This window comes from Tauraco erythrolophus, chromosome 7 (assembly GCF_009769465.1).
Source record: "Tauraco erythrolophus isolate bTauEry1 chromosome 7, bTauEry1.pri, whole genome shotgun sequence".
Classification (NCBI taxonomy): domain Eukaryota; kingdom Metazoa; phylum Chordata; class Aves; order Musophagiformes; family Musophagidae; genus Tauraco; species Tauraco erythrolophus.
Window position 1 is genome coordinate 54,091,434 of NC_141471.1, and position 60,948 is coordinate 54,152,381.

Genomic DNA, 60,948 nt, shown 5'->3' on the forward strand with positions numbered 1-60,948 from the left:
TCCCAGTAATAGCTTTCTCATACCAGCAGTAGAGTGATTTTTGGTTTTAGCATTTTGAACTTCAGAGATATGTATATGATAAAGAACCATATATTTGTCAAAAAGACTGCCAGCTAACTAGAAATCCTTACAGCTAGGAAGTAAACTCATCGACACAATGTCACAGGAGTGAATGGGTCTGCACAAACCTTTTTTGAAATTTTCATTTATTTGTGAATGTTTTCATGGAGGGCTAAGACTAGAAAACAAAAAGGTAGCGGTGCTGGAAGTCTTTGCTTTCTGTTAGTAGGGACCAGCATCTCAACTCACTACAGGCTCTCCACAAACATGCAAACAGGAAGAGGAACGGGGCAGTAGTTTGATATGGTCCTGGACCTGACTGAAGCTTTCTGCAACCCATGCCCGAGGGATGAAATTTGGAATAAACTATCATTTGAAAAGGCTCCTGACTCATGAGAAACACTAACACAAGCCAGAAGCATATTCAAACAGGATACATATTTTGTACTTTGTACATCTCCATAAACCTTTGTGAAGAACATCTTATTTTTATGACTTGCATTAAATGGAGTATATCTAATGAGTGTATGAGTATTATTATCTTTTTACTTTCACTATAAAATCTTTACTATACATCTTCTTAAACTGACTTTTTTGACAATATAATTTACTAATCCTGGTAAGATTTAACAGATTATCAAATCCACTTCTGAAGTGTAGGTATTGCCGGTATTGTCCTGTAAAGGTGAGAAGATTGCGAATTTTTTTCAGTTTAATCAAGTCTATGTTGCTAAACAATATTTTCATGTTTACTTTTATGAATGTACTAACCTGGAGTATGTCAGATTGTGTGTATATGCACATAACATAATATGCATTATTATCTTTTTGAAAAAGGTAGGTAAGGTCAGTGCATACCTCCTACTATTTTAGATGTCAGGATTACGTAATTCTAGGACAGGACAGGACTGCACCTTTACAAAGGACGAGCTGAAAGGAGGCAGACCATAAATATCAAACAGAGAATGAGGAGTGGTAAATGATGCTAAAAATAGAGGTCTATGCATGGCAAATTCACACACAGATGGAAGGGTGGCTACATTTGGAGGCAATACTTCTGAGAGGTGAAATTATGAACATAAGGAAAGAGATTTCACAACTGCATTTACTTTTGCAAACAGTCTGACTTACTACTACATGTATATTGTGCTTTGCTGTCTGAAGAAGTACCTTCTGCAGCCAAACAAGATTTTATTCTAGTCAGTGAACTCTGCCCATCTACTAGGGTTTAGCAGTTAGGTTTTAGTTAGTTAGGGTTTAGGCAGTTTAGCCACTGCCACTGAAGGATTTTGACACCTTGGAAACAGAATATTCAAACAGAGCTCAGGCTTTCAATATTGGATTTGGCCCGATGGGAGACCACTCATCAACACTCATTGAATGCCCACTTGAACGTTTAAATTCGCAGCAAAACCCTCCCCTCTGAGTGGCACACCCAGCAGTATCATACAGCTACACTGCCTAATTCACCTGGAAACGGGGACAGGTCTCTGGCATTTACGTTCTCAAGCATATGCTTTCATGGCAGTTTTGTTACATGAGACCATTTAGACCTTTAAGTGGTTTGAATGTAACAGTAAATGCAGCTCAGGTAAAGAATAAAAAGAAAAGGGAAAAACAAGCAGACAAGAATAGAAAAGTATTTTTCTTATACAACTCAAACAGCTTCTGTGACCACAAAATAAACAAAAGTAGATTCTTTAAAGTGAAACCATTACCTATAGATAGTTTTTAATGTCAAATTAATTTCTAATTGAAGCCAGGGAAAGTCAGTTAATCCCTTTCACAAATTGCAATGGACGATCACATGCCGTACACTTTATCTCTGTATGTTAAAAATAATGTTAATAGAAAATAATTTACATTGCTTCTGTTGTCGTATAAAAACAACACTGGAGTTTTCCTTTCAGCAACATCTCTCCTTAACCAAAAATACACTATCCTGTATTCGATACAGAGACATAGTTTGAGTTAATTTTTTGCACCGCTTCCACCTTTATTTTTCTTGCAACCCCTTCCCTCAACAAAATCTCCTTGAACTCAGTATGACAGAGCTGAGGTGGCCCAGCATGCTGAAAGCACTTATACTGAGCACAAAATACATTACATACCTTTATCATGACACAAGAGGCAAACATTCAGGGAAAAGTCAGGTAGCTCTCCATTGCTTGTGGGGACAGACACACTCACAATGATGCTTTTGCAGAGCTAAGAACCAGCTGCACGTGCTACCATTCCCAACATCAGACACAGATAGCCCCTCAATGGTACAGGAATCTGTGCATTTTCCTGTATACAGCACTTCATCAAATCTTGGCCTAGTGTAGCAACGCATTTACTGCTATGCCTTTTTCCATGCGTGCAGTCTATTTCATTTTCATGGTGCTCTGGTGTTGGACAATACACCTGCACTTGCCACTGTACCTGTTTTGCACCCTGACTGCATACACCTCCCGCCCTTCTTCGGTTACGTGAGTTCCCAGGTACTGGTCTTGAGACAAGAGCATCAAGTCAAATGGCAACCACAACGTCCGGTTTTATGACAGGTCTGAAAAACAATGTGCATATGTTACATCTTGCAGTGGCTCCTTGTTCTCTTAATCTAGCCTTATAGCCACCATGTCCAAAGTTACCTTGAATGACTATCTGACCATGAAATTCAGCTCTACAGAGAAGTATATAGCAAATATATGCTATATAAAAAAAAAAAGAGGTCGGGAAGAGTTTGCAAAACAGGACATAAGGTTGCACTCCTTTCAGCGAAATTGGCCCATAAGTACCATGAAGATATTAATGGAAAAACATTTGAAAACATAGATGATCCTAAAATGGCTAGTTACAAACCACAGTCATTAATTGTTTTTAAAAAGTTAACACAAAAGAACTGGTTTGGTTTTTTTTATAACAATGTAACAAGAGGCCAACTCTTTAAAAAGGCTGACTTTCACCTAATCATTGCTGCGTGTAACAGTTTAATGCTATTACAGATTTACTGGTTTAGGCTGTACAAACATTTCCATGTATGTAAACATTTTGTAAAATCTTACCAAATTCACATGGACTAAAATGCAGAATTTAAGCCACACAACAAGCCAAGGTTTCAGGAAAAGTACAGATTAGTGTAAAGAACTGAATGAGTGGCGTATGGAAGGCACATCTGCTAAAACAGACATGGAATGCATTTAAAAAAAAAAAACAAAAAACAAAAAACCCAAAACACCACCAACAACAAACCCCAAACAAACCACAAAACAAAACAAACAAAGAAACAAAGACCATGCTCATGAATGGCCTGCTGGATGAAATATTATTTGCAGTGTTACAGGCTTTGCTTGTAGGGGTAGGTGTAACAAGGACAAGGCGTGCATCCTCCTTCTCTCCCACCACCGAGCAACTGAGCTCAAAAGCAACCAGACTGAACCTTTCGAGGCTGTGTGACTAATATGTGAAGTCCACTGGACCGCGCCACAGAGGAGACCCACCCAAAAGCTGCACACAGCTTTGTTATTACTGCGAGATCTTGAAGCACAAAGGAAAGCGACGCTGTTATCAGCAAGTCACAAGCTTATCTACCAGAATTACAGATGCAGCTCCCAGCATGCCTGCTCGGGGCTGCTCACGGCAAGGGCGGCCCAGCTGTGCTTCTCCTTAACGGAGCCGGGCAGGCAAGGGGAAAACTGGAGATCTTTTGTGGTTATTTGAGGCTAAGGCAGTTCCTTGACTGGTCTCGCTTGGTTCCCCCAGCCAGATGGAAGAAACACTGCATGATTCCGATTGCAAGGAAATCATTACGAAAATAATGCATAAAGAATAATCTATGCTTTGGAAATACTACCTTATTTGAGATGTCAAAATCTTTAAAAGAAACCACTCGACTATTAATTTTGCTTTGTAGCGTTGTATCTTTTTTTTTTCTATATTTAAATGCCTTTTTTTAAAGGGTAAAAAGAGGCACGTAAGTACACCCCAATGTAAGCAATCGTAATTAGGAATATCCTGTGATACTGTTAAACAATTATTTTTACATCTAATTGATGTTAGTGATCTAACACTGACAAGTCCTTATTTTACTATTTTAGTCACACATATAACAGGAACATACATGTTTCATTCACATGTTGGGAACATGGGAAAAGCTCTTCTAAAATGTGTTAGCTATTAAAAAAAGGCAAAAACTTTCAACGATTCCAGAAGGGTCCAAACTAAATCTGATACTTTTCTCCTGAATCTGATTTTATTTTCATTGTCATGTAACATAAATGTGTCTTCAACGTTAGCTACTTTTCTCAAAAGCAGTATTACATGCTGCCATCAGAATTCACATCTTTCAGAATGACTCCTCAATATACCAGATCTCGTAATTCTTTGAAAAGTTTTGTACTATTTTTGCCTAAAGATCTGGTCTGAATGTTCTGCATAGAAGCAGATCCTTGTTCAAATAGGTGTTCTTTAATCATGAAAATACAGCAGAAACAGAAAACCGTTTGGGTGGTTTACTTTGTGGAAACAGAAAGTCTGTACAGAGCTCTTTGCAACGTTAAACTGTCGTGTGCAGAAGAAAACAGATGCTAAAATTCTCCTGGTTGTTAGAGACAGCTTGAACGACTGATCAGAAAATTGGCGCCTAATGGAGTTCCTTGCTGAGGAGCTCATCGTTTTAAGAGGCTAGAACAGAGACTTGGTGGCAAGGTTGTTTTGCTACACCGCAAAGGAGAAAGAGTAACTCCATTCAAAACATGTTTAATTTTCTGGTAAGCCTTAGTTTCAGGTATAACAGATGAATAATATTCTGCGCAAGAGAGAAACACAATCCGTGCTGAGGTCTAGTTCACAGCGTAGGTTCTACAATGCAGATTTTTCCACCTTGTGGCTGATCGTACCACTTATATTAAGTCACCCTATGCTTATTTAGGGATGATTATTTATTCCTGCTGACTAAAACCAGATCCCGTGAAGTGCAACTGTAACAATTGACAAATTCCAAGTCGTGAAGGGACTGGGTGGCCATTTTGGAGGTGGCAGCCATCTTGCGGCAGAATAGATTCAACAGCTGACTTTCCAGAAACAACTAATATTTTGAAAATGTGATAATTTTAAGACAATCTTTCAAATTGTCAGCCACGCCACTAGAATTAGAGGAAGGGTATGGCAATCTACCACACTATGATATGTAACCATAAGAGGAAATAATTTCTGCTGCACATGTTTTGCTCTTAAATCACAAAACTCTAAAAATTTAAAAATTAAAATAAGCTACTAGTAGAAACCTCTATTCTAGGCCACGAGGTAAACAGAGAACATACAGTGTAGGAATGCTCACTCTTAAGATCTCATTGCAAGTTTAATATGCGATGAGGTTTGGAAATTTTACGTACTTACACACAGAAAGACAGAGACTATAAATGCACATCACCTTAAAGCAGAAGACCACTGAGCCTTATTTGACATGTAAGCTAACTGTAGGATTTGGGAATGAGGTTGTGCTTGTGATTTACTTCTCCCTGAAGAGACTTTTATCACTCAGGACCTCATTATGGTGGCCGCTGCTTGTTTTTGGAGCTTCAAACCTGAAGATATACCAAGGCATTCGCAAGGGAGAGGGGAGCTGATATTTGGTAAGAAAGGATGATGGGAAGAGACCGTGGAAGTGAAGATGCGGCTCATGTTCCAGTGCACTTTGGAAGTGGCACTCAACGTGGGACGCACAGGAAAGGGAAATGGTTACGAGGGAAGGCCAAAGTACTGCGTTAGGCAACTTATCTTCACAATTTTATTTTTTCACTGCTACAGATGGAGAAAGGCAGAAGTGATCGAAGAGTGAGATGATGGCAGAGTAAAGCAGCATGAATCCTCAAGGTTTAAACACGAGCCTGGCAAGAAGATTGACGAGCATGGCTCACAGATTAGAAATGAGGGAAAACGACGGCAACCTTAGAGGCTGGAGACAGCACGTAACAAGCGACAGGACCCAAGCCTGGTGCGGAGCGGACACCTTGCTGCTGCCGTGATTCGTTACCGCTTCCACAAGGCAGGGCAGGGTTTTGACAGCGGAGAAACCACTCTGGATGCAGAGTAGAGAGGCAGAGAAAGCCACGGGGAACAAAAAACGGGCAGACGCCGGTAAAGTTTGGGTAAGCAAAGGTCAAACGACACGAGGGCGCAACTCTGGAAAGTGACTCAGCCGGCCGACATCCGCCGGGGCGCGGGGGCTGCGGGGACGCCCCGTGCGGGGGTGCGGGCTGCCGCCGGCCGCCCTCGCCTCGGCGCAGAGCCCGATGCGGTGGAGCCCGATGCGGGCGGCAGGCGAGGCGGCGGGGAGAGCCGCCCTGCTCGGCGGGGAAGCAACAGGCGAGGAGCGGACTTTCCCTCCCTCCCTCCCTCCCTCCCTCCTCCCTCCCTCCCGCCCGGCGAGCCCCGCGCCTCTGCCACCGGGCTGCCCCCTCCCGCGCGCGCCGCGGCGGGACCGTTAGAACCGTTACGGCTCCCACTTTCGAACTGATTCAAACTCGGCAGCGCCGTGCAGGGCGGCCCCTCCCCGGGCCGTGCCGCGCCGCGCCGCGCTCCCTCCCGCTGCCCGCCAATCCTCTCGCCTCCCTCCTTTCTCCTCCCTCTCCCCCCTCCACGTGAGGCGGCGGAGAGTTTCGAGCCTCCCCGGCCCGGCGTGCCTCGGTCCCCGCCGGGCTCCGGTGGGGAGGCGGCCGCGGAACGGAGATCGCGGGGCCGGGGGATGCGGGGCGGGAGGGGGAAGCGCGAACCCCTCGGTCCCCCGCGGGCAGCGCGAGAACAAAGAGCTCTCCCACCCCCCCCCCCCCCCCCGCACGTGGGGAGAGAGCCCCCGCCCGTCTCCCCGCCCCTCCCGGCGCCTGATTGGCGCGGGGGGCCCTGTCCGCGTCCATCCAATCGAGGCGGCGCTCGGCGCTCGCCAATGAGAGCGATGCCGATTGGGCCGCCGCGTTTGGCGCTCGGTCCGGGAGGGTGAATCCGGCAGCCGGAGGCTGAGGGGAGGGAGAGCGGCGCGGCGCGGAGCTGGCGGCGGCGGCGGCAGCGGCGGGGCGGCAGCGGCGGCGGCGCGAGGCCGGGGCGGGGGGGCGGGTGAGTGAGCGAGCGACACCTCGCGGGCTTGAGCCGTTGGCGCCGGGAGCGGCTATTTATAACTGGCTCTTTGTAATGGGGGAGGGGAGGAGGGCGCGGGAGGAGAGGAGGGGGCGGGAGTGTGTGTGTGGGGGGGGGGGGGGGGGGCACGGGCGACGGCTCCCGAGGAGCAGCCGCTTCCCGTCCCCTTCCCGCGGGTGGTGCGGGGGGCGGGCGCCCGGCGGCGGGGGGCGCCGCCGGCGAGACACGCGCGCTCCCGGCCGGTGACAGCTGGAGGGGAGAGACATGGAGTCTGAAGTGCCCTTTGTCTAAGTTGGCTCCGTCCAGCCCGGCTGGCGGTTCCCGTTCCGATCCCCGCCCGGCGGAGCGCAGCCCCGGGCTGGGGGCGAGCTCGTCCGTCCCCCCTCCCTCCTCCGAGGCTAGGGGGCAGCGGGCGGGAGACCCGCGCTTGGCGAGGAGAGGGAGCGCGGGGAAGACCCGGTGGTTTCCTTCGCCTCCTCCCCGTTCCTGCCGACTGCATGCGGCGGCTTCAGGCACGGTTTGATTGAAGGGGCAGGGGGGAGGTGTGTGCGCGCCGCGCGTGTGCCGGCTGAGGTCCCGGAGCGCCCGGCGGAGAAACCCGCGCACCCCCGGCGGGGAGGGTGGCACAGAGCTCTCCCCGCGCCGGGGCAGCTCCCGGGAGGCTCGGACGGTCCGCCCCGGGCTCCGGTGCTCTCAGCCTCCCGGAAGCTGGCGCGCTGCGCGGCGAGCCGGGCGGGGAGACTGAGCGCGCCCCGGGCCGCCCGCCGCACCCCGGTGCCCGAGGAACCAGCTGTGGTCTGGGGGCTCCTGCCCCTGGCCTCGGGGGGTTCCTGGTCAGGGAGGGCGAGGGGCTAAATCGGTCCGGCGGTGGCCGCGGCGAACTTGCTAATCGTTCAGGGCACCGTGCGATCCTGGTCTTCTAGAGCGCCGCGAGAAAGTTCATAGGGAGCTGGAAATGCTGGGGTTTGGATCTAATGTCGCCGAGCACGGGTATACAGAGGGCTCTCTAAAACTACTAGGGTGTCTGGGGAGGTGTGAAGGAGGGTACTGGGCAGAGCTGTCCCTCAACAACAAATGTATGACTGGATAAAGAAATCGGTGTGTGGTGGCGTCGCGTGTACGTGTTTGAGGTTAACAGGTATTCCTAGTGATTCAGAAATTGTTATTAGCAGACAAAAGAAAAGCAGGCTGTGCCTAGATGCAGCAGGAATGCAATAATGAACTTGTACGTTACTCGAGATACTTATTTCTAACTTACGAAGCAGTGTCCTTGTTGGAACTAGAGAAAAGTTTTTTGTTTTTAAACTGTGGAGTTCAGATTCTTGGTCTCTCTAATAAGCGTGTAACAGTTTGAACAAGGTTGTTTAATTGTTGAAGGACAGGTTCGTCTTTGTTTGAGCCCAGCAACTGTAGTTTCAGCTATTATGGGTTTAGTTCTTACTAATACAGATTTCAGTGAAGATTTTTACCAGCATTTTTAGTGTAATCTTCACTTCTAAATTGGGATTTCCTCATTGATAGGTTCATCTTTTTTTAGGGGTTGACACATTCAGGTTCTTTATATGATTTATAAAAATTAAAAGGTCATTCTTTGTTTGTCCCCAGTGTCTATATCAAATTGAGAATCCGGGGAATGTTTATTTGTGGTAACAGTAAAGCATCTTCAGAAGGGTAAGTATTACTTGTATGTAGTGTACTATAGCTATGGTCACTTTAGATTATTGACATGTGAATATTTAAGATCTACAGAGTCTTTCAGAAAGCATGCTTCCAGTATTTTAGGAGATACGACTCAGAGGTTTTGTGTGACGTGTCGAGTGGGTTTTTTTAAGTTCAAGAGCTAGTGCTTTATCAAGTACTGGCTGTAAGATTGTTTTATCAAAAATGTTACATTTCTTCTTGTGGAGTTTCCTTTACCAAAAGAAAAAGGAGAAAAATATTTCTTTTTTCTTCTTCCTCTGTCTACATGAGGAATGAAAGTAACAATTAAAGTTAAACAACCTGTGGAGAGATCTGTGACAGTAAAATGTTCCATGAAACGCCAACAGCTATTTTCGTCTGGAACTTTGGAATAATTCAAGATTCTAATTTAGGACAAAAATTGGGGAAAAAAACAATTTTTTTTCAGAGTTTTTTAATATGTAATTTCACCCTGAAAAGTGACAGACTCTGAAAATACGTATTGTCAAAAGGTCATAAAATGACTTTACTCAGTTTAAAATGAACTAAAGTGGTAGTGTGTAAACTTAGGCCAGAGACTTGAAATTCAAGCTCAGTTTTTCTTTTTTTCCATGGTATATTTTTTTTCCTCTCTTGCTAGAATTGCCAACAAACTGCAATATGGTGATTTCGTTGAAGATAAACATTCAAATGGATTTTTGTTTGTTCTGTAATATTGCAACAGTCATAGGTGAAATGTAAATATATTCCTGCACTTCTCCTTACCTGCAAAGAAACTTTGGCTTAGCAAGAAGGGAATTTTTGTAGTGCAGTATTGAATGCACTAACTGTATTATATAGAGAATGCAAGATAACTACCACTTTCTGTAAACAATCTTATGTCAGAATAAGCTACATCTAGCATCTAGTGCACTCCAACAATGTTCCCAGAAAAGTTGCTGCACTCTAAAATGCCTCTCGAAATTAGTAAAAAAAAAAAAAAAAATCTGTTCTTGTCACCATTCACAAGAAGATTCTGTTTCTTTAGCTGTAAATATCGTGTATACATTTTAATAAATTCACAGCTATAATGTTAAAATTGAACAATTTTAGATGACGGCACTATATTCATGTGATTGAACAGTGAGTTATTTTTAAAAATGGCTGCAATACGGACAGAAAGCATGTTTAATAAATGTTTGCTTTATGCTGTATTTGAGCAAAATTGCTGTAGGAAATTTTACTGTTGGCTGCAATCTGAAAATTCTGTAATTGTACAGTTAGCGCTTATGTATGTATCTTAGGTGGCTTGAGGAGAATTATCTGTGAAACTCCAAGGGGAACAAAGTTTTCCCCAGCAGGTATGCTGAAAATCTCAGGAGCAGGACCTGGCCTTTGTTAAGCAAGGAAGTTTACTGAGTCAAGTAGGTCATCTCTACAGAATTACCTATCCAAGCAAGATTCAGTTTACCAGATTAAAAAAAAAAAGTGGAGGAAATGGACTACATACTGTAAATATAATTCTCAATGATTTGATGAGGTGTTTGAGTAACACTTATATTAGGAAACAAGACTCCTGTTAACAGATGCTGTAAGACCGTAACGGGAGGTTTATTTTAATGTTAAAGCTGCTGCCAGCCTTCTCTTCATACTATCAGCAAGGTCCATGGACAGCAGTGCTGGGCTCATTGAAATGATACCTGATTGAAGACAACATCTATGCTGTCTGTATCTATAAATGTATCTATATGTGTGTTTGTACATTTAGCATCCGTGTATATGGCTCGTACAACTGTTGTAGAATGGCTAAGTCAGTCTTTAAACGGGTGAGTTATTCCAGTAGTGACATAGTTTAAGTGATAACTTAGTTAAGCAGCGATGTCTGGAGGAGGAGAGGTGAGACAAAGAAAAACCTTGTATAAAACGGACGCAAACCAGAGAGGTGTTTCACAAGGGAATGGCAAAAACAGTGGTTACAAGTTAGCAGAGTGCTTGGGTTTGCTTTTTAGCTCTGAGCATATGCCCAAGAGTTTTGTTGAGCTAAAGATTAAACGGAAAACGATGTACAGAATTATTAAACAGGTATTCCATCTGTTCTCACAGAGTTCACTTAAAGACTTTGGGATGATGCTGTGTATGAGTATTTATGGATGAGGCGAAACTTAGGAGTGAAATTTGTTGGAGGAGGGGAGTACGTTCTGTTGAGCTCCAAGCAAGACACAGTGGAGTTTTCTAACACACGTTAGTGACAATGCTGCTTTCTATAACTGATAATAGTAGGTGGTTTGATCATGACAGGCTTTTTCTAGTTGTATGCCTGTATTTCCACTAAGATGTGTTAGACTGTGGACTTGAGGTCTGGATCTTCAGCAAGAGTGAGAAAACTACCTCCAGTGTTATAGTCAGAATATGTATTCTGAATTAAAAAGACAAAGTAACACTCGTAAACTTCTACAGAGGCAACTCTTAAGAAGAACAGTGAAAAATAGAAGTATAATTTGTATATAATATTGACAAATTCAGCTTCTTTTAAAAATAGTGAAAAAGAAAGGAATTCTTAAATATATAACTAATTATTTAACCACAGACTTGTCAATTGGTTGTCACTTAAAAAAATATTAGGAGAGAAGAATATGTCTGTTAATGTCCCCACGGTGTCCAGAAAAAAACTGTAAAGAAACAAAGAACCCCCAGGTTAATGTGAATCAGGAATTTATTTCAGGAATCTTTTGGCTCTCTGGCTGAAGTTTGCATACAGGAATTTTTCAGTAATTGTTTCTCTGCTTAATTTGTGAAAAATACTGTTGTGTTGGAAAGACATTATAAAATGCATTATAAAATGCATACTGTGCTTCCTTTCTAATGGTAAAATCAGTAGTACTTTTAAGGTGAGAAGGCCGTTTGGAAATCTAGGTAGATACGGTACATGTTCTCAATGCTGTGGATAAAAATAACGATTTAATCATGTGAGTGAATCAGTGCAGTGTTGTCATTTGCTTGAAAATGTGATGTAGTACTTCCAAAGCTGCTTTTTTTTATATATGCATGTGGTGCCTGCTTAAATGGTGTTGTATGTGCAGTTATGCAAGCAAAGTAGTACAAATTGCAGCCCGCATCCTGGGATTTCTAAGATGTGAACTGAACATAAATCTTTACAAGAGGGTGTAATTTCTTTATACTTGAAATTATTTTTTAATCTAGAACCAGGCCTATTTCCCTCGTCAATTTTTGTTGTAAGTGGTTCCTTCCCGTTCTACCTTTTACATGGTTGGTTCAGTTTTTCCTGACATGTGTTCTCTATCGTACATCCTGCATGTTCGGTTTAAATCCCAGGGCCATCAGATGTATTTTAAAGAAACAAAGTATTTGAAAGGAAGGAAACTTGCATCTTACAACTCGTATATAATTTTTTTTTTTTGATGTGAGCTAGTTTCCTTTCCATGTTTCTTAGCTTTGACTGGTTCTGGCAAGCATTTTATTTTTGGTGTGTATTTGTCTGATTTCATTTTTTTACTTGTAAGATAAAAAATTCTAGAGGTGGAATTCAGTTTGCTGCTTCTGTCAGAAATTAGGCAGATGTGTGTTCCAGATGCTTGATTTACCTGTGAAACTATACCATGGCCAATAGATTAAAGTCATTAGGTTATTTTCATCTGTTTTTTAATGATACAATTTACAGGACAATTTGAGGGACAGCATAAAATCTGTCCTTTGTGATAACTTTTTCCAGCTATATGTCCTCTAGTTTCTGACCTGTTTGTAGTGAGTATTTATTACTAATGTGTTTAGTGTAAAGTTAAAATCACTGTTTAACTATCGGAAGAAGAGATTAACATATGTTGTTTTATTCTTAAAATAGTTTAACCATTACTAGTATTCAGTTTATCATTGCTTTGAAACTGAGAGACATAATTGGTCCCAAAGCCTTCCTATTTGTCATTCTCTTCCACAGTTTTTCACTGGAGGGTACTGGAGTGTGGGGTTTTTTTTGTTTGTTGTGTTGTGGGGTTTTTTTAGCTTGTTTTTTTACTTTGTTTTTAAGATAAACTGTTTACTATTCATTTTCTCCATTAAATCAAGCTTCTGGAAAAGTAGAGTCTCTGTTTTTTCCCCTTTATAAGCAACGCTTAATCTAATGTGCTGATGGATTAATCCCCATATACCTTATAGAATAGGGATGCCGTACATTAGACCCAGTTATTTTGAGGGCTTTAACATGAGAATTAACGAGATTTGTGTAGATAACTCCTATAGTTGCTTTCATCATTTGAAGCTCATTTTGGAATTTTTCAGACAGTTGACAAATACCAGTTCAGCTCCAAAATTTGCCAGACGGTCCTACAATAAGTGCTGCATACATGGAAGTGTAATGTCTTTTGAAGTTTAGGCTTTTTTCCTATGCAGGGAAAGAAGTATGGAATAATTCTTGAATTGCTGAATTGTTGTGTGGCAGATATTTTCCAGCATGGAGTGTGTGTTGCTTTTGTGTGTGTGGATTGAGCTGAAGAACCTGTGGCTATTTTACAGTTTTTAAAATAAAGAAGGTGTGTCCAAAAAACAAGTTCGGGTGGAATAGTCAGTGCACTTCAAATTCACACCCTAAATTATTTTGCCTGTGGAGACATGCCTTAAGTGTTCCCAGCAAGTGTTACTTTTTCTGCCAGATTTATCCAGGATATCAAAAAGCTAAATTTTGAGAGATGGAGGTGTTAGGCAACAGAGGTTATTTGGAACATGTCTGGGAGTCATCTAACTCCTCTGGACGCCTGTGGATGAGTGTGAAAGGAGAAATTGGGAGGTATACATTTGAACAACTCAAAGGTGAAGTTCAGTTTTGTGCCTAAAACTTTACTTTGTCCTGACAAATAGCTGGGCTTGGTCTTATGTAAGGAATGTGGGATGGTTTTAATGGTGACTTATAAAAAGCATGATCAAAATTGGGCTTGAAACTTTTTGTTGCTGTTCTGCTGTTTGGTGCTTTAAAATGTTTTATTTGTTTTTTGATCCAAATAGTCATACTCATGAATGCAAATATAGTTAAAAGTATTTATACATGCAGATATCCAAGTAAAAAGTTAGTTGTGTTACCTGCTGCACAGTGCTTTGCTGATGCTGCCCAAACTGAAGTGAGATGCCAGTTGATTTCAGTTAGTGCCAATTTTGGTTTGATCTTTAAAATAAAATACTTGGTTATGATCTCCCCGTTCTCTCTTTCCCCCTTCCCCTACCCAAGTGAATGAGTACTTGTACTTTTATTTCCAAACCAGTATTTTTCTAAAAGTATCAAATGTTGAAATGTTCTGGAAGAAAGCAATAATATAGGGAATTTAGAAAATTTTTCTTTGAAATGGTTACTCTTACTCCTTACATGGTATTTAGTAATTATTTCATGTCTAGTTTTGTTTCTTGAAATCCCGAAGCAGTAGGGATGCAGAGAAAGAACTTAATTTTTGAAGGGAAAAACACTTTTGAAAGTTGCAGGCTTGCTTATGCAGACTGATTGAACACTCTAGTAAGGATTTATCTGTTTCTTTTAAGGGCTTTCTGAGAACAAATTATACTACGTTTACTTTTTTTTGTTCTTTTGTATTTGTTTAAGGAAATGTATTGATAATCTAATTATTTGTGTGGAAATCTGATTTTGTTTTTAACACACATAACTTTTTTATTTTTATCTATTGAAGAGAATGAAACTCTGAGAAGTACCCATACCATTGTTTCTTGACGAGTAAATGTTCTAAATGAAGGACTCCCACAAAATGAGATAATGTCAAAATAAATCCAAAGGCAGTGTAATATTAGAGAAAAAGATGCCTTCCTTTATGGCTGGTAGAAAATCTGAAATAAGCTTGTTCTCTAGAATAGTTCTGTTGTTGAACTTACTCAGGTACTTCATGTTTAATCAACTTGTAGTTAGTGCCAAAAACTTTTAAAATAATTGGGGGGGTTTTGCCAAGACCAGGAGAGTTTTTACTTTTTTTTTTCCCCTCTTCTTTTTTATTATTTATTTTTTTTGAAGTGGATTGATTAAAATTATTTTAGAGATTAAGAACCATGTACAATTTTGGTTGTTTTTTCTGAAGTACTTCTGCAAGTTCTGAGTTATTTATAAACTCTGAGTTGCAAAGTTTTTAACATGCTGGCAGATAGTGAGGGATGTTGAATACCTGGTAGTTGCTTTGCTTTGATGGTTTTCTAGCCCAGAAATATAAAAAATTCTAATGTAAAAATAGCAAGAAGATAAATTAAGATTCCTTATGTTTTTCCAGGAAGGAAAAGGGAGTGGAGGAACATTTCCTTCTCTTTAATGTCCAAGAGCTGCCTGACTCCTCATTCTTCCCTTTCTTTCCTTCTTGTCCTTGGTAAAGAGTTGACGTTTCTAATATCTGCCTGGTCAGTTTATAATGGAGGTAGAAACTCCTGAAAAAAATATTCAAGCAACATAGTGTTAAACTACCTATCCTATGTGAATGAACTGTTAGGGGAGAAAGCAAGAAATAGAATACCATGGGAGGCAAATTAATTTTTTTTTAATCAGATGGGGAGCATGATTGAAGAAAATGTGAGTTCTGTGAGCCCTAGAGTTGACTTGTTTCCCTCCTGTCTTGTGTATCAGTAACTGAACTGCTCTGACTTACTATGTGAGGTGAGCATCTCAAATAATGTGGTATGAGTTTCAATATGAATTGAGCACATCCAGAAATTGATCTGCAGGCTTAGATGTTTCAGAACTCTCAGAAGGAGCTGAAAATTGAGTGTCTAAGGCCATAGTTCACAGTGTCTTTAGGTGGGGACAGAGTGGCTGAATGCTCACTTTTCTTCAGTCAAAAGTAGCAAGGTATTTTCAGCCAAAGGAATTCCTCACTTCTGTCAGTGTCTGGCTACAAAAATGCTCATGCTCTCAGGAGGGAAATGATAGCGCAGGTGCAGGAATAAGTGGCAGGTAAAAGTTGTTCTTTTTGTAGCCGTGCCAGGATGAAGTAGGGGTGATGCTTTAAAATCAAAGCCGTCTGGTCCTTCATACAGCTTTTGTCTGGTATGCTTGGGCAGTAATGACAAACTGTGTTTGAAGAGATTTGTTTAACTGTTAAAAACAAACTAGAAACAGTAATTGATGAAGGAAGGTAGATGTTGTGATCAAGGCAAGCAGAAGTCAGGAGTTAAGTATGGGGAGGGAAAACAACTCCCACCAAATCTGGAAACTGAATTGAATGTTAGAATTCCTACTATTTAAGATAGGAACATTCCCTAGCAACATCTAGGGGTACAATGCAGGATTGTAGCTATTGTAAGGAAGTGTATGTAGTTATGTTACATACTGGAGTAGGTACAGCAGTGAGTCTTCTGAATTGTGGTTAGCTGCAATGGCATTGCTTGAGTAGGAATCTGCTGCTATCTGTTGAGACATCGTCAGTATCTGCAGCCCTGAGTGATGTTTCTCCCTAGTAATTGATTTTGTTTTTCATTACTTCCCTGATTTTTGTAATTTTTATTTTTTATAAAATGTGAGTTCACACTGCGGCTTTTCATAATGCCTGGGTGCTTGCAGTCCTTCATGAATCTGTTGCAGAAAACATACATAACTTAGTTATCTGTAAGGCATGTAACATTTGATTTATGTTTGCCATTTGCCTCAGGAGTTACTGTAGAGGATGTATGCACAGGGATGTACCAGCCTTGTTATCATGAGAAAGCTCAAAGTCAGCCATTCAGAGGAAATTCTGATTACATTGATTAGCTCAGATACAAAGTATTGCCTATACTGTAAAAATTTAGTAACCACTCCAATAAGTTCTGGTTTGGGGAATAATACTGCAAATAAACATATAGTTGTTTCAGTTAATAAGTTAGTTTGGTAGTAATACTACTACAAATAAGTAGTTTGGTTGGATTGAGTATGTCATGAAACTGTACTCTTACTTCACTGATAGCCATTTGTGAAGATGTAAGAGAAGAGGGTGTGTACAGTTATTTTGTTTATTATGGACATCTTGATCAAGGTAGCATGTGATGACAAAGTGTAAATTTGCCACAAAGTGGTGATTATTTTTTTTTAATTTCTTTTTTTTTAAAGCCTCATTTGAAAGCAGCTGAAATTCTTTCTCAAAAGATACAGAAAAGCATCTCAGTACTCTTGAACATCCTGAATTATCAGTTGGGAGTTATTAACTTAAGGAGCTGCTGGGATAGTAGCAAGGCCCAAAAAACATTGTGCCTGGGAAGAAATAATTGAGGAGACACATCTTTCAAGTTGCAAGGAAGCAGGTTATAGAGTAGTTGCTTATTGTGAACACGCGTACTGCTTGACTTGCTTATTGATACCTTCTAGAAGGTGTTTAAGTTTACTTAAAAATGAAAAAAAGTGAAATTGAAGTCTAGGGGGAAAAAAAACAACCAAACAATACACACAAAAAGCAACCAACCATTTAATGTTCCGGAGTAGAGATCAGGCTCCTTATCTTAAGTACTCCAAGTGCAAGGTAAAGCTGTAGTCACTTAAACGACAGAAAGTAAAAGGTCTGAAAAGAGTGACACTTCAAAGCACAAAGGTTGGGTTATAAGACAAGCAGAACCCTATTAGGATAAGAAGACAACTAACATGAAAAAACAGCCCTTTTATGTTTTTTTTTTTTGTTTATTTTTTATTTTAAACATAATGGTAAGTTTATGGAGAGTATGTAGCACTCTAATTAAGAATGTCATCTAAGTAGTGAAGAGCTTCCCAATCTGCCTTTTTTAATTAAAATTTCTAAGAGGTAGAACTGAAGGCTCCAACTGTAGTGTTAGAGAAAGCCTCTTTCAAATGGACAAACACTGGATAGTAGTGGGAGGGAGCGTGAGAACTAACTGTTTGTTAAAGGAGGCTGCAACATAACGAATGTTTCTGCTGATTAGAACAATCGATGATTGCACACCAAACTAAAGAGTTCCGTCTGATTAATCTCTTAAGCATTTTAATTCATAAGTTATTGTTCCCTTAATACTAGTGTTGTTTTCCAAATTGTACCTGTAGCAGATTGAAATACTAAGAATTTTAGAATGCAGTCGTGATTGTTTTCATCTTCTGAAATATTAAACTGGAATTTAAAAGGCAAGCAAACTCCATAGCATCAGCTTTAAAAATAGTGTGGTCCTTGGTTTTGAGATGTGGGCCCAGTCCAGAATTGTGTTGACTTGTAGAATAGTTTAGATTGGCAGGTACATCTAGAGGTCATCGGATCCGGTCTCCCACTCAGGCAAAGCCAACACTGAAATTCTTCTCCAGACCACTTTTAAAACACTTTCAAGAATGGAGGTTCTAGCACCTCTCTGCTTAATGCATTCCTATGCCGGACCGCACTCACTGCAAAGAGTTTTCTCCCTATATTGAAACAAAATGCCTTGCCGAGTCTTGTCTGTTGCCTCTTGTACTTTCGTTTAGCATGATTAACGTGTCTCAGCAGAAGGGCTAGAATAGTGCTCAACTCCTGTGATAGTCCAGGTTTAGCTCTGATTTGTGTGAGAAAGCATGCTGTTCAGGGAATTAGTTCTTTTATGTATTGGTTGAAATTCTTGAAGTGACTCATCCAATTTTGATAACGCCCAGAAACAGGCAAAAACATGACACATGTTTTAAAGAGTCTGTTTAGGAGTTTGGGAGCCAACATGTACTACTCTTAAATAATTTTGTGAAGAATAAATAGAATATGCCTTGAAGCCTTAGACTTGTACTAATAACAGGAAATTGAAATTAACCAAACCATTGTTAACCATGGATTTGAATATATGCAATTGTTGTGAATGGCTGTAGTGGGATGTATGAGGCAGAACCCAGTTGAAGAGACCAACGCTAGCTTTTCGTTTGTTACAGACATCTTCTATGTTCATCTTGCACTGGCAGCTAAAGTAGATAAGTTACAAATGGTTGCTGCTGTTGTTTTGGCACTTACTACATCATTTCGGAGCAATCTTTAGTTGATCTAGAGATAGCAGGAAGCACGCTTCTTGAAAGATACCCCTGCAGAAGTAGTTTGCCACATGAACTGCTTTGATTGTACAGAGCCTTGTAAAGAAAAAAAAATTACAGTGTGACTAGTATATTTGCATGGTATGGAAGGTAAATGTTCTAGTCTAAGGCAAGTGGATGATATGCCGTAACAGTTTGCTGACATTGACAGGGAGAGGCTTTACTCCTTTCCCTTACCCTGTTTGTATGGTTCCTCTCCTTCCCTGCCAGTTTGGGTGCTTATCGGGCCAGCAGGAGCAATTTTGGCTTTTTGGTCCAGTTAGGAAACTCTACTTCTTTTGAGTGCGGAAAAGATCTGACTTGATGTAACTGATTACCTCAATAAAATCTATCGTTATTTGCTGTGTAAATTCTGCCCGAGATGCTGAACTAGTGTAGGCAGACAATGAGGAGAGGAAACGTATGCTGTTTTAAGATCCCGCTTCCTTTCCCAGTCCTAGTCGAGAAGTACATTAGGATATATTTGTCATTAGCTTCCAAAAGCAAATAGGTAAGCGAATCTGCTGCTTAGTTTTGGTTAAGTTAAAATGTTGTTCTTCAAAGTTAAATTCTGTTAGGTAACTGTTAATATGCTAGTAACTATTGATTATGTCAAGGAGGAGAGTGCACAGGCACTTTTGACTTTTGAATTTGACAACTCTCTTCCAGTGGAGGCAAAAATTGTAAGTTTTTACATAAAAAACCCCACAAGGCTGTAGTGACAGATTGCTACTTTTGAAGGAATTCCACTAACTGAAATATATTTTAGTGTTGCAAATAGTAATTGCAAGTAACTCGCTGTGTCACAGTAAGAGGAGCTCAATTGTGATGAAACTGCTCTTAAGAAAAGTATACCTATTTACAGCAGCAGACCTTCTGCTTTCGGTGCTGCCATATTGCCTGGAAGAACTACTGCAGTCATCAGCCTGTATTGGTATTAGGGCTGACAGTGAAATGTTTTGGATGTGGTTGTTACCCACACTGCAATTGAAACACAGGCTTTTAATTCTACTTGCAAGCCAAAGTTTTTCTGCTAACTTGAAGTGGAAATATTCTGAGATTTGGACACTTGCTTTCACACACAGATTTCCCACACTCCTCAGTTTGGGGTTGTGGCGTTGATACATCTGAGGCTGTTGATGGCTCTCTTCCTTATATCAAGTTTGTTAAAATTAATGGTTCTGTCTTAAACCATAGCTTGTATAACAGTTTCCATTTCTTGAGTAATCAAGAACGTTCTTGCAGGACATAGAATCTTGTTAGAGTTGATCATGAGTGTTTCATCAACCTGCACCATCCACCACCACTGAAGCCTGTCAGAGTGAGGAAGGATGGATGAGCTGTTTGGAGTTACCTGCTTAGATCAGTTCATGAACTGATCAGTTTCGTTTAGATCCTGCCAAATGGAGCCCAACAGAGGTTATTCCTTTGTAGGCCAATACAAGCCTGTTGGCATTTATCTGCCCAAAGAGTGGCACAGCTGGCATGAGTGGCTTAGTAGGATGTTTCCTGTTTCTGGTTGTTACAAATAATTTTTCTGTACTGTTAAAACAGAGTGGCAGAGAGATGGCATAGCTTGACAAACACTTCTGTCGAAGCCTAAACTGCTGCCCTTTCTAATTTCAATTCTTTGCCTCTTGTTCCTGCTGTGGTGTCGCCCTCCCTTCACTTGTGTTGAATCAAGAATTCATGTGGCTGCTGAATAAACCAGCTTGTGGAGCTGATTTTGTTGAAAAATTGTATTTAAAAGCTATGTGTGTTTATTTTCTGGGCTGTTCAGACAGGTGTGGTTTTTTTTTTTTTCCCCTGACCTAGTTTGATTAGCAGAAATGTAAGCACTTAAGCTCTCACAGTAGAAAAGGTTGAGTAGAGGCAGAAATGAGTGACCAGGGGCCACTGATAGAGCAGACAGATGATGTCTTTTTCCAGGTAAAACTGATCCCAAATAGCATTCAAGAAAGTTAGTTGAACTGATGGTAGCATTTAATGTAAGTTCTCTCTCTACATTTAAACTTCCTTTAATGATACAGAACTTAAGCATATGGAATAACAACATGATGTAAATTTTAAAGCATGGGTAGGTATTTTTAGGTATTTCTTGATTAAAAATAGGTCGAACTGCACTGTAAACTTAAAATACCGCATTTCTATAATACAGAATAGTAAAAAACACTACAGTTTACTCCCATTTGTTTCTCTGTGACTAATTCTGTAAAAGAGTAAGGGTACTGTACTTGTTTTTGTAGTGAAATATTATTAAACTATGTTAATCTTTCCTGTGTTGTTGTATTTCAGAGCTAGAGATCTTTGTTAATGGGTCTGGTTTGGTATCTGAAAAATACCCAAGCTGAGAGTGGCCTTGGGAATATTTGTCTTCCCATGGAAATGAGAATGTGCTATTTCACGTAGATAAGTTTGAAAGAAAACCGTGTTATGTTTTGCTTTAGAAAATCCAGAAAGTAGAGTAGCAAGGAACTGTGAAACTTCTAGGCATATTTTTTTGCCTGCTGATAGCACAGGTAAAAAGCCCTTTGAGGTGCTGGCAGTGCCATTCTTCCCCTTGCCCCTGCAGCTTGCATAACTGAATGTGGATATAGTTAGCAGCTCTGAAATCATAGCAGTGAACAATTTTTCTTATTTAGCCCAAGAGAGTAATATTGTTTCATGACTACATTTTTTTCATGAATCTCTGTGCTGTTGACAAAAGCTTAGTATAAATGAAGGAGACAGGTCTGACATATTACAGCATTAATTAACTTTCAAGTCTTTTTTTTGAAGTTGGGCAATATGTATGTGTTTTGTTGATAGTTTATTTTCAGGTGCTTGATAGTTGTATTAAGAGTCGACTGAAAACTGCTTACTCTAGAAAGGCTTAGGATAGGTTTGTAGAGAGTATTGTCTTGTTTTGCATTTATGGTGTATGAAGTAAAATACTGAGAGCAAAGTTCCAAGAGTAGTAAAGTTTAGTTTAACGTAGCTGAAAAGTACTTAGCTGCAGTTGAACGATCATTTTGTTGTATTGTGCTGTGTGAAATCCTGTAACATAAAAGATAGTTTGAGATTTTTTCTATGAGGTGGTTTTGGAAAGTTAACAACTTTAGGTCGAAGCTTTAATGCATTGATTTTTTTTTGATACTTGAAACATATTATCTTTATCTTTCTAGCAAGTATTGAATTTTTTGCAGGTTTATGGAAAAATATTGTTAATCTCTTCTGTTGCTAAAATTTTGCTTTTTGAGTTGAACATGCTAGTTATCCTAAATTCTACTGCCTGAGCAGTAATTTTTTAGTTTAAGGAAAAGCGTAGAAGGGTGTGGTCGTTTTTTTGTGTGTGTGTGTTTTTTTTCCCAACTAAATCCAGACTTTTGTACATGCTTGAAGAAGTTCAATGATGACTTCAGGTAGGGTTGAACATATAATTTCTGCATTAGTAAGATTGCGTATACTCAGGCTGAGAGACTTGTGTGCTGTCTGAAACTGATAACAGCTTACTGTAGACCATGCCTGCCACTCCAGAGAAAACCGGTGTAAAACCAGTGCCTGTTTGTGGTGTAATTACTTGCACTTGTTTTTCCCATGTTGGTCTGAGTTCCAAACAATTCCTTCCTGCTTTATAGTTGTGCAGAGGAAGCCACAGTTGTGGCTGGGGTAATCAAACAGATCTGTGTTTCAGAAAACGATGAATCACAGAAGTGAGCTTTTATTTATTGTTGGTCAGTTTAATCCAGTTTACCATGCATCCCTTTGAGAAGAGTGGCTGAAGCTCTGTGGGCAGCATTGGGGTGAGAATAAAGAGTTGAGAAGGGCAATATCATTGTTAAGATGCCATCGCTACTGAAGAAATTACATAATGAAAATACTCACCCAAGTAGTATTGAATCTAAATGAATAAGTTTATGGTACCTGAAGTGACAGTTTGTGAAGCTGTCTCAGATGCATGCTTTCAGTTTACTGATGCATCTGGTCCAGAGAATTTAATGGAAGTATGTCACTGTTCACAGGGCCATGGGCATGCGAACGGTGAGGTAGAAGAGGTTGAGAAGCAGCATGGTGTAGTTCATTGAGCAGGGTCGTGCAGCTAAATGCATTCCTTTAGAGCTTGAGGTTCTAAGAAGCAGATGTGAGGTAGAAGCAGTACTTCTCCCCTACCTGCCCCTGCTCCATCTGAATAAATTTATTCCTTCATCATTCTAGGCAACAAAACCCATGATGACTGGTTTTATTGTTCAGTTTGCCTTAGGTTGCATCTGCAGTTTCTCTGTTTGGTTTTATGTTCTTGCCCCCCTCTCCACCCTCTGCATTGAAGCTTTTGGTTAAGAGTGCTTTTAAGTGCAGTATTTTATCAATGTATGCATGTATTTAAAGTATATGAATAAACTTTTGAGTGCAGATTAATTGAAAAAAAAAGAACTGAGAAGTTGTACTGTACACAGTATGTTTTAATTCATAAATATCTCCAAACAGAAATCTTGAGTAGAGGGAAGATAATGTAATATTGTTACAGTTTAAAATATTGTGTAATATTAATCATAAATACAAACTATTGGCATTCTTTTAAAAGGGCAGACTTCCTCATTTGTTCTCCCATGTTTTCCAGTTTGAAAATTATCTTTAATTTTTTTTTTCCCTGAAATTTGGCAGGATAGCCAGAGGAGCTTAAATATAGTCTTTGACAGCACTATGACTGCTTGAATAGACTGTGTAATTTAGAGGATTATCTGTGTGCTTGTCTGTCGTTGATGGATATAGCCAAATGATTGAAGAAAAATAGGATGTTGTCTTTAAATAAGGCTATTTCTATGTTCTGTAGGCAAAAAAGGAGCAATTTGAGCTGAATTTTTTCTACACCTCTTTGTCTCTCGTGTATTCTAGATATATTGTACACACTTTGGCTGCTGAAAATAAGTATTGGCTGATTTGAGCTTATAGGCACGAAGTTTTAAAGGAACTTATTGTAAAGAATGTGGATGTTGTACATCATTATGAAACGCTTAGGAGAGTTGATTTAAAATGCAAACGTATATGCTTTAGGACACTACCATTTTTTGTTGTTTTCCAGATATGGAAGCATGAGTAGAAACTGAAGAGAATAGCTGTGTGTTTGGTTTTGTTTCCTGGTAGGGTTTTCTAAAGTTGGTGTTTAGGCGAGTTCAGTATGTCTCATTCCTAAAACCATAGTTCAAACTCCTTATTGGTCAAGAAGAGGTGTTAGTTTTATTATTTTTCTGGTATTTGATGGTCCGTTCAGAATTACATGGGTCTTCTCATTAGTATAGTTATCTAATATCCAGTTCTAACCATGTGCTTGGGTGTACTGCGCATGGATATACTCTATAGCTCAGGGAATTAGGTAGCTGTATTATTACAAGTTGGGGAAAAGTGTGGGTGTTAGGAGAGCTCGTGAGCTCTACTGTGTGTATGGAACGTGCAGCGTGAGGTCCCTGTGGCTCTGCAGGGCTGTGCTCCGGGAGCAGTGGTGGGGTTACGTGCAGCTTCGGACCCGAGGTGTGAAGCCTTTGCAGTTCAGTGTGGCACGAGCATCTCCGTGCTTGCCGTGGCAGCGGGGTGATTGCCCGGTCTGGAAGGAGGCAGGCTGCGTGTCTGTGGCTGTACTAGGTTGATGCTAGAATTGTTTGGCGTGTCTCGCCACGTTCCCCAGTCTTCCCTCTCCTGAAAAGAGTGTGCAGGGAGTTAGAGGTGAAGTTTCCCTCCTGAGTGTGATGCCAGGTAAGATCTGGCAAGGTTAGCTCAGGTTCTCCTTGGAAGCCGTGCTGCGCTTTGGGAGATGAGCTTTCTCTAGAAACAATGTATTTGCCGCAGAGTTATGCTTGCTTTTTTGTATCTAGTTTGAAGATGAGACATTCTGCCCATAAGTAACTGACTTGTCTGCTACATAGTTTCTTTCTTTTGGATAAAAGTTCTTGGGACTGGGATCTTAGCGGTTAGATGGTTTCTGTAGGCCTGTTGTTTGAAGGGGATGAAAAAATGGGAAAGAAAAAGATTTTAAAACAATAGAAACAGCTAGCAGGATTCGGGAGGGGAAATAGGGACAGAGAAGAGGGACGTGGCCTGGGGGCTCTTGGAATCAGACCATTGCACTAAGACAATCCAGTATAATATTTTTATTTATTAAATGGAAACTGTTTAACGTTATGCTGTCTTCTTAAGACAGGCATAGCTATTCTTAGATGATGGGATTTAGCTTGTGCCATTTGTGCTATTGTAGGGATTATTCTGAAACTTTATGTGAAAAGTTGACTAGTGCTGATAAGTTCATCTTAAAATTCACTAGCTTTTCTTCTCTGCAATCCTAGCTGCAAATCCCATACAACGTTATTTAATGAAAATATATCAGCTTTTTTGTTGTTTAGCAAAGTGAAAACTGTAGTTTGTTACAGCTCAGAGTAGTTACAAATGTGAACAGCAGAAGTGGTGGAAGAAAGTGATTTGGGAAAGGTTTCTCTTACAAATAGGTACTAGTGCAAGTGCACCATCAGTAGGCTTGAGACATCTACAATCCTGAATTTGCCCCAGAGATTGAGTTTATGTTGATGTTTCCCTGAAGTCTTCTAATTATCCAGTTTCCTTTTACTTCCAGGGATGGAGGTAGCGTCCAGCACCCTTCTGTAAGAGTTCATCTTTCTGTCTCGTTTTTTCCTCCCCCAGTCCTGACCCAGCATAGCCTGTCCTTGTCTGTGAAACCTATCCAAATTTCTCAGGATTATTTTCTTAAATGTATAGGTTTAGGGGCAACCTTTAAATTGACATTAGAAATTGTCAGTTGTCTTTGGCTATAGTCCTAATGTGAAGATGATGAATCAATTAAGCTGTGGGAATTAACTCTGTTCACTATGAATATGCTCTTCTCTCCCTGCCCACCGCCTTGTTTTTTTCTTCCCCATGCTTTCCTCTGAGATTAGGAACAGAAAAACTATTACCTCTTACCACAGTACATGTGTTAACAACACTGTAATTCTACTTTGGTGATGTTCAACAGCCCAGAAACATACAAATACAGTTCATTTGTTTTGAAAATCTGCTGCTTAAAATCAGAATTCATTGATAAATTTTCAGGGATTTTCAAAACTAATATTCTGCAAACATGTCCAGGAAACTTTGCTTTTTCTTATCTATAATTTTTCTATAATTTATACGTGCATATGCTTCTGTTCCACTCAATGCTTTTTTCCCTAACATGGACTTGCCATTTAAAAGGCCATTTCTAAATTGTTTATACGTCTTTGACTTAATGCACTGTGTGTATCCCACTGACTGTTGCACATTAACGTTATCTGGAAGAACTTTTTCTTGCTATAACTTGACATAAGCAACAGTGCATTTTTTTCATTTTCTGTGATTTGTTATTTGGTACCTTGGACAAATCATAGAATCATAGAATGGTTTGGGTCTGAAGATACTTGAAAGATCATCTAGTTCCAAACCCACTGCCATGGCAGGGACACCTTCCCCTAGACCAGGTTGCTCAAAGCCTTATCTAACCTGGCCTTGAACACTTCCAGGGATGGGGCAGCCACAACTTCTCTGAGCAACCTGTTCCAGTGTTTCACCACCCTCAGAGTGAAAAATTTCTTCCTTAGATCTAATATAAATCTCCCCTCCTTCAGTTTAAAGCCATTGCCCCTTGTCCTATCACTACATGCCCTTATAAAAAGTCCCTCTCCAGCTTTCTTGTAGGCCCCTTTAGGTACTGGAAGGCTGCTAGAAAGCCTTCCTGGAGCCTTCTCTTCTCCAGGCTGAACAGCCCCAACTCTCTCAGCCTGTCTCCATAGCAGAGGTGCTCCAGCCCTCGGATCATCTTCATGGCCCTCCTCTGGACCTGCTCCAGCAGCTCCATGTCCTCCTTATGTTCAGGACCCCTGAGCTGAATGCAGTACTCCAGGTGGGGTCTCATGAGAGCAGAGTAGAGGAGCAGAATCACCTCCCTCAACCTGCGGCCACACTGCTTTTGATGCAACCCAGGATATGGTTGGCTTTCTGGGCTGCCAGCTCACATTGCCAGCTCATTGCAGCCTTTCAGTACTTAAAGGGGGCCTACAGGAAAGCTGGAGAGGGACTTTTTACAAGGGCATGTGGTGATGGGACGAGGGGCAATGGCTTTAAATTGAAAGAGGGGAGATTTAGATTAGAAATAAGGAAGAAATTCTTCACTATGAGGGTGGTGCAGTACTGGAACAGGTTGCCCAGAGAAGTTGTGGGTGCCCCATCCCTGGAAGTGTTCAAGGCCAGGTTAGATGAGGCTTTGGGCAACCTGGTGTAGTGGAGGGTGTCCCTGCCCATGGCAGGGGGGTTGGAACTAGATGATCTTTGATGTCCCTTCCAACGCAAACCGTTCTATGATTCTCATCAGCCAACACCCCCAAGTCCTTCTCCTCAGGGCTGCTCTCAATCCATTCTTTCCCCAGCCTGTATTTGTGCTTAGGATTGCCCTGACCCATTGGCAGGACCTTTCACTTGGCCTTGTTGAACTTGATGAGGTTCTCACAGGCCCACATCTCCAGCCTGTCAAGGTCCCTCTACATGGCATCCTTTCCCTCCAGTGTGTCCGCAACACCACACAACTTGGTGTCGTCAGCAAACTTGCTGAGGATGCACTCGATCCCACTGTCCATGTTGCCGACAAAGATGTTAAATGGCAGTGGCCCCAGTACTGATCCGAGGAACGCCACTCATCACTGGTCTCCACTTAGACTTCAAGCCCCTGACCACAACTCTCTGAGTGCGACCATCCACCCAATTCCTTATCCATCACGTGGTCCATCCATCAAATCCATGTCTCTCCAATTTGCAGACAAGGATGTCATGTGGGACAGTGTCAAATGCTTTGGACAAGTCCAGGTAGATGCTGTTGATTGCTCTTCCCTTATCCACCAATGCTGCAACCTCATCATAGAAGGCCACCAGACTTGTCAGGCACCATTTGCCCTTAGTGAAGCCATGCTGACTGTCACCAATCTCCTCCTTTTTTCCCATGTGCCTTAGCAGAGTTGCCAGGAGGATCTGCTCTGTGATCTTGCCAGGCACACAAGTGAGACTGACTGGTCTGTGGTTCCCTGGATCTTCCTTTTTTCTCTTTGTAAAAATGGGGATTAGGTTTCCTCTTTTCCAGTGGCCGAGAACTTCAACAAACTGCCCCGGCTTCTCAAATACAACTGTATGTCAGTTGTGTGAAAGAAAGATGGGAATTCTGTTGATTTTTTTGTTTGTTTTGTTGTTGTTTTTAATCTAATCATATATGATTTCCATATAGATCTGCTTTTCATGAGCAGGGTTTATCTGGCAATTTAATTTTAGTTAAGAAATCTTTTTTTTTTTTTCCCCAAGCCTGAGTCATTTGTTTTTCTCCAGGAAACTAGAATAAGAAGGGCTGTTGTTGATCCAGTATTAGAGTAAGTAAACATAATCTATGTTTTGTTTTTATGGGATCTGCTACTTCAGTATTGTCAGCTGAGCTTTCATTTATCTTTTGAATTCATGGATACTTTTTCTGTGTCTTTTGACCGAACCATAACTGAGGTGATTTTGATGTTCTGTATTACTTACAAATTGAGATTCTGTCTTTCTGTTACTTAATGATACTTATTTTCAAATTTATTTCCAGTTAATGGGATGTTTTTTCCGTATTTTTGCTTTGCTTAGTTTAGCATATAGTACAGTGCATTTTCTGTGCTTCATAATGCTTTTATGCTGTCCTCTAATCAATATCATAGTGCACTTTGAATCACTGATTTTCTTTACCATGCTCTAACATGAATGGTCTGGGATTTCTCTTATTTATTTAATTTTTTATTTTTTTTTCTCTCCTGTAACCACTGGTGTTGTGGCAAATGAGGTACAGGTGGATTCTACTTGCTGCCTTGCAGCATGGAAGTATCATAGAATCATAGAATGGTTAGGGTTGGAAGGGACCTTAAAGATCATCTAGTTCCAACCCCCCTGCCATGGGCAGGGAAACCTTCCACTTGCTCTCAAAGTAGAGCAACTGTATTTGACACTTGGCTCTAGATCTACCTCTCCGTGCTGGTTCTCCAACCTCCCCCTCTGTCTAGTCAGGTGCTTTGAGCATTATGTGAAACTTAATAATATGCTTTACCTTTTTTCCTCAAAGAATACTTCCCATGATTTGGGTCAAAAATTCTGCCATTTGTGTGTGTCTAAAATCCTAAACAATTTTTCTTACAAAATATGATTTAATGTCTTGCATAAAAATGAGCATCAGGCTTTCAGAAGCTCTTACCTTTTGTTCAATGTAAATAAAGGCATAGTACTGAGAATAAATAGGCTCTGTATTGATTCCTCTTCCCGATCATCATAAAGTTTGATAGGACTCAAATATGACCTGTACAAAACTGCTGAAAATAGCGCTGAGCCTATGGCAGCAAAGAGCTTTCAGTGCCTTGGGTAAAGCTGTACTCATGACTGTCCGGGGAGCTGCAGCGCGGGGCAGGGGAAGTGGCACTGCGCATTCAACTCCAGCCTGAAGAAGACATGACCTTGATAATTAGGAGGGCAAAAATTGTTTCTCTTCAAATTGATTATGGTTGTTTGAGAGTGTATTAACCTTGGCAACTGCACGCGTGAGCATTTCATTCCGCGATGGCTACTGTGACCACGGTTTTGAGCTACTCACTGAAATACTGCAGGTTGTTACAGCGCGACTCTTGAGAGGAAGCCGGTCTTCAATGTAGTGGTTTTGTTTCAGGATGCTGTCAAAATGGTTGTTGCCAGTGTAGTCATAGCATACAGTCCTTGATTTTGAAAAATGCTGAGCAGATTGGGATATTCTATCAATGCATTTGGATTAAAATGTAAAAATACAACTTCGTTGCCAGCAGTCCTGTAACATAAAAATGAATCACTTAGTACTAGGACGGTGATCAGTAAAAGTGGAATCAGCATCCTGTTTGCAGTCAGCTGGGCAGTTTGGACTTTTGTAGAATACTTGAGAAAAGAGTAAGGTTTCTTATTCTGGCTGTTTCAAAACTCTTTGTGTCTGTATTTCTGGAACTTTTTGACATATGAGTGGCAGGGTAGGAGGACTGTACTTGGGGTCTCTCTCTGCAGTTGAAATCAACTCCAGAAGCCTGTTCTAGGAGTTGCTATCTTACTGAAGAGGACCACTCCTGTGAGGAGGGAAAGGTTTGTCTGCCATGAGCATAGCTGTCCAGAAGATGATTTACAAGACTGCTTGCAAGGATTCCACTGTGTGTCTTTGCAATGGGAATCTTGATTTGTTCAGCTTCAACCCTTTAAATCCATTAAGGTACTTTTCTGTATAGAGATGTTAGAAGTGCCTAAATCAAATGTGAATGGCCCTAGTGATTTGTAGTTAAAATTACTGTTCTCCTTAACATACTTAAGTATGGTGTTTTTTTGTTTGTTTTTTATTGGATTGGAATGGTATTGAAAGTGTCTGATTGAAAGGAATTAAAGGAATCAGATATGAAAAATATGAAAGCAATGCCTAACTTCACTCTTTATCTCTAAGCAACAGTGTCAGATTTGGTAATATTAACATGACATTGTCTCTTGTAGGATAATCATGGGTCAAACCGGAAAAAAATCTGAGAAGGGACCAATTTGTTGGCGAAAACGTGTGAAATCAGAATATATGAGACTGAGGCAGCTCAAGAGGTTCCGACGTGCGGATGAAGTAAAGGCATGTCATCTTTTGATTCTATTGCTTAAAAAATGATAGAAAAATTGTTTTTCTTCTGAAGTATGAGTTGTCCTGTAGTTGACACCAGCAATTACAATTTCATTAAGTACTTTGTTAACAGACTGAAAACTTCTTTTAACTCTGTGATCTTAGAAACAGATATGATACATTTACGTGTGATTGAATGATGCTTAGCATGCCTAATGCTAAGTATCAGAAGAGACTTTGGGAGCGAGTATGGCAACTTCTTTAACCGCATGCTTTCTAATTCCATTTAGAATTTAGTTCCATGCTAAACCTCTAAGTCTTTAAACATGAGAACATGGTTTGAGTCAAACTAAGGGATAATGAACTGTATTGAGCCTCAGTGATATTTTAAAAAAATTTAGGTGCTTGAATTTTGAGTATTTTTTTTTTTTTATTCTGTCTGGTTTTGTTTATTTTTTAGTAAATGTTATAATGCCTTAAGATGCTACCAGGTGAATGTAGAGTCTTTGATTTATTTGTAATGTTTACAATTGTGTTTAATTTTTAGAGTATGTTTAATTCTAACCGTCAGAAGATACTGGAAAGAACTGAAATCTTAAATCAAGAATGGAAACAACGTAGGATACAGCCTGTTCACATCATGACTTCTGTGAGCTCATTGCGCGGGACCAGGGAGGTTGGTTAACATGAGTTGTGGTAATTCTGCTTACAAGGTTGTTGGCACGTTTTTGTTTCATTACTGGAAAGTTAGCTGTTCTTTCTTTTTTCCCAGCATGACATGACTTGGCAGCTAAATATTTTTCATACGAGTCTCTTTAAGAGTTTATTATTTACTTGGATCATATGACTTCTGGAAAGCCATAAATACGTACAGGCTACCTAGCTTTGAGTGATGCACAACAGCAAAACTTTATTTCTGATAATACTTGGATCATACCTCAGCATTCTTTAATCAAACTGTTTTGTCTCACCAATACTGGGAGCTTAATCTGGCTCCTATTGGAGTTGACCCCCAGTGGTACAAAAGGGTCATTACTTTGGTTCTTACTGAGTTAAGACACATAAAAGCTGTGAGCATACCCACTTGACAAAGTCTTCTTTATGTTAGTTTAAGTCATTTAACCACAAAGGTTCTAAAAGGAGTTAGTTGAGTTGATGAACCCTTGTGTTGCACAAGCAGACTGAACACTAAATTTGTGAAAAATACCACCATGATTGTGGTGCAGTTTGACCACCCAAACTGGCTTTCGTGTTGGTAGCTCCAACAAGTAGTTCAAACCTACTTCAGCTTTCTGCATTCAGCCCAGGTTAATTTATCTTCTAAGCCAGTTTGAAAATGTTTCATATGTAATAATCTGAAAAGCTAACCCTTTTCAGTAGGATGTGAACAAAAAGATTTTACTGTGAATAGGTTAAAAAAAACCAAAACCAAGCCCCTTTCTCTTCAAGGAAATTTGTCAGATTCTCCTTTTCCTAAAATCTAAGTGGGGAACTGAGGGAATGTGTGTCACAGAGCTGCATTTGTGTCCATGCATGTTCAGATGCAAACAGGCAAGGACCTTTGCCTGAGTGTTTTCTTTTAAACATGATTGAATATGCAATTACTCCTGTACAGCACTATACCTATTATATGGCACTGTAGGATCAGAACTTGTGATAATAATGGACACAGGTACGCATCCAGCTTTCACTTTTTTTCTTAGTAAAAGATCATTCCTTACCATTCCTCTGCCTTTTTTTTTTTCATGTAGCTTGATTCACTATTCTTTAATGTTAATTTCTGTCCTGAATCGATTTTCTGCCTGAATTGATAGAGCACACTAATTACTGCATTCAAATCCAGTCTCTGTCTCATGAATCAGAACTCTAATGCTTGATTTAAGATTGCCATAATTTATGAGAGAAATGAGACAAATAAATGGTGGGTGTTTTAAAAGATTACTTTAAAATCTTATTTTCTTAATTTGCTGAATTTCTTCAGAGTTGCATAGGCCACTGGCTAGAAGTTTAGTGACCTGATGGAAAGGTTTTGTGAGAGCCTTCGTGTGTTTGGTGGAGACTGCAGGGCATCGCTGGTACATAGGTTTTCTCCAAAGGCTAGTCCACTCAGCATCAATCGGGGACCATAACGTGTCCTGTGCTGGCCTAATAAGCATTAAGCTGAGTTCCATAGCAGAACAACAGGGCAACGTAACTGAGACTTAGCACCAAACACTTTGAGTCATTTTGATGTAGCTCGTTTGCCAGCCTAAGACTTCTAGTTTCAAAGATAAAAGTAATTGTTATTTTACTTTTGTATTTGTCTTTAAAAATACATGAAAAATATGCTAGGTGGCTGCTAGCTAGAAAATTAAACATTAACCTGAAATGGGAGTAAAGCACTAGCGTATTATAGTTTCTTGAGTATTGATATACACAGCAGAAATCTAATTTCATTTGCTGCAGATTAAAAGGAAAATAAATCTGGCTTGTGTCATTCTGCCGGGGTACTGTCTCTGTATTCTGCTTGTTACATTACTTTGTGTATTTCTTTAGAAATGTGAAGCTCTGTTCATCTTTCCCTTCTGGAAAGGAGAAAGATCTTTTGTCTCCACTTCCTTTTTTCCTTTCAGGTAGCTATGATAGCTGTTCTAAACTTTGTTTTACCTACCTCCAAATCCTCTTTGTTGTACTTTCCCTAGCTTTGTATGTTCCTGTCTGCTTTTGTTTTAACTTTTTTTCAGAGTTCTTCATACTGCTGTCCACGTATTTGAGAAAAGTTGATCTGAGTCTGTTAACTGTCGAATAGAATAAACTAGAAGTTTTGTGTTTCTATGGCCTATTTATCTTTTGGAGGCTGCATAAACCTCTGAAACTCCAAGAGAGTCCTGTAGCTGAAAAACTCATTGATATATGTTCAGAGTTGCGTATTAAGAGTTAATTTTAATTTTTTCCATTGTAAGCAGTGAGGATAATCAAAGGTTTGAGAACAAGATAAAGATAAGCAGACAATAATGTGGAAACAGGGCAGGAATTAACAAGACATATGGAGGATTTGTTTCTATAAGATATCTTGCTGACATTGAAGTTTTGGTTTTGGTGTGGTTTTTTTTAAAAAAACATAAATAATACATGATTTCTGCAGTGTATTGGCCTGAACCGGGGGAATTCAGTTGCCTCTCTGATGGGTTGAGTAAATACTCTAACATCAGTGTAGCAGCAGCAGGTACTAAATCTGTTTTGAGATACCAAACGTATTTTATATTGTAGGTTGAATAGTCTGAGTAAAATACTATCACAGCCACTTATTATGAAGTGGAAAAAACCATCATGATCTATTAGCAAAGGTATTGACATAGAAATAATTCTTGCATCTTTTTTCCTGCTAAACCTATTCTTACTACTATGCCCTAAAAATCTGATGCATTTTTCAAAGGCTGATATGGCTGATTTTGACAAATGCTTTCAACTTTGTACATTGTAGGGTGTTCTTCTGTGACTTTTTTTTCTTTTTATTTCTGATGTTGCTATGTAAATGTAACTTCAAGCTCTCATTTCAGTGCTCTGTTACCAGTGACATAGATTTTCCAAAACAAGTCATCCCACTGAAGACTCTAAATGCTGTTGCATCTGTGCCTATAATGTATTCTTGGTCTCCCCTTCAACAGAATTTTATGGTAAGTTTAAAAAAGTGCTGGGGGGAGGAGAAATGTATGGAAAAAAGGAAGGGATTAATTTTGGAAATAAACCAGCAAAAGTCTGTTGCCAATTACCCTCCCTGTCGTTTTGGTATTGGTAATAAGGCGGTAATAATTAGGAATAGGCTTCCCTAAATAAAAGGGAAAAAAAAATAAAGTAACTGATTGCAAACTAAACGTCAGTCCTTAATTAACCTGAGTTATCTCTAAAACCTTACTGTAGAGAGACAGTAGGTTTATTTAATTCAGATGACCAATTGTTCTGTATGGCATTTAACAAATGTAGATTGTTTTGAAAGCATATAATTAGTGTAATGAAAAATGTTTTCTGAGGGGTATGAATGTCTTTATGTAAGACAATCGACCAAGGTACCTGTAGCAAAATAGTAATTCTTATGGAATAAATAGACCTTAATCCTGAAATAGTCTCTCCCCGTAATGGTCATTCTTATATTGCAACGGAGTACAGCCTTTTCTTCTGATTAGCTTCACTGTATGCAGAAGCCATGATGTTAGATTTCTGATGTAAGTATTTGACTTATCAGATAAGCTTAGCTTGTTACAGATCTTTGTCACATCATTTAGTATATGATCACCTTTGGTTATTATGATAATAACCATAGCAAAGTGATTTTAATAACTGGTTTTATCAGTATATGTTCCGAAATCTTCCATCCATTTTTCTACTTGCTTTCAATTCACCAGTGTTTGGATATTTTGCACTGCTAAAGAATCATGATCAGCAGGAAAGTTTACATTTATTTTCTTAACAATAGAAGGTTCTTCTGTAGTAGTGGAAGATACAGCTGAGTATGAAGGTCTACAAAGTCTACTGATAAAACATGGAAGCATTTAGTCTATATGCACACCAAAAAAAAAAGACAATGGAGTTCAGATTAAACTGTGAGACGTGTTTCTGTGTTTGCTGTTTAGACAACTTGAATTTAGAGTATTTTTGTATCATATTTTCTTATCTCTGGCAAAGCGATGAAGGGGTGATTTCTATTGCACATTACTGTGGAAGAGAACCAAGGAAAGGAGAATGAACTTACTAAATGCAAGCTTGCCAAAGCTAAGTATCTTAGTGTGTTTCAAAGCTTTGTGGAAACACCCTGCTAACAGAAGCTTGTCCCAGTCCCCACTAGTGCAAGAAACTGTTGAACAAAGATGAGGGGTTTGTTTTATTTGTGTAGTTAATGGTAAATGTGCTAAAGCAGTGAAGCCAGTTAGTTAACTGTGACAGCTAGACACTTGTAGATTGTGAAAATAGCAATACAGAAATGGCCAACTGAAAATACAATTTAAAATTGTTTGATTATAACTGTTGTTACTAGGTAGAGGATGAAACTGTTTTACATAACATTCCGTATATGGGAGATGAAGTTCTTGACCAGGATGGTACCTTTATTGAAGAACTGATCAAGAACTATGATGGGAAAGTGCATGGAGACAGAGGTGAGCCCAAACACTCAGGTACACTAATCAGTTCTTCCTATATAAGTAATTGTTGTCAGTGTTGCTTGTTAAGGCCTGATGCTTGCTTGTTACAGTAGTATCTCTAGAATCTCTACGTTGTATAAACATTGGGTAAAACAGACTTCCTTATTTAAATATATTGCTTTGTGTTTTCATAAGGTTTCAAAGTGTTAAAGTAGTAATACGGAGAAATTAAACACATCAACTTTTTCCCTAGACTGTACAGTGATTCATCATAATGCCTAGGTGCAACTTGGAGAAGTTCTTGGTGTTCAGTTTTATGCTCAGCCTGTTGGGATATAGTAGCGTACTGTCCCTGTGTGTGTCCTGCCTAGCAGGAAGTGGCTGGAGAAGTTTGCTAAACTCTGAGAATGACAATACCTGCGAATGCAATTTGATAGAATAACCTTTTGTGGGTTTTGGTTTTTTCCTTTAAGGAAATTAATAGCTATTTAAAAACCTCCTTTCTATAAGTTGGCTTACAGAGCAAAGTTGTATCCTTCTGTTGGTACACTATATATATACGTATTCTTAGGTGTAGTTTATCTCTTGTTCTGTGTGGGAGTGGGACTATATGCGATGTCATCTGTCTCTTAGTTTGCTGAAGTCTCAATGCAATATTAGCCTTTCACTTGCCCTGTGTGCCTGCTCAGAACTGGTTCATACAAACCTGAACATTACAGTTATAAAGGTTTCTATGCTTACTCTGCTTCCCACTTCACAGAAACATTACCCACCCCACCCCCATCCACCCAAATGGGGAATAATTTCTTAAAATTGGTTTTATTTCTGTTAGTGCTGGAGTGACTGAGAAAGAGAACTATGTTTTTGAGTACATTGTGTGCCACTCATGAAGGTTAAGCCTGTGATTCAATATAAATGCTACTCAGTCCTACCCCAGTCCTGTTAATGTCCTCAGGATAGCTGGTGCCTTTATATTTCATCAGGAACATGAAATATTTCATGAGGTTTTGCATTTGGATGTTTTTACAGATTTACTGATTGCTGACAACCTTGTCAGAGAACTGGTTATGTCAAAATGGTGACATTACTAGTAAACGTCTTCTATTATTGATTTAATTTATTATTAAATGAGCCTAGCTTTAAAATTCATCTTGTTTTACTGTCTCGAGTCCCAAGTTTATGATGGCAATTACTGTTATTATGGGTCCTTCAAAACTATATATCAAAAGTAGAAAGGCAGTTTTTTAGTCTCCCAATAACTGGTATTCTTGTGTGACTGCCATTAAATGCAAATGCTGTGAGAATCTGTAACCTAGAGGCGTTCCCATGTACGAGTTAGAATTTTAAACTAGCCCTGTAATTGCACTTTTGGGAGAGAAATTCGTACTAACCTGTGTGTGTATATAAAGAGTTCTGTTTAAAGCATCCTAAGTACTTCCCTGTTTTTACTGTCTGCTTAGGAGTAAAACAATTAGCTTCTTTCAGATTATAGTTTGACATCCAACCCCAGTCCAGGTTCAAAAGGATGGTGATAAGCACTACAGTTCCCATAGAGTTCACAGTTATTTTTTAAAAAATAACAATTTCTGTCAACACTAACTACGATTTTCCTCTCTGCACAAATGCCTTGTTATCCATCTGTGCGGCCTTTGGAATTTCACAGCAGAATATGAGCTGACAAGCAGATATATGTAGCTTTGTATCTTTCAGTTTTCTCTTGAATTTTTTGTATATAACTGTATTCTTTATCACCTTTCCAGTTGGGTCTATAGTGGGGAAGTGATGCTATGGAACTACTAACCAGAAATCTTTCTGGAGATTCCCTAGCTGTCCAAGGGTAGTTTCATAGACTGTATGTGTGCATTGTCAGGCTGGCTTAACCCAATCATGTTGGAATTGGGATTTTGGCATAAAATATCTTAAATAGTTACCTAGTAAGTAACTTTTTTCTCTCCCAAGGAAGAGAGATTTATTTGTATCTACTGGTATGAAGCACAATGAGTCAGGAAAAGAAAAAATTCAATGAGTTTTTCTCCGCTTCCCAGTTGTCATTCTAAGAAATAAATACTGCGTATTTTTAACTCTTCTCAGTTCATACATTGAAACTAAGAGGGAAAAATATGAAAGCGTTTTTCATAAGTTACAGCATTTGCTATAATTTAATTCAAGTGTAGGGAGGATTAAAAATACTTCATATACACCTTGTGCTTTTCTATTCACTCCCAATTTTGCTGAATTTCAGAATGTGGATTTATCAATGATGAAATATTTGTTGAGCTGGTCAATGCACTTGGTCAGTATAGTGATGATGAAGATGATGATGATGGAGATGACAATCCTGATGAAAGAGATGACAAGCAAAAAGATCGGGAAGGTAACAGGATGGGTATGTCTGCAGACTTCAAAAATTAAAACCAAAAAACCCTTTTCTTTAACCGCTCGATACATTTGTTCAAACCTTTCTACTAGATAGTTTTCAGGTCTAAGGTAGCATCGTTTTCTTCATCATTTCCTTTGCCAATTAGTTTGAGTTGTACAGAGAATACTGTGAAAAATGCTTTTGCCAATTTTTGTTTATGTGCATACTGAGACAGTCAAATGCACCAAAAATCAGTTGGGTATCCGTCTAATAAATGCTTTGTTACTCTTCGGAAAATGAAATAATATTATTCTAAAGTAGGCAGAGTTCTGAATTGCCATCTCCATCTGCTGGTGAAATAATGGTTTCTCCAGATTTTACTAGTGGAGTTCTCTCAGCAGGAAAGATCACTTAATGCAGTTTAAGTTGTCTGTAGTTTAGAAATAAAAACCTTTGCTTCTTTTTTTTATTAGGATTTTGGTGAAGTCCCCCTTTACCTGAACACCTCCTTGAGGTAGCAAAGGAACAGAAATATAATTTTTTGGTTTTCCAAATTCTTTGCTTCTTTGACAGAGAAAGAAAGCCACCCACCTCGGAGATTTCCTTCTGACAAGATATTTGAAGCCATTTCCTCAATGTTTCCAGACAAGGGTACAGCAGAAGAATTGAAAGAGAAGTATGAAAGTGTTTCTTAGGATATGTTGTTGTGTTGCATTATGAAACAAAGATCCCTTGATTTCATTAAATATTTGGTGATTAGCAAGGGTCCTTCTTGCAGCTAGGCTCTGTGTCAGTTGTGTAACTTCCGTAAGTGATACTCGAAGGGAATTGACTGTTCCCACCGAGTCAAACAATACAGATGTGTTTATTAGCCTTCCTTTCAAACTATTGAAAAGTGGGTGCTTGCATATGTTTAATAGTCTATGTTATTTTTTTGATGTGGTAAAATAAAAATTTCAGTTAAAAAAAAAAATGTCTCCTTTTTGGAGTTAGTGAGTTGTAATGAGTAATATATGAGGAGAAGATGGTCCAGAAAATAAATGCATCCTTTTCTAGCAAATTTTATGTTTATTTTAATGAGTATGGAATTAATAACTTGTCAGGTCACTGACAGATTGACCTTTCTAGCTGGCACATATATCTTAAATATTTTAATTTGTCACTGAAAATGCAGAGTGGTACTGCAACCAAAACCTACTTTTTTGATTATGCTGAACAAATAACTTCTATTTCTTTCTTTTAAGATACAAAGAACTCACTGAGCAGCAGCTTCCCGGAGCTCTTCCTCCTGAATGCACACCAAACATAGATGGACCAAATGCTAAATCTGTTCAGAGGGAGCAAAGCCTGCACTCTTTTCACACACTCTTCTGTAGGCGCTGTTTTAAATATGATTGCTTCTTGCATCGTAAGTACAATTATAGTGCGCTTATATATCCCTTAGTTTTGCTAGTTAGGAAACTTAAAAGTACCATAAGATGCAATACAGAAGGAAGGAAAGAGAAGAAAAAGTAAAAGCGATAATATTGCTAAAGTTCATGAAAACAACTTGTCCATGTTTGACATCATTTTGCAGTGAAAACTACACCTCAAAAAACTGAATGCATCTGTTTGGGGTAGTTTATCCTTTTTGCATTTAGGAGTTCGTATAGAATTCCTGGCTGGGACGTAATGTTACTTCTTTTTTATAGTCTTCAGTAAAACTACGTTGTTTTCTACTACTGTTTCTGTGTTATGCTTTCTCAGTTTATGCATGGAGAATGGAATACATTTCTCCATAAAAATACCTGGTTATTCATCAGACTTGCTTCATTTTCCAGCAGGGAGAATGAACATCCATGAACAATTTTATCTTTTAGTCTCTCAGGTCACTTTTTCTAGTCACTTTGCTTGTACCTGGTGATTTGAAGGGTGATTTGAAGAGTTGTTTCAGACAGTCGAGTTTTAGAAATTGTGATATCCTTTCCACTGAATTGCTTTCAGGTTGCCCCGTTCTTTTGGGGGAAGGAAGAGCATTAGCAATGATGTCAGTTTCCATTTGCAAAGTGTGAAGAATAAGAGAGGTTCTGAAGTGCTACTTGAGACAATTCTTTCTCTGAGAATGGAATCAAATGTAAAGGGGAACCTAACACTCAAATATGAAGTGGTTTCGACTTGTATTTGAATACTATAATGCCCTGTATTTCAAATTAATTTTCTCTTTTGACTTAACTGTTCATTTGCATGTACATTTCCTGTACATTTCCACTGTGAGTGTGCATGTATGTTCATTTGGAAACCTTTGCACTTTGTCAGCAGCTCCTCATCCAGCACACACACAGTCTGCCTGTATTGGTACTTCACACTCAAGGCTTTACACAGTGCTGCTGCTTTTTCGTGTCCCTTAGTTGCCTTTCACCTTGAGGAGGAACTGGAGTTGTTCTCAGATGGGGGAGGGAAGCTTTTCCTGTTCCTAGTTTCTTTGACTAGTGGCTTTTGGAGTTAGGTCTGTTAGTTTCACTTTCCCCTTGCATTCTGTTGGCAGGCCTTGCTTGAAAATACGAAGAAAGAAGCTCTTGTTTCTGAATAGTGTTTAAGAACAATGTTTCTGGAGGTATAGCTGCTGCCTTGTCCAGCCAGCTTCAACACAGCTTGTTCTGTGAAGCTGTAGGTTTTGTTCAGAAGTATCTTAGTTGCCTGGATGACTCATTGCAAGAAGTGCTGCGTGCAGCCTTAGTCTGTAGGACAGGGAAGTGAAGCTGTATGCTACTTCTTGGCAAATCCATTCTTCTGGCAGTGGTTTTACGAGTTCTTGACACTCTCAGTAGGCTAGCAGGGAGATTGAGTGCCAGTCTAGTTTTATTTCTTCAAAAAGATTTTGTTTTTTTAAGTCACCAGAAAAGCATTGTCCAGATATAGTGAGAACAAACTTTTTCCAGTAGCACCCTGAAGATTTTAGATACTTTTTCAGCAGCGATTTTAGGCCATTTTTCTCATCAATTTTAAAAACTTGTAGGAGTTTTTCAGTGACAATATAGGCTCCTTTAAAATAACAGATATATTTGATTACTTATGTAGTGTATATAGATTTGCCTTTCATAGTCATTTTTGCAGATCATTAGAAGTAGAACTGAAAGGATCCACAGACCACAGTTTTGAGGCCCCAACTCTGTGAAACTTCTTTTCTTTTGGTGCTGTAAAGGAGGAGTTCATAGTGTTGTTCATTTTGACTTGTTCTTAAGTGCCAGATTCAGGCAGTCCCTTAAACAAGTCAGTGTTCTTTGCAAAGTGGTGTATGTCCAAGGCTTCATTTTAAACTATGCCTTGTACTTAAAAAAGCCCAAGCTTTAAGTCATCTCTTCAGGTTTTCAGGGCTATAGCAAAAGAAGGAAGAATAACACCTCCACTGTGGAGGCATTCAGGATGTACCTTGGTGTCAAGACGGAGTGTGAAATTACCAGTTATGATAATGTTCTTCATGACAGCTTATGCAGCACATGCATTGTCACTGATAAAAATATATTTGATACTTGATCATTGCAAAGAGATCTCCTGAAGCCTGATTTACACATTCACTGTGTAACCTCCAGACTGGACACTGAATGTAGTAAACTGATGCTTCAGTCACCATTCCCTGAAGACATACTCAAATCCCACATCTACAATGGCTGGTCACTGCTTTGGTTGCGTTGCTTCCTTCTGCTTTTGTCTGTAGTAACAGCAAAGAAAGAGGATTTTTGTCTGTCTGTCTGAAGCTAGGAATTCACCTGTTAAAAACTAAGAGTCACTTGTATGACCTCTTCACTTTCTGTGAAGCTTTAAGACTGATGGTCAAAATCCATCAGCTTCATTGCTGAGAATATGTAACTCATCAGAAAAAGACTACTCTGGTTATTGGAAGGCCACACTAGCAGTTTTCGGCATCTCTGCAAAAATTTAACAATTTAACTTTTTAAAAAAGTTGATAACATTTCTACTAGCACTCTAATCAGTTGCCCCAGTGTTCTACTCCGTACAATTGCCAAGCACTACAGAATGATGTCCTGGCTTCTGCAGATGATATTTTGGATGAATTACCTTAGTACCATGATGGGCTACAGTGATCGGATTCATACTTGGGAAGATGCAAATCTCTGGAGAAGGCATAGAGAATTAAAGAAATGCAGGAATTCTATTAGATCTGGTTTTTATTTTGTAATTTCCCCTCTTAGATTCCATTTTTGTTAAGATTAGTCTTACTTTATGTAGTTTCACATCTTTATTCTAGAACATTTGAGTTAAATATTGGAAAAGTTATCATTAGATTTTTAACATGTCAAGTCCCCTTGACGACCTGGCAATCCGTTTATGTGCAGGTGATGACATTACTGAAAAAACTTGTGTACCGACTTCATTTGCTGACAGCAAGGAGTTATGCCTAAATGTCTGGACTAACAAAGAATTTAGAAGAAGGAAAAATATCAGGTAGGGAGAATTTCCCAAATAGCTTGACTATGAAGCAGATGTACATTTCAGGCTAAACTATTGCCTGTGTACTTTCACATTATGAAAAATATGAGAATTGAGCCCATTGGGGATGAGACAGGTCATAAATCTCAAAGACAGAAAACATGCTCAGTAAAGCAAGTTTAGAATGACTTTCTTAAGGAAATTATTGAAGAAATACGGAGTTTAGTTATTTAGGGAATTCTGCAAAGCTGTGTGTGATTTTTTTTTTTTTTTTAAATAAAAATACTGATATTTGCAAGATTTGTAATACAGCTATATTAACAGTTTTATTCTTGTCCTGGTCCTTTATATGCAAGAAGCGTCCCAAAAAATTACCTTGCAACAGCAATGGTAGAGTCTAACTGAGATTTTCAGTACTATACTTGTTGTGTATTTTTTGAAGTAGTGGAATACAAGATATGATTCTAATATTAAGTATCAGATATAGCATATTTTTGAGGTCTCACTGGTTTAAAAGTCAAACGTTGATTTGTTTCACTGCGTTACAAATGAAACATTTCTTTATTGTCTAAAGGAAAACAACTTTTTAAAAAATAAGCACTTATTTTAGGACCTCAAACAAATGAACTTGAGAGATGTTTGCATCTGTAAATGACATGTAAAAAGAATAGTTTTGATTTCTTCATGTTGCAGCAGTCTGATATGATCATGGCTTGCAAATGTTTTACTGTCTTGCATTGTTCCAGAATTATTTTCATTGTGGTATGAAGATAGAGCAAAACAGTTACGTGGAAAAAAACCTGAATGAATGGAACAGTATACTGTGCAAATTTGAAGATGCACTGTTGAAAAATGTGAGGTTTTTTCCCTCCACTTTTGGTTGAGGGGCTCTCATCATCTCATTGTTTCTTAAAAGCTGGAAAAAGGTGGAATAACTTGGCATTAAATTGCAAGGTTTCTTTGTTATTAAACATATTTTGCCTATAGCATATATGAACACTTCAAAGATATGTGAAACATATGAGAAGTGACATACCACACAAAAGCTTTTGACGAGAATGTGGAGAAGAAAGTGCTATAAGCAACAATGTGCATAAATGACATTCTTATACTTGCTTGTACATTATGTAAATGATTTTTACATATCTATATGTCCGTATGTGGAAAATTGAAGCTTTTTTTTTTGTGTTTCCAGATTTATAAAATGAAATATGTTTCTCTGGAGAAAGTGGTGCAATATTTAATTAATGATACTTCTATATAGTTTGCACCTTTTTAAGAAAACTTTGGAAGAATACATTGCTTCCCTGGGTTTCCTATCTGCTGCTGTCATTAATACAGGCATAAAATTGTAGAATTTATAATTTGATTTGCAGCACACCCTCCCTTGTGGGAGGAAAAAGTGAAGTGATGGTTCCAAGATGAAGTGGTTTCATCAGAGAAGCTCCCTTAAGAAATGCTCACAACCACTGGTCACCCTCCCCGTTGGTGCCAAAACAAGTGCTTATGGAGCTACACTGCAAACCAGATCACTGAAATGAGATTTACTTTTAAAAACTTGTGTCTGTGAAGGCATTTGTGAGCTCTGCTCACATTCTTTAAAAGAAGAGGAACTGTGTTTAAAAAGTTCAGTCTTGAAAGCATAGTGGACTATGATAAAGAGAAGCTTCGTGCATGATCTAAAAATAAGATAAGTAAAAAAAAAAGCCTTTGGTGGTGGTTTATTGAAGGAGAAAGATGTATGTGGTGTTGGTATGGAATAGCCCTTATGGATTAGTATGGGTAAGAGAGGAGGGATTTCTTCTTTCAGTTTGAACAATAGCACTTTTTATTCACTGAGTGTTGAAAAACATCAGTGGAAGTTACAGTTGCCTAACTGCAACTGCGGTAAAACTGCAGTATAAGTGCTTTTACAATGCTTGGGAATTATGTATTTTCAGATGGGCATCTTTTATAGGCCTGTGTGGAGTGTAGTCTTTTTATTTAAAAAAATAATAAAAATTGAGTGTATTCTCCATTTTCGTTCCATGCCACTGTTATGCACAGTGTATGCCACTGTTAGCACGTTTCGGGGGGGACAGTATTTATTGATGTCTATCTATCTGTATTAAAACCAAAAAATCCTTGAGCATGGAGGAATCTTTTTTAAAGAGAGAATTGCGAAAAACTAAGGATGGTATTCGAAAAAGCTTCATAATTTGGGAACATGAGTGTATGAGTTCTGGTGAGAGTCCAGCTGCAAATTTTCCAAGCTTCAGTTAAGTAAGAGATACCAAAGAGTTCCTAAGACTTCCAGCAAAACCAGGAAATTCAATGTCTGAAAACATCCTGCTGGGAGGCAGGGATTGCACGAGGGGAGAGCTGGAAGAGAGAAGCTCTGGCAAAGGGAATGGGTAGGAAACTCTGCCATCCTGTTATAAAGGTGCTCATTTTGCATCTGTAACGTACCCAGTTCTGCTCCATTGTAAGTCACTGTGCTGTGACTTACACAGAGCTGTGCAGAGACAGTCCGGTACGTGAGCAGAGGCTGCTGTGCAGGTTGCAAACTGCACTTGGTTGTTCTGATCCATCGTGACTACGCAATGTGAGCCTATTTTTACCTTGCAGCTGGGATGTAGGAACTGAACTCTTACCACCTGTCAGCTTAGGTGGAGTGCTGATAAACTAGTAGAGTAAAAGTGCTTATGTGTTGTTCTCACTAACAAAAATGAAAAGCAGGTCCATTACCTTTCCAAAGCTTATGGGGTTGGATTTTTTTTTTTTAGAAGACAGAAATTGAACACCTGAATCTTAAGGATTGGGAGATAATCCTGCATTAGTAGGAAAAGCCCTCAATAATTCTGTTTAACATGGTAATTGAAGTAAAGTTTGTTCTGTTTGTTGGGAAGGGAGGTATATCAAGTCTTCCTTGACACATGAAACAAATGTGATGATTGTCTTCAGTGATGTAAATGGGCGTGTGCAAAACTTACCCGTGTGCTGTCTCTGTGAATTTAAGTGGTAAGTCAAATGTTACTAGATAGGGTTGATTTTGTGGAGTTTTTTCCATTTGTTATTTTTTTTTTTATTCTAATTTTGGTAAAGTCTTGGTAAACCTTGTTTTGGATACTGTTTGAGGTTAGATATTTAATGCTTTTTTTTTTGTATTAAAACTTACGAATGTGATGTTTTGATTCAACAGCATTCCACGCAACTCCTAATACTTATAAACGAAAGAATACAGAAACAGCATTAGATAATAAGCCTTGTGGACCGCACTGTTATCAACATCTGGTAAGATAATTTCAAATGTTAGAATTCACTAGCAGCGCTAGTTGCAGTATAGCAAGCTACACTTAGTGTAAGAACATGCTGAATCGATGGTAGTGCATATACTTCTGCATGCACAGTTTGTTAGGAAGAAAAGAGTTAGGTTCCAATCATCAAATGAAAGCCTAAGTTGGCCCTATTAGATTAGAATTTTTAGCTCTATTAGAAGTAACCTGGGAAGAAAGATTATTGCCTCCTAATAACATGTTGCCGTTCTCTGACTAGATGGGACACAGTGAGTCTTACAGATTTAGCTCTCTTGTAAGCTACTAAACTAAAGTTTTTCTAGTTTGCCGAAGGCAGACTCCATCCAGTATTTTTGCTCTTAAGAAACAACAGGATGGAAATTAATAAGGGGAAATCCTTAGTAATATAATTTCAAATCTCTCATACTTTTCCTAAACTTTTTAGTCTGAGAAACCATGTAGTTTTCCAATCTAAAAACTTTCTATGCAATGTCATACCCCTTTCCACTAGAAAACAAATTACCAGTGATTGCATTTTAAAAAATGCAGAACGCGTATTGTTGAGGTGCCACGTGCAAGAAGAGCCCTTGTATTTCAAAGGGTATTCTCTGTGGGAAATTCTCATTTTTTTCTGTCATGTAGGAAAATGGAAACTTATACTTAATTATTTTTCTCTTGGCAACCAAAATGAAAGTGGAACTGAAATATTGACATAAATTCTTTTTAAGGGTAGGGTTTCCATTATAGCATGAAAAGTATTTATATTCTTGTTTAAGAGTACATTTAACTGGAATCTGTAAATGATTAATTTGTAGAATAATGCAAAGCTATACAGTATGTAGGTAAAACGTGTTCTCCTCCAACCTCTGACTACATGTGAAAACACTTTACAATTTTCAGTAATAGAATTTACATGTTTTGTTGTTTAGGAAGGTGCAAAGGAGTTTGCAGCTGCCTTGACTGCTGAGCGTATAAAGACACCACCAAAGCGCCCAGGTGGCCGCCGAAGGGGAAGACTTCCAAACAACACCAGCAGACCCAGCACACCGACAATAAATGTATTGGAATCAAAAGACACGGATAGTGACAGAGAAGCTGGAACTGAAACTGGAGGAGAAAATAATGACAAAGAGGAAGAAGAAAAGAAAGATGAAACATCTAGTTCCTCTGGTAAGGCTGGTCAATGGTTCTTTATTCAATTAGCTGCAGTGCTTGAGAGAATAAAACCAAGTTGAGGCACACGATCTTAAAAACCATGTATTTGGAATGTGTGGAGCTGTATGAAAAGACAGTAACGATATGAGTTTAAACAAATAGAACCTTGTACCAAAATTTCCAGATAGTCTTGATTATGTATATAGGTGAGATTTGTCTAATTTCAATATAACTACTGTTACCTAATTTTTAACTTCTTTGAGCTATGTGAAAAGTACTGTTTTGTTGTGGCACTTAAATTAGAAAACAACAACAAAAACATGGGATATATTTAATTACAGTTAATAATTCACAGATTTAAGGGCTGCGTAAATTTTTGAAAAATAGGCTTCTATTGACCCATACTCTCAATTATTTATTACAGAAGCAAATTCTAGGTGTCAAACACCGATAAAGATGAAGCCAAATATTGAGCCTCCGGAGAATGTGGAGTGGAGTGGTGCAGAAGCCTCGATGTTTAGAGTTCTTATTGGCACCTACTATGACAACTTCTGTGCAATTGCCAGACTGATTGGGACCAAAACATGCAGGCAGGTAAGAAGAGATGCTACTTTGTAATGATGATAGCATTTACTTTTAAAACTGAAGTATAGAAATACTAGTATTAATTACTTAAAAAGCAAATTAATTAATTATCTTGGATTTCCAAGAATACTATGATCCAGAATTCATGCCACAAATATATAAAAGTTAGTTTTAAAACTGTTTTTAAATTAAATTTAGAAGTTTAAATTAGACTATCTGTTCTTAAATTACAAAACCAATCAGCTTTAAATGTATTGAAAAGAGACCATGACTGGATATAATCTGTAAGTTGTTGCTTGGAGGAAATCATACTAAGTTAGAAAATGAGCAACTTTCTACTAGTGAGAGATTTATCGTGGATGTATTATGGTATCTCTTGTTAGGTGTATGAGTTTAGAGTAAAGGAATCTAGTATTATTGCTCCAGTCCCTGCTGAAGATGTTGATACTCCTCCCAGAAAGAAGAAAAGGAAACACAGGTAAATCTGTTAATAAATAACCTTAGCATAACAATAAATTGGAGATACAGGGGATCAGAGCAGCAAGTATTTTGGAGGAAAAGTCATGCAAGTCTTTTCCTTTTGTTTTCAAAACCAAAATTTGCAGCAATAAAACAAAATGGTGTCTTGATTTCAGACAAAAATACTACCACAGTGGCAAGTATAACCCTTCCACTTCTCTTGCCTTCCGCCTTGTTTTTAACCTCTTTAACAGCCAGATTCTCGTTAGCAGATTCTTGTAGGTGTATTGCTGCAAGTAATCAAACTAAGTTTAAATTAGAAATACACAGCAGGTTATAACACTCAAGATATTGTGGTCTAATTTTGTTTGCAGCAATAAATATTAAATTTTCAAGCATTATAATGGGATTCAATAATGATTATATGGTATTTTGTAAATTAAAACTCATGTTTTTTTATGATGAACTGTATTCCATTTAAGATTCAGATGATCAGTAAGCAAAAATATTGTAGCAAACTAGTAAGATTGCCTTTTTTTTTCTGTAAGAGAGACTTTTGCTTTGTAGCACCACAGTTGCATTATGAACTAGAACTTCATTTGAAGAAACAGATTAACAAGTCATTCTTCATTGCAGCTTCACTTTAAATAATACAATCAAACCTTTTGCTAGGTTTTGTTATTTAGAGCCACAGAGACCATCTGAAACAATTTCTATTGCAATTGTAAACGTGGTGGCTACTGTCTGTCAGTGAAATGCATTTTTATTTGTTGAGAATCCTGAGGTTTGAAAAATACGACCCTGCATTGATTATTTTTATTCCCAGGGATAAGAACTTAGGAGATAAATGCTGACTGAAAATTAACAAGAACATTTCTTTCTGCAAGCAATAAGTACGCTTCCATAGTTTCCTATTTCTCCTCTTGACTTTCCTTATTTCCCGCCAAGTTCATTCTTCTAGTTCTTCTCCTATCAGTTCTTCTTACTTCTGTCTTAACTGATCTAAGTATGTTTATTACTTCCAGGCTTAGTGAAATTCCTTATACTGGCTCAAAGCTATTGTTGACATGGAGTAGAATGTTTCTGCTTTTTAGCATAGACCACAGCTGATGTGAGCTAGGAAAAGATTCCATCTGGAAGAGATTCTGTTCTGAGCAAAAACTATTGATTTAATGCTCTTGGCACGGTTTTCCAGTTTTTGGGCATTTGGTGGGCTTGGCTGTTTAAATCTGGAGTTATTTGCCATAGTGCATGTTTGGAATATGCAGTTAGGAATTAGCTTGCTTTCAGATTCACGCAGCTTGCTATAAAAATAGTGCCACTACATCTATTTCAAGAGGTTCAAATGTATTTTGAAACTGAAATGGATTGTATGGTTACCAGGTTGACATTGTTCTGGAGAAGTTTTGAGACTACTTGGTTTGGGGGGGGGGGCTTTTTGTGTTTTCCTTTGTTTGTTTTTTCCAAATAAATAAAAACACCATTATGTGAGATTTCTTGATGTTATTTTGTTCTTATTAGTTTCCAGTATCAAAACTTCTATGCTAGCAATTTAGTTTTGAAATGCCTTTTAATTCTTTTAACGCTCATTGAAGGAAGGAGATAATTTTTTCATTTGATTTCACAGAATACGCGGCCATCAAGCTTCCTCCATTCTTCTGTGTGCAGTAGTCTTTTAAAAACGGAAAACCTTTTATCCCACCTACATGCTACTGTAATCTGAGCACTTTCTGAAGATTTAGCACAACTAGCAATTGGGAAAATCAGCTGGAAATCTTTCTGTTTCTTAAGTTTCTTTGAGTTGAGTTTACTCACTCCTAGAGTAAATCCAGTCCTAGAGCCATGAAGGCCCTTCTAACATGTTTGCACTTTTCCATTGCAGAGGCCTTACTGGTGTGCAGGTTTTCCATGTGTATGTATGGTAGACTATCTTTGAGCAAATGCAGCATTCGCTGAGGAGAAAAGCAGTAGCAGAAGGCTGCTTTTAGTGGCCTCTTCTAACTGATTTGATGGCAGACTTTCTTACGAGACTTCACCTGTTTCCCATGTAATCTTGGTGTACCTGTATAGGCATACTGAGCAACTAGCTTGCAAGACTACACCCTTCTTGGATAGTAAAAGGTATTCTCTCCTTCCTTCTGATGTCATTTTATTAGATAGCCATAATAATGCTGGTCAGTGAGAGAAGACGACTTTTTATGTAGTTGTTTTTTGGAGAGCCAGTAAGTGTCGGAGCCTGTCTTATGTATCAGAGATTAAACTGTCAGTCTATGAAAATTCTGCTTTGCTGGAGGAACAAGTGCTTTGCATAGAAGCCAATAGAAAAATCTAAATCAAGAAAGAACTCAGAAAAGCGTGAGTGTGTGATGGAAAGACAGTGCTTTAATACACGTATATTTTCTTCCATTGCTGGGAGATTAATTGTATTTGCTTTAATCACCACTCTGTCCCCTGGATTGATAAGGATCTGTTAGTGATTGTAGGGCCATGTAATGCTGCTTCTTGATTATTTGTGTTTTCCTCCCCTCCCATATTCCCTACTTGGATGCGAGTTTACTTAGTAAACTTTATTTGAAAGTATTTTGTTTCCAGTTTTCTCATTCCTTCATCCTGTCTCTACCTTCCACTGGACTACTGTTCACTGCATATGTTTGAATAGCTTACATGGTTATGCCTAGAGTTCAGAGTGCCTTTTTACAGGGATTTAAAGTCTCACTGTTATGAGGCAAAAGGCACAGCTGAGGCACTGGCACAGATATTCTTATATGCCACCTGCTTGGAAGACTGAGTCTTAGAGTGGTGGGGAGGCCTTGAATACGATATGATCTAGGAGACTGAAAAGAAGTGTTTGTTTGAGTGATGCCAGAATATCAAACCCTGCATATATAAACTACATATATTAACATAATTGACATGTATTTTGAATTTTCAGTGCTATTTCAGGTAGCGGAGTATTGCTGTGTAGAGAAAGAAAAAGCTAGCGTAGCTTCTTCCAAAGAGTGTGTTTCCTACTGCCTGATTAGCTGATACCAGTGCCTCCTAAAAAAAAACACCTGGCAAAATCTAGTAGGTTTTTAGCAGAGAACAACAGTATTTTTGTCAGCTTCTGTCATAATGCTTCTGGTAACATTTGTTTTCCAAGCTGGCTATCATGCAGATGTCAGCAACCAGATATACAAATCCACCTGTTTGCTTGGAAATCTGCCACTGAGTTTCCAGTTTGCTGCTTTTCTGAAGTTTTGAGTTGCAAGTGCTTTCTCAACTTTCTGTCTTTCCCTTGCCTTTGCTTCCTGGTGCATTAGAGCAGAATCTTGCCTTTTGTTTCTGAGTGAGATAGCAGATTATTGGGTAGATGGATAAATTAGTCCGTCTTTAGTATGGTACTCATTCAGGCTTCAGCTTTGTGCACTAATCAGGGGAATTTGCAGTGCTTCCTGGCAGTTTTTGAAAGTTACAAGCTAGTGAATGTAATACTAATTGTGGTAATCAAACCTCCTGTGAATTTGATCAGTGTCGGCAGCTTGCTTCATGTTGTCTTCTGTCATTCCCTGCAATTCATGCTCACAACATGTGTCTCTAGTTCCTTTCTTGCCAGGGTCTCTTCCTTGTGTGACACCAGCCTCTATTACAAGAGTGGCTAAGCTGATGCCTTTGTCGTTGTGACTGCCATATTTAATTTTCTATCCATTTTTAGTTGTTAGTATTCTGAATGTTTTGTTGATGATAGCAATCTTGTCATGTTCAGGTCACCTTGTCCATACAGTCTATACTTTCCCATAGAAACCAAAAAGTCTCAGGTGGCAACTAGTCAGCAAGTGGCATTTTACTTCTAAAATAGTAGAATAGTGCTTACCAAAAAAAAAGAAGGTTCATATTAATTGCTAATGAAACAATGTTTTAAGGACACTATCCACAGAAAGCTTTTAAGGGTTTGGTATGCTAGTAGGTCCTTATTATCTTGGGCTGAGACAAGCTTCTGTGAAAAATTGTTCAAAAATACAGTGTTTGTTGCATTTGCTGAATATTGCCAGACAAAAAAAAGAAGAGTAGTTTGATGTGCATTAGAGTAATTTAAGTCAAAATTGCACTCTTTCTTTCAATAATACGGCAAATGCCTTCTTCCAAAGAGCCAGCATCTCATAATTCATAAGCATATGTTGGTATCTGTTTTTCTAGAGTTAGCCACTCGAAGAATGTAATCTATTTATTAGTGCTCTGTAATGCTGATTGATAGCCTAGGTTTGTGCTGCCCCCTCGACTTCAGCTGCTTCAGGAACCCACAAAGGCAGATTTGTCTGACTTGTATGGGTTCCTTCAAATGCTTGTAAGAAAGTTGGCTGTTGAGCTCTTACCATGAAGTCTAATGGTAAAGCTTTGGAAAGTCAACTGCACAGCAAATCTTGTTTACCCACAGCTGTTGTGTGTGGGGGGGGCAGCACCCCATTCGGTTGAAGTAGAAATTGGTATTGCGCTTTTATGAAAGAAGTAGTAGCTAAAAGATCCTGTTGAAGTAGTTACAGCAGGAGATATTTTTTCGGAGTGCAACTTCTGAGTGTTGCCTTCACCGAAAGGCAGAATAGTTTTCTAAGAGTTCTGTGCAGGGAATTTTTGAGTACATGTGTTCGCTAGTATTTTGGACCGGTTACAGTGAGTACATCTGCACAGAAGGTGAGGTTGCGAGGTGCAGCTAGGGGACGAGGCTTCTCCCCTATTCTCTTAATGTTGCTATATGACATACTAAGAAACTCCAACAAGTGTAAACTTTGAAAATCCTTAATCTTTTTATTATGTTTATTCATGAAATTTCAAGTGCTAACTAAAATGCGTAGAATTGAAGAAAAACTAAAATCATTGATTTCTCCTTTAATTTTAAGACTACTGAAATGTAAGTCTGGTTTTCCTTTTGGTACCTAAGGTCCAGACAGGTGTTTTTGCTCAATTGTGTCTGACACTGCTATTCAAGGAATAGTAGATGTCTCCTGCCTATGGAGCTTGCAATCAGAAATGGATACAAAATAAAAGCTGTAATTGTAGCTTGCAAGAACTCTAAAGAATGGTGAGCTATGTTATGATAACGGAAGGCACGTTATTCTTCAAACAAACCAACAAAACAAAAGCAAAACCCACTGTTTCTTGCAAAGGGCGTGCTTAGTTCAGCTAACAGAGAAAGAAGATGCTGCAGGAAAACTGTAAGGAGGTAAGAGAAAGGCATAGCGAGTTTGAAGTAGAAGAGAAAAGGCTTAGCACAGTACAACCAGTCAGCACAAACTGGGGAAGAGTCTGTCCAACCAGAAGAAATACTGAGATCACATCAGTTTGTCTGTGTCAGATGGATGGGACCTCCTGTTGTCATGTACTTGGAGCTCAGCAGACGAAGGGCAATACCTGGCTGTGATCTGCAGGAGACTGTCAGTGTGGTGCTGGGACCAAGTCCTGTGAAGCAAACAGCGGACAGGCCTTCATTGCCCTGTTTAGGCATGTCCCTGCGTATCTGTGATTCCGCATCCTTCCTTCTGCTGCGGCTTCTGCCTGCTAGAAGCAGCTCCAGCACCCTCCTCTTTGCAGGTTTTCCTTAAAGGCCACCTGAATTTAAGCATTTTTAGCCTGGGCTGGGTGGGGGCTCCTTTTCTGTACACTCCTGGGACTAGAGGAATGGTGGGAGGGGGAGGGAGAGATCTGCAGAGCCTTGATTTTGTCAGCTCCAAGGGCCTGGGACGGGGTGGTTCTTCTGCAACCACTTCTGACTTGTGCGCAGTTAGCAGATGTTCATGTTACCAGATACTTTCCCATTTTAAGTCAAGTGTGGGTGCAAGATGCAGCTACCTTTCCCAGCCCACTGCAGGAGGAGTTCCTGTCAACCTTCTTGTGTTTTGTGTTTTTGCAGGTTGTGGGCTGCTCATTGCAGAAAGATACAGCTGAAAAAGGGTTAGCATCTTTCCATTCAATTTATGTCCTCAACTTTTAAGATTCTACTATTGTTTTTTTTTGTTTTGTTTTGTTTTTTGAGTTTTGGGGTTTTTTAAATGTTAGGCCATTATATGCATTCCAAGGGGAGCTAGAGATTATAGGGGGAATAAAAAGTAAGCTCTCATTACAGATGTGGTAGAGACAAAAGGTACTGTTTTGTTCATGTAACTGGAAGAGCTCTGCATGATTCAATAAAAAGGGAAGGAGGCTGAATTTATAATCTTTTCAGTATGGCCTCATTGAAGTACAAATAAAAATGGTATTAAAAATAGGAGCTGCAGTAAAGAGCGGCTTTTTCTTTAAAAATAAAAAAACACTAATTTGTTTTAGAAATAGTTATCTGAAAATTTACTAAGAGCGGTTGGGGCTTCTAGCAACATAAATCATTGATCAGGTTGTCTCTCTCGTTTTTCGTTGCTGATTGCTAATTTGAGCATAAAACACAAACTCAGGAGTGTTAACAGCAAATATAACTTACATAGCACCAAATTCTCCTAGCTGCTCCATAGGTAAGGCTCTAGAGTTGACCTCGATAGTTCTTCCTTGCCTGTAAGATGTTAGCATCTGTATTGGAAAATTGACTTGGGAAAGCACAGTGGTATAATGACCAGGTATTATTTTGCCAGTGTATCTGTTTGAAAGTTGACTGTTGCTCCAGAGTAAAAATGACTTTGGGTATTTGAGCGAATTTACTTTGCTGGATATCAGTGTAACTCTAGAACGTGTTCACACAGGAAATTATACCATTGTAGTTTCGTTTTTCAGTTTTCCACGGTAGACAGTTTTCAGCTCTGAATACTTGAAGCAGCTAAGTAGGAAGCAGGCAACTAATGGTGACAAACACCTAACTAACGTTACAGTTCTGGTTTGGTGTCTTGTTTTTCTAACCCCGCTGATCATAGGTCCGTGGGTGTTTTGGTTCATTTTTTGGGTTTTCCTAGTTAAGTGACTATAAGGGATTTCTGCTTTAAAGAGTGAAGGGAACTGCATACTGTTTGCTTACACCTTTCAACTTTACAAAATGTTGCTATTTTTATTCAGATGGGTCATCGAATCATGTTTACAACTATCAGCCATGTGATCATCCACGTCAGCCTTGTGACAGCTCATGTCCATGTGTAATTGCTCAAAACTTCTGTGAGAAGTTTTGTCAGTGCAGCTCAGAATGTAAGTAAAACATTTACAAGCTACTGCTAAATTTCTTTTACTGTCCCAACATCTAACTCCACTAGCAGTCTGTCCAAACTGCAGTGTTTGCAAGAGCAGCAAATCATGTCAAATGGTGTGAGAAACGAGCAGATGTTCAATTTAATTTGGCCCTCTTATCCCTTGAATGAAGTCAAAAACAGTCTTAAGACTTAAAATTGAGGGAGACTGAAGAAAAATCAGGGAAGTCAAGAATTTACAGTACTTCTGAAAATGTCCTATACAGATATCAATGGCTGTGGTTTTTTTTTAATATTCTCATAAGCGATAATATGCACTGTCTTAATTTTACAATGTACTTTTTTTAATACTTGCCCTTTTTGTTTTCCGTGTGTTCCTCTGTAGGCCAAAACAGGTTTCCTGGATGTCGTTGTAAAGCACAATGCAACACTAAGCAGTGTCCATGTTACCTGGCTGTACGTGAATGTGATCCTGACCTCTGTCTAACATGTGGAGCAGCTGACCACTGGGACAGCAAAAATGTTTCTTGCAAGAACTGCAGCATTCAGAGAGGATCCAAAAAAGTACGTAGATAGCTATACAGCTACATGCCTCTTGCCTTGGTTTGAGGCAGTTTCATACTGTCATGCCAGAGAATGGAATTTCTTTGCCTTCATGATGTCAAAGAGGGAAAGGAAAAAAGAGAGGCAGCTGTCCCTTAGGTTAGCTTGCTTATGTGCTGCTGTTAAGCTCTGTGTGCATTTCGTCAGGTACCAATTAGTGCTTTCTGTGTAACACTGCAGTAGAACATCTCCTTTTCCCCATTCGGGCTTTGCTTGTGATGTGCAAACAGGCTGCTGTTTTAAGGTGATAGCTTGTCAGTCTTTCCCTAGATGGGCATAAGGAGCTTCAGCTCAGACATAGATACTGGCTATTTCTTTCTTCAGTTGTAGCTTCTAACTCAAACTTGTATACACTCTTCTGAAGATATCTTGAAAGCCCTTTCAGCTCTGCTAAATAAATAAATAAATAAATAGATAAGCCAAAGTTTATTTCTGCTCCTGAACGTCATCTCAAACTCGTTCAGTCAAACACTGAGCTAATCAGTAGTGGGCTTCTGTCTGCAGACCTTTCGAGTTTGAAGTCCCTAGTGTATGTCTTCTTATGTAACGCTCTCATTTCAAAAGTTAAACTAAAATTTTTATTGGTTTTCAAGTACTTCATGTGGTTTTTCTTTCACATACAACTTCTGATCCACAAGCTGTAATTTTGGTGTGCATTTGATAATCGGAAGTATCCGTGTTTGTTCCTCTCCCCAGGAGCCTCAGAACACATTTCATTAAGTGATACAATTGAAAACAAAACACAAAACAAATCCAAGCCAGGCATGTCTAAACTTTTTGGTTTTTCTCTCCCACAGCACTTGCTATTGGCACCTTCAGATGTAGCAGGCTGGGGAATTTTCATCAAAGATCCTGTACAGAAGAATGAATTCATCTCTGAATACTGTGGTGAGGTAAGGGTGGAGAACACTGGTTATGTATAAGCTTAATTGGTAAAGTTTCGTGTTGACTAAGGACCCAGAGATTGTCTGTAACTTAGTAGCATGTTCTTTAGATGGAGAGACATGATGGACTAAGTATACAGCTACTGCTGTCAGAGGCTTCAAACCCAGGAGCTAGACAGTTGAAATGTCACAAAAAATTTGATGTAGGTTCTTCTGAGAATGAGACGCTGGAGTGTCATCTTTATCTTAGATGTAATTTCAATTCAGACGTGCCTGGAATTCTGTGCAAAATCATTTAGTATAGTACTAAAATGCAGTAGGTGCTTTCACTAAATTATATTCCATAGTAATAATAAAACCTTGAATCAGGGATGCAGTCCTGATTTTGAGATGAGAAGCAATTCCTGCTTTCCTTCTGCTGCTGAAAGAACTTATTTATGCTAAGAGCAAACCATGGTTGTTTGGTAAGTGTAGAATGCTTGCTGAAAACAGTACTTCCTGATGGGGAATATTTTCAGTCTCAGAGAATAAAAAAAACCCACCTTTTTTTAGAATGTCTGGGGTTTCTGACCTTAAGCTGCTACGGTTACAAAAGGGGAGAGGTCGTCTCTTTTACAAGGATTATTTCTTTCAGATTATTTCTCAGGATGAGGCAGACAGAAGAGGAAAAGTGTATGACAAATACATGTGCAGCTTTCTGTTTAACTTGAATAATGGTATGTATGCACTAGTCACAACCACATGTACACTCACCATTTTGTTCAGCCCTGTTCTTTTGCAGGCAGCAGGTAACATTGAGAATGTTTTTTTCCCTGCACACATTTTCCTAGTAATGCGAGGATTCCTAATATTGATAGCTAGTGTGTGTTTTTTTGGTTTTGTTTTCAAATGCTAGTCAACTAGGTTGTAGCAATGGAGCCTATTACACAAGCCAAATATACAAGATGAGTTGATTAGAAGTAGAATTTAATGGAGTAAAATTACACTCAAGCATTAGTAAAGTAGCCTAAAGAATTTAAAAGGTTTGCTAAGTATTGTCTGACATAATTGTACTGTGACCTAAATTAGCAGTAAGTTATGATGGTAATTTTGTGTTGGGGAAAAAAAAGCCACGAGTGTGGCTACTAGCACTTAAAGAGGAAAATACAGACCGTACTGTCAAGTGTGAAATACTAAAAAAATACTTGAAAGAGGAAAAAAAGCTGCTTTATGTCAATATTGACTTAGCATATTTATGGAGCTTGTCCTTGTGGAATAAAGGTAGAGAAGCTTCAGATGAGAAACTAAGGTAGTGCCAGTGTGGCAGGAGATAAATGGAATGAACAGTGTGGGGCAGCAGGAATATTTGGAATCTTGCAGAATAAAACAGCTATTGTAGGATGATGTGCTGGCTCTTCCATGTGGGAAGCTGAGCAGTTATCTTTTCCAGCTGCTAAAATCCAAGCACACTGAGTATTAAATAAACACTAAAATTTGTTTGTAGGTGACCTATCCATCATTTGTGGGTTTTGTTTTCTCCCCCCCTCCCCCCCTAGATTTTGTGGTTGATGCAACACGCAAGGGCAACAAAATTAGATTTGCAAACCATTCAGTAAATCCCAACTGCTATGCAAAAGGTAAGTTTTAAATTTACTTGCTTCTAGCAATGTATGGAATGTTGTGGGACACTTATTTGGAATACACATTTTATCAGTGCTTGTGATAACACAAGTGTAAATTTCTTTTAAACAGTTATGATGGTTAACGGTGATCACAGAATAGGAATATTTGCTAAAAGAGCCATTCAGACTGGTGAAGAGCTGTTCTTTGACTACAGGTTGGTCCATGGATTTTGTAATTTCTTCCTATCATAAACTGGATTAGCTTTCAGTGTTTCTGCCCAGCTCAATCCATTACTGTGCCTGCCTCCTTCTGCTGTCAGGGCTGAGCAGCTGAGCAGCAAGTCCTCTTGCAGTTATTTTAAAGCCACAGTAAGAGTAACTTGAGCAAAGCAGCTGGTTAAGAGCCTTGTGAGCTTGGAACCGGAACTTGTTTGGAGAAAAGTTTAGTGACAAAGAGGGACAGACCTATAGAACTTTTCCAGGCAGACTGGTTTAATAAACTTTATCTGGTAGGGTTCCCTAGGTACCAGCACGGGTTCCATTCAGAACCGGGCAAGAAATATTCTTGTGCAATTACAATCTTAGCAAGCGCTTCTCTGTGTTCATTCCTTCCTCTAAAATCCTCTCAAGTGAAGAAAACTAAGCTGTCCTGTGATGATACCTTCAGAAATAGTTGCTTTTCACTAGCTAAAATGAACTTTAGCCTTGTGGGATCTAAGATGAAAAAGTGTGGAATTTTAGCACTTTGTTTCTTCTTGGTCAAACTCCTCTAAAAGCAATTTCTTGAGTCAATCAGCAGTATTCCACATCTGCAAATTCACACAAGGAATAAAGGCCCCAGGTGGTGAGGAAACTATGGGAAATTGCAGGCTGTGCTGTTACATCAGGATAAGTAAACTGAAATGTTCAGTTACTGGTTTTTATTTTTGTTTTTCTAATTTCAGATATAGCCAAGCTGATGCCCTTAAGTATGTGGGCATTGAAAGAGAAATGGAAATCCCTTGACACCAGCTACCTCTTCTTTTAAACAAACAGCTGCCTTATCTTCAGGAATTTCTAGTACTGTGGGCAATTTTAGAAAAATAAAAACGATGCAATTTGAAATTCTGTATTTGCAAAGTACTGTAACAGTAATTTATAGTAACGAATTTAAAAAAACCCAACTTTTTATTGCCTTCTCACCAGCTGCAAAGTGTTTTGTACCTATGAACTTTTGCAATAATGTGGTGTGGTACATTTTTCAACCTTGAATAAAGGATACTTGAACTTCTTCATTTTTACTGGAACTGAGTTGGAATTTTGTGTCGGCCAGTTGAGGAAGCAATGTGAATACTTACTTTCAACTTCTAAGCAAAGGCAACTCCATACTTGTCTGCTTCCGTTACTGTTACTTCAGGTCACATTTAAGAGTACATCTTCACGTTGAACAGTGTAGGAGAGATCAGTCAGGCTGATTGCAGAACTTCAGCATGCAGCACCTAAATGAAACGCTCCTGGTCTGGCAGTTTCACGCACCCTCGGCTTGACGCTGCATTCATACAGTGACGGCGGCAGCTTAGAAACTCCCAGGGTTGCTCCTAGAGCTGACCTCTTGTTGCCATACCAACCGGACTTGATTGTTTTAAAGTATTTCTCTAAGTTGCAGCAGTCCTCAGGCCTAACAGGAGGTCTGTCCATTAGCAAGAGGTGCATTTAATGGGAAAGGAAAAAGGGTCCTCTCCAAAAAAAACCAGTAAGTCATTTCTGGGACAGACCCCACTTTCAAGATCTAGTTGTAGTATAAAGGTTTGCTTCTGTCTTGCCCGTTAGCTTAATGGCAACCCCCGTGCAATTAATTTCTTCACTCAATGTGGAAATAACACTGATGGGGACACATTTGCATCATTTGCTAAGGGAAGGAGCAGTGGTATTCCAATAAACTAGAACCCTCAACTGTGGCTTCTCTGAAGCAACAAACTCAATATTGAATAGAACAGTAATCACATACGTATTTCTCTTCTCCATCTCTTGTTTATCTGTAAGCAACCACTGTTTTGCTTACTGGTACAGTTACTTTTTCTTTCCATTTTTTTTTTTTAATATCTAGGTGTTCTATATATATGCTAGCTGTCTGTTCAGGTCTTGTACAGGGCTACCACACGTTTATTTCTGATCTACCAGCTGCATGTGAGCTCTGCTGCTTACTGCTCAATAGAACCCCCCATTTTATTCAAAACAGCTGGGTGGGGGGGCAGGAACAGGGACACAACATTGCAAAACTGATTTCGGTGACAACCATAGACCTGCTGCACTGAGGAGGCTCCAGCTCACTGGCCCTGTTCAGCAAGAGCCAAAGCAGCAGAGCCTGTTTCCACCCACCCAAGTACAGCAGTCAGCTGTCATCTTGCTCTGTGATGGCCTGAGTAAGAACTAAGAATTCATACCTCTCATCTTACTCCTGAGGGGGAAAAAAAAAAAAAAGTCCAAAAGTCAAAACTTATTTTCTCCCTGCTTGGTTAAAGCATGACTCTTGTCTGAAGCTGGATTGACAGCAGATGGGTTTTAAAAATAGAGCTCGGCAAGAGACAGCATACCAAGTACACAAAGCAATGCTGCTTTAACCAGCGACGGGTTAAGGCTCGGCTTTGAGCCGCAGCTCAGAGCAGGTTATTTCTGGCCCTTCTGCACACAAACACCATTCAGCCTGCTTCTGTGGCACTGATCCTGCTACAAAAATCTGCTAGCACCAAACTTCCTGCAAGAAGGGTTTACAAAAACAAAAGAGCATCTTAAAAAAACATAATCAAACAACAACTTCAGCACAGAAAGCATCACAAGCTCCAATCTTCCAAATTTCAAAAAGCAATTTGAAAATTGAACAGCAACAT

At 39.2% G+C, this 60,948-nt stretch overlaps 1 protein-coding gene across 6 annotated transcripts; it reads left to right on the forward strand.

Moving 5' to 3' along the window:
* Positions 1-30,377: 30,377 nt before the first annotated feature.
* Positions 30,378-59,238, forward strand: EZH2 (enhancer of zeste 2 polycomb repressive complex 2 subunit). 6 transcript variants are annotated; one of them, XM_086614222.1, is made up of 19 exons: positions 30,378-30,494; positions 31,030-31,158; positions 34,022-34,138; positions 35,494-35,632; positions 37,842-37,985; positions 38,532-38,634; positions 39,203-39,366; positions 45,568-45,659; positions 46,591-46,831; positions 47,241-47,410; positions 47,785-47,879; positions 53,745-53,785; positions 54,869-54,994; positions 55,379-55,557; positions 56,394-56,489; positions 57,115-57,196; positions 58,016-58,096; positions 58,212-58,296; positions 59,026-59,238. In XM_086614222.1, the coding sequence occupies exons 1-19, from the start codon at positions 30,378-30,380 to the stop codon at positions 59,084-59,086; spliced, it is 2,262 nt and encodes a 753-aa protein (XP_086470348.1). In that variant the 3' UTR covers positions 59,087-59,238. The 6 variants fall into 6 exon arrangements, with proteins under 6 accessions (XP_086470348.1, XP_009985783.1, XP_009985785.1 ...); XM_009987481.2 differs by having other exon boundaries at positions 35,494-35,614; positions 39,203-39,381; XM_009987483.2 differs by having other exon boundaries at positions 35,494-35,614.
* The last annotated feature ends 1,710 nt before the right edge of the window (positions 59,239-60,948 follow it).

Coding starts and splice junctions, on each gene's coding strand:
- EZH2 (XM_086614222.1), top strand. CDS start 30,378: ATGGGTCAAACCGGAAAAAAATCTGAGAAGGGACCAATTTGTTGGCGA. Junction 31,159..34,021: donor CATTGCGCGGGACCAGGGAG/GTTGGTTAACAT, acceptor CTCTCATTTCAG/TGCTCTGTTACCAGTGACAT. Junction 35,633..37,841: donor AGGTGAGCCCAAACACTCAG/GTACACTAATCA, acceptor GCTGAATTTCAG/AATGTGGATTTATCAATGAT.